The sequence below is a fragment of the Vicia villosa genome, linkage group LG3 (assembly GCF_029867415.1).
Source record: "Vicia villosa cultivar HV-30 ecotype Madison, WI linkage group LG3, Vvil1.0, whole genome shotgun sequence".
Taxonomy (NCBI): domain Eukaryota; kingdom Viridiplantae; phylum Streptophyta; class Magnoliopsida; order Fabales; family Fabaceae; genus Vicia; species Vicia villosa.
The window spans coordinates 176,124,556-176,196,644 of record NC_081182.1 but is presented as its reverse complement, the minus strand read 5'-3'; positions in this window follow the sequence as shown (position 1 = coordinate 176,196,644).

Here is a 72,089-nt window from a genome sequence, read left to right as displayed (position 1 = left end):
GCCTTGCGGCGTCTCTCGTGCAGAGCTCTTTCTGGTTCTGTGTCAAAGGAAAATTTAGCTGAGGTCTGACCTCGCATAAACAGTTAGACAACAGTTAGAACAGATACAAGACTGCAACGAAATTAAAATAACAGATAAAAATAAAATTTTGGTCGCAGAGCAACAAAATTTCAATTGACTTAGAGTTCGGCTTATAGTTTGGCAGTCCCCGGCAACGGCGCCAAAAACTTGATCGAAAAATTATAGCAAGTGTACTATTTCCTCGATGTAGTAGTAAAGAAGGGTAAATACCCAGTATCGAACTCGCGGACTGCGTGTAAACTACAAGTTTCACAATGATTCAATTGAACAAAAATATCATGGGGGTTGTTTTGGTTTGTTTGATTAATTAGAATTACTAGAAATAAATAAAACACTAAATAAAAGATAGCTTGGTGCAAATATGAGCAGATATGCTAAGGTAGATGTATGAATCCTATGTAACTCCTTGAAACCACCGTGTTCATGAGATGATTTAATTATAACTGTGTATCAATTCTATAAATAGTTCTCCCTAATTCCTTAGTGAAGAACCCCTTAACACTAATTAGACAATCTCAATTCCTCAATAACTGAATTTAGTATTAGGTCTTTTATGCATTAGAGTCTAGAATGAATGATCACTAAAGTGCAATCCTTATTCCTAAGCGATTTGCCGGAAGTGCTTTGATTCACAAGCATTAGGGAGGTTTGTCACGCCAAACCCTAACCATAGAACGATAAGATACTTTCCAATATAATAAAGCATTAAGAACAATGAATCAAAAACTCAATTTATAATTAAACATCAAATTCATCAACAACGGTTGTGACAATTCATCACATAAAAAGATTCAGGGACATCACCCCTAGCATAGTGTTGTTTAGCTACTCATAATGATAAAGAAAACAACAAGAGTAATTGAAGTCATTACAAGAAATTAGTGGTTGATATGATCTCCAATCGCCAGTGCTCTTGAAGATCTTCTTCCAAAACCCTTGACTCTTCTTTCTCTGTAATTCTCTCTGCTCGATGATCCAAGATGCCTCTCTTCTATTCCTGTTAGGTTTTAGTAGTGTTGCTTCACTCACTCAGTATCCGGAATGACCGAAATACCCTTAATGAGGCCCAAGGTTTCCAAAATATCAAAATTAGAACATCTGCCCGCGCTCAACAACACGGGCCGTGTGCAGGAACACGGGTGCCCGTGTTGTCCATCTGGCCCTCACCTCAAAATTCACTTTCTGGGCACTTTTCCACACGGGCCGTGTGCAGGAACACGGGTGCCCGTGTAAAACCTCTGTTTTGCTCTCCAGAATCCACTTTCCAGGCAGCTTTTGACACGGCCGTGTGGGTGCACACGGGTGCCCGTGTTGGCCTCTTCTTTAGCTCTTTCAGCTCCTTTTTCTCGCCTCGGAGTGCCATCTTTCTCGGGATTAACCTGGCCAACAACATACTAACAACCAACGCATAAAATGGCATTTTTATGAAGCTTAAACACACTAATAATGTAAAAGCTCAAACAACCGAAAAACTAAGGAACTTATATAAAAACTTAAAACAATGCCACTTTGTATTACCAAGATTACAACTTTTGATCGGAAAAAGGTGTGGAAACTTACTAGAAATGGTGACCGATCAGCAGGAAGTCTTGGCAGTTAGCTGAGCAGAAAGTCTTAGGAGTGAACTAAGCCTAGAGTGATCGTGTTGATCAGTAGACTCTAGAAAAAGTCTTAGGAGTGAACTAAGCAGTTGTTCCTGGAGTGATCAGGTTGTGATCAGAAGACTCTGGAAGACTTAGTTGCGGCTAAGTGGAGAACCATTGTAATCCGTGCGATTAGTGGATTAAATCCTCAGTTGAGGTAAATCATCTCTGCGGGGGTGGACTGGAGTAGCTTCGTTAACAGCGAACCAGGATAAAAATAATTGTGCAATTTGTTTTTATCGCCCAAGATTTTAAAGTCACACTTATTCAATCCCCCCCCTTTCTAAGTGTTTTTCTATCCTTCAATTGGTATCAGAGCGCCGGTTCTAAGGTGCGAACACTTAACCGTGTTTAGAAAAGATTCAGGAAGAGAAAAACGCTTCATTTAAAAGATGGTTGACGAAAGTGAAAGGACTATACCTACACCTGCATCTACATCTGGCTCTGCTGAGCAATACAACGGTAACAATGGTTATACTAGACCGCCGGTATTTGATGGTGAAAACTTTGAATACTGGAAAGATAAACTGGAAAGTTACTTTCTGGGTCTAGATGGTGATCTATGGGATCTTCTGATGGATGGTTACAAACATCCTGTAAATGCCAGAGGCGTAAAGCTGTCAAGGCAAGAAATGAATGATGATCAAAAGAAGCTTTTCAGAAATCATCATAAATGCAGAACTGTTTTGCTGAATGCTATCTCTCATGCTGAGTATGAGAAGATATCTAACAGGGAAACGGCCTATGATATATATGAGTCCTTGAAAATGACTCATGAAGGAAATGCTCAAGTCAAGGAGACCAAAGCTCTAGCCTTAATCCAGAAGTATGAAGCCTTCAAGATGGAGGATGATGAAGACATTGAAAAGATGTTTTCAAGATTTCAAACTCTTACTGCTGGATTGAGAGTTCTTGACAAGGGATACACCAAGGCTGATCATGTAAAGAAGATCATCAGAAGCTTACCCAGAAGATGGGGTCCGATGGTGACTGCATTCAAGATTGCGAAGAATCTGAATGAAGTTTCTCTGGAAGAGCTTATCAGTGCCTTGAGAAGCCATGAGATTGAGCTGGACGCAAATGAGCCTCAAAAGAAAGGTAAGTCTATTGCATTAAAATCCAATATCAAGAAATGCACTAACGCTTTTCAGGCTAGAGAAGAAGATCCTGAAGAATCAGAATCTGAAGAAGAAGATGAACTGTCCATGATTTCCAGAAGGCTAAATCAACTCTGGAAGACCAAGCAAAGGAAGTTCAGAGGCTTCAGAAGTTCAAGGAAATTTGAACGTGGAGAATCTTCTGATGAAAGAAGATTTGACAAGAAGAAGGTCATGTGCTATGAATGCAATGAGCCTGGACACTACAAGAGTGAATGTCCAAATCTTCAGAAGGAAAGTCCCAAGAAAAAGTTTCATAAGAAGAAAGGTCTTATGGCAACCTGGGATGAGTCAGAAGATGATTCAGAAGATGAGCAGGCCAACTGTGCGCTGATGGCGACAGAAGATGACGGATCAGAATCTACATCAGAATCAGATTCTGAAGAGGTATTTTCTGAACTTACTAGAGATGAGTTAGTTTCCGGATTAACTGAACTTCTGGAATCCAAGTCTCAGATTTGTATTAAATACAAAAAGCTGAAAAAGCTATTTGAATTTGAAACAAAGAGGCTTGAATTGGAAAATTCTGAATTGAAAGATAAACTTTTAAAATTATCCAATGATGTTGGATCTCCTTCTAATTCAGAAAAATCCACTCCTAGTCTGAACCATATTATGAAAGAATATGATTTAAGTTTCAGGAAGTTCTTATCTAGAAGTATAGGCAGAAGTCAGCTAGCTTCTATGATATATGCTGTGTCTGGAAACAAAAGAGTTGGCATTGGTTTTGAGGGTGAAACCCCATACAAACTTGAACCTGTTGATGAAATGAAAATTACATACAAGCCATTGTATGATCAGTTCAAGTATGGCCACTCACATGATATTAGGCACACTTCACATGCACAAAGTTTTCACATTACACACACTAAGAAGCATGTGACACAACCTAGGAAATATCATGAAACTCACATTAAGAATTATCATGCTGTTCCTCCTATTGCTTATAATGTTAAACCCAAGTTCAATCAGAACTTGAGAAAATCTAACAAGAAAGGACCCAAAAAGATGTGGGTACCTAAGGATAAGATTATTCCTATTGCAGATATCCTTGGCTGCAAGAAGGACAAAGCACAACATGTCATGGTACCTGGACTCTGGATGCTCGCGACACATGACAGGAAGAAGGTCTATGTTCCAAGACCTGGTGCTTAAGTCTGGAGGAGAAGTCAAGTTCGGAGGAGATCAGAAGGGCAAGATAATTGGCTCTGGAACTATAAAGTCTGGTAACTCTCCTTCTATTTCTAATGTACTTCTTGTAGAAGGATTAACGCATAACCTCTTATCTATCAGTCAATTAAGTGACAATGGTTATGATATAATCTTTAATCAAGAGTCTTGCAAGGCTGTAAATCAGAAGGATGGCTCAATCCTATTTACAGGCAAGAGGAAGAACAACATTTATAAGACAGATCTGCAAGATCTTATGAGTCAGAAGGTGACTTGTCTTATGTCTGTTTCTGAAGAGCAGTGGGTCTGGCACAGGAGATTAGGTCATGCTAGTTTGAGAAAGATATCTCAGATTAACAAACTAAATCTTGTCAGAGGACTCCCTAATTTGAAATTCCAATCAGATGCTCTTTGTGAAGCATGTCAGAAGGGCAAGTTCTCCAAACCTGCATTCAAGTCTAAGAATGTTGTTTCTACCTCAAGGCCATTAGAACTCTTGCACATTGATCTGTTTGGACCAGTCAAAACAGCATCTGTCAGAGGAAAGAAATATGGATTAGTCATTGTAGATGATTATAGCCGCTGGACATGGGTAAAATTCTTGAAACACAAGGATGAGACTCATTCAGTGTTCTTTGATTTCTGCATTCAGATTCAATCTGAAAAAGAGTGTAAAATCATAAAGGTCAGAAGTGATCATGGTGGTGAATTTGAGAACAGATCCTTTGAAGAATTCTTCAAAGAAAATGGTATTGCCCATGATTTCTCTTGTCCTAGAACTCCACAGCAAAATGGGGTTGTAGAACGAAAGAATAGGACTCTTCAAGAAATGGCCAGAACCATGATCAATGAAACCAATATGGCTAAGCATTTCTGGGCAGAAGCAATAAACACTGCATGCTATATTCAGAATAGAATCTCTATCAGACCTATTCTTAATAAGACTCCCTATGAATTGTGGAAGAATAAAAAGCCCAACATTTCATATTTCCATCCTTTTGGATGTGTATGCTTTATTCTGAACACTAAAGATCATCTTGGTAAGTTTGATTCCAAAGCTCAAAAGTGTTTCCTTCTTGGATATTCTGAACGCTCAAAAGGCTACAGAGTATACAATACTGAAACATTGGTTGTAGAAGAATCAATCAATATCAGGTTTGATGATAAGCTTGGTTCTGAAAAACCAAAGCAAGTTGATAATTTTGCAGGCTGTGATATTGACATATCAGAAGTTGTTGAGCCAAGAAGCAACGCATCAGAAGCAGAGCTTCTCAGAAGCAAAGAATCTGAAGATCAAGTATCAGCTTCTCTGGAGGATCTAAGTATTTCTGAAGAACCATCTGTCAGAAGATCATCCAGACTCATCTCTGGTCATTCAGAAGACGTCATTCTTGGAAAGAAGGATGATCCAATCAGAACAAGAGCATTCCTTAGAAACAATGCAGACTGTCAATTAGGTCTTGTATCTTTGATCGAGCCAACTTCTGTTGATCATGCTCTAGAAGATCCAGACTGGATAATTGCTATGCAAGAAGAACTAAATCAGTTTACAAGGAATGATGTTTGGGATCTTGTTCCTAGACCAGATGGATTCAATATAATCGGTACAAAATGGGTCTTCAGAAACAAGCTCAGTGAGAAAGGCGAAGTGGTAAGGAACAAAGCCAGATTGGTGGCTCAGGGTTATAGTCAGCAAGAAGGAATTGATTATACAGAAACCTTTGCACCAGTGGCCAGGTTAGAATCTATTCGTCTATTAATTTCTTTTGCCACTCAACATAACATCACTCTCTATCAGATGGATGTTAAGAGTGCCTTCTTAAATGGTTATATAGATGAAGAAGTTTATGTCCATCAACCTCCTGGTTTTGAAGACTCTATGTCTCCTAATCATGTTTTTAAACTTAAGAAATCATTGTATGGATTGAAACAGGCTCCCAGAGCTTGGTATGAACGCTTAAGTTCTTTCCTTCTGGATAATGATTTCACTAGAGGAAAAGTGGACACTACTCTCTTTTGTAAAACCTTTGAAAAGGATATTTTAATTTGTCAAATATATGTAGATGATATTATTTTTGGAACATCTAATGCTACACTTGGAAAGGAGTTTGCTAAGTCTATGCAGGCTGAGTTTGAAATGAGCATGATGGGAGAACTCAAGTACTTCCTTGGAATACAAATAAATCAAACATCAGAAGGAACGTACGTTCACCAAACCAAGTATGTGAAGGAACTTCTGAAGAAGTTTAATCTTCTAGACTGCAAAGAAGCCAAGACTCCTATGCATCCAACATGCATCCTAGGTAAGGATGAGGTAAGTAAGAAGGTAGATCAGAAGTTATACAGAGGTATGATTGGATCTCTTCTATATCTGACTGCTTCTAGACCTGACATTCTGTTCAGTGTTTGTTTGTGTGCTAGATTCCAATCAGATCCTAGAGAATCTCATTTAACTGCTGTTAAGAGAATTCTAAGGTATCTGAAAGGTACTACTAATGTTGGCTTAGTTTACAGAAAATCTAAAGAATACAACTTAGTAGGATTCTGCGATGCTGATTATGCTGGAGACAGAATTGAAAGAAAAAGTACTTCAGGAAGTTGCCAATTTCTTGGAAGTCACTTAATCTCCTGGTACAGCAAGAAGCAAGCAACCATTGCTCTATCAACAACAGAAGCAGAATATGTTGCTGCTGCTGGTTGTAGTACACAGATGCTCTGGATGAAAAGTCAGTTGGAAGACTATCAGATATTTGAGAGTAACATTCCTATATTCTGTGATAATACTTCTGCTATATGTTTATCTAAGAATCCTATTCTTCATTCAAAAGCTAAACATATTGAGATAAAACATCATTTCATAAGGGACTATGTTCAGAAGGGTGTTATTTCTTTAAACTTTGTTGATACAGACCATCAATGGGCTGATATTTTTACAAAACCCCTGGCTGAAGATAGGTTTAAGTTCATTCTGAAGAACATCAGTATGGATTTATGCCCAGAATGAGAAGATGAGAAGTTCTCATATATGAGTATCTTCTGAAATGAATGTGGAACATTTTTTTTAATCAGAAGTTCTGATTGAATTCTTTTAGAAATTATGATTCGGTTACTACTAACGTTTCATTGTCTAAGTTGATTCAGAACCTCTTTTAAAGCAAAACAGCTGTTACGTTTTATCTCGGGATGGTAAACCTGTCGTTACTATTCATAGATAAGCGCGCGTGCAGTTGAAGGGACGCCGACCATAGGTAACTGTGCCAGTCACCTCATTTGTCTTTATTATCTCTCCTCACGTCACGTAACATTAAATGCTTTTCATCATTCGTTTCACTTTATTTTCTTTTAAATACTCTTCAAAATGGTTTTTTGGTTTCCTATCTCTTTGTTTTTCATCTTAAAATTTTCTTTCTCTCTCTCTCTCGGTTTTCATTTCTTCTCTCAAAACCTAGCGTTCATCCTAAGCCTGTTGAAGCTCCATGACTCAAAGGCGACAGATCTCTGTGCATCTCGGGATGGCTCTTCTAATACCTCTCAAGTCAGATTCTTCTTTGATGTTGTTATCAACTTTCACCCAAAGACAGAAGACTTTCTTGAGTTATGGGAGGAGGTTAAGAATGATATTCTTAACTTCTATGTTAAGGGAAAGCCCCGTTTGCAACATTAGCTCTCTGTCTGTGAACTGTCCCTCACTTCCTCCTTGGTTCTGGGATCTCTCCTACAGTGGAGGTTTCAGTCTGGAAGACAAGAAGTCCTCCGGGATTCTTGATGGGTTGACACAGAGCGTGTCTAGCTAGGGTTCTGTTTTTAATTTTTTGTAGTGATTTCCTCTTTGGAAATCCTTTTTTGTATTTGCTAGGAATGTTTCTCATCTTGTTAAACATAGGAACCTTTTGTAATATCTTTTGATTATCAATGAAAAGTTTCTTTGTTTTACATTCCAGTAAATGTTTTCTTTTGTTTTATACATCTGAATCTTTTTAAATATTCTTTTTGATGTTATGACAAAAAGGGGGAGAAAGATAAATGATAAATGATTTGATTAAATCTATCAGTTGCTGGGTAAAGGCTCCCACACATTCACTAACAAGAACTGCAAGTTCTATATGGTTTAAGTGTTTTGCAGGTACAGAGAAGTGAAGAAAATCTTCAAAGCAAACACTAGAAGCAAAACCATGGAAACTGAAGCAAGCTGAGTGCTGTCAGGCTTCAGAGATCAGAAGCAAGAAAGAAGAATGAATCAGAAGCACTGATAATAGAATTTGAATATCATTGTCTATCCTGTTATGACAAAATTCTATTTACCCTGATACATATAATGTTATGGCTCTGATACATTATTTGCTCTGATACACGTTTTTAGCCTAAAATGCTCTGATACATTTGGCTCTGATACATATCATGTATTTGAATATACATTTTATGTTCTAACTCGTTCATGCTGACTTTTGTCGTTTAGTTTTTGTTCTGTAACATTTCAGGATGTAGAGATGCTCAGATGAAGCTCTGGTACATTCAACAATGTTCTGATACAAATCTAGCATGAAGTGATGTTGGTAGACATTCAAAGTTCTGAAGCTATCCGAGGGAAGCAGAAATCAGAAGATGTGAATGCTCCAAAAAGATCCAGAAATTCAAGTTCTGAAGCTGTCCTGAATGGAAGCAGAAGTCAGAAGCTGTGAATGTTCTGAAGATCTAAAGAAATTCAAGTTCTGAAGCTGTCCAATGGAAGCAGAAGTCAGAAGCTATGAATTCTCTGAAGGCAGAAGCTTATATGATCGTCTCTACCGAAATAATCAGGGAAGTCTTTTTATCAAAGTTCTTCGAGTATTTATTTCAGGGGGAGATTATTTATCTCAGGGGGAGATTGTTAATCTCAGGGGGAGACATATTCATATGCTTATGCTATAGCTGTGTAATTTGTCTTTTGCCGTCTACTCTTTCTGATCGCAAATTCATATCATTTATATATGTTTTTGTCATCATCAAAAAGGGGGAGATTGTTAGAACAAGATTTGTTCTTATCAATTATCTTAGTTTTGATGATAACAATAATATGAATTTTGCTTAAGATAATATGGTACTCTAATCCAATGCAATTTCCCTTTCAGGAAATATATAAAGAGTACGCATAATTCAGCGCTCAGAAGATGTGTCTCAAATGGTTCAGCATGCAACATCAGAACATGGTCTGGCAAGACATCAGAAGATGGTCGAAGCAGAATCAGAACATGGGTCTATGGAAGCATCAGAAGAACATGAGATCAGAAGCACTGAAGATCAGAAGATGGTATCACGCTCAGAAGCACTTCAAGGTCAGAAGATCAGAAGATGCTATGCACCAAGCTGTTTGACTCTGATGATATTCAAACGTCGTATTCACAAACATCAGATCAGAAGGAAGTACACGTGGCAGACTACGCTGACTGACAAAAGGAACGTTAAAGCTACTAAAGGCTACGTCAGTAGACACAGCGTGAACAAGGCTCGAGGTAGTTGACAAAAGCGTATAACATTAAATGCAAAGCTGTACGGAACACGCAAAGCATTAAATGCATTCAACGGTCATCTTCTCAACGCCTATAAATATGAAGTTCTGATGAGAAGCAAGGTTAACGATTCTGCACCAAAACAACTCATATCAAACTTGCTGAAACTCTGTTCAAATCTAAACTCAGAATCTTCATCTTCATCAAAGCTCACTACATTGCTGTTGTAATATCTTAGTGAGATTAAGCTTAAATTGTAAGAGAAATATCACAGTTGTGATTATCGCTTTTAAGAAGCATTTGTAAACTCTTGAATAGATTACATTAAGTTGTAAGGAACTAGAGTGATCAGTTGATCAGTATACTCTAGGAAGTCTTAGCAGTTAGCTGAGCAGGAAGTCTTGGCAGTTAGCTGAGCAGAAAGTCTTAGGAGTGAACTAAGCCTAGAGTGATCGTGTTGATCAGTAGACTCTAGAAAAAGTCTTAGGAGTGAACTAAGCAGTTGTTCCTGGAGTGATCAGGTTGTGATCAGAAGACTCTGGAAGACTTAGTTGCGGCTAAGTGGAGAACCATTGTAATCCGTGCGATTAGTGGATTAAATCCTCAGTTGAGGTAAATCATCTCTGCGGGGGTGGACTGGAGTAGCTTCGTTAACAGCGAACCAGGATAAAAATAATTGTGCAATTTGTTTTTATCGCCCAAGATTTTAAAGTCACACTTATTCAATCCCCCCCCTTTCTAAGTGTTTTTCTATCCTTCAGGTTTGACTATCTTTTTCGGTTTTCAATTACAATGATTTTTGCATCATAAACGTATTTCTATTGTATAATATTGTTTGTTATGAATCTCTGGTCGTTTCTGAATCATTTAATTGAAGCTTGCATGCCAATGGTGTAAGCTACCATTGTTAGGGTTCCTTGCTCTTCAATTGGGGTTTTCGTATATGGGCGGTTTCAGGAAAAATTAATGAGCGCATTAGACTCGCAACACTGTTTACTGTCGATCTGGGTTGTTATTTATAATTATTTGTGCTGGTATTATTGAGTTTGATGTTTGCAGCGTATAGCCATGGCACAAGTCTGTAGGTAAAAGGGGTCTGAAACTGTAGGTAAAAGTCTCAGCCTCCACGAGGAAGACAAAGGCTGGGCGCGTTATTTTTTTTTTTAAATTCATTAACGTCGTTTAAATTATTATATTGATCACGTGCCCGTTTGTTATCAGCAAGTGTAATGTGCTGGGTTGGTAAAGGCGTTCTTGTGACATGCGTGAGGGCCTGGGTTCGAACCCTACCCTCCACGCTGTTATTTTGTCAATTTGTATCATGTAGCTTGCAGGATGATCCAGTGGCCGCGCCTGCATCAAGGCTATGGCGTCATCATCTAATGACCATGGGATCTCTGTAAGATCTGATCCAACGCACGCCATGATGAAGTCACACCATGGACACTCACCTAGCAACCACACTGGATAAAAGCTGAGTATTTCTAAATTTTTTTTATTTTAAGTATACAACATTATTTTTATTTGGTTTATATATTTATTTCTTTCCAAATTCATTATGATAAAAATCATTCTAATCTTCTTTTCTCTTGTTCTAAAAAAAAAAATTTATTATTACTAATAATTTTACTAAATTTAGATAATTAAATAAATTAATCTATTTGTTTAACTATTTAATTACAATTTTTTTAATTGATTAAGTTATTAGGATTAGATAATTAAATCAGAAAATATATTTTACCGATTTAATTAATTAGGTTGAAACCAATAATTAATTAGTTCGATTTTATTTATTCTATTAATCATGGTTAACTTGCACCCTAATTAGGGTTTGCGAGAATAAGTCATACACTGAAATATATTTATTTTTCTGTGCCTTTTCAGGATTGTCTTTCCAGGTGCCTTCCGATTACGCACCACGTCAAATTAAAAGCTAAGTCCTATTTCAGATTTATTTTAAATATTCATTCTATTTTATTTTTGTTTCTTCCCTCCAAATTAGAGTTAGCCTTAATTGTCGTTGAATTAGCCATACACTCACTGTATTTTATTCTTCTGTCAATTCTCAGATGGTCAGAGTCAATGCTTCAGGCTACCTCCGACTATCAACCTTCGTCAATCGAAGCTAAGTTTCTTTTATCCTTTTTCTTTTATTGTTATTTTATTGATTAGGGTTAACCATGATTGCTTCTGAACCGATAATGCACTCACCCCCTCTGTTTATTCTTTCTTTTCCAATTTTCAGGGTTTGTCAATTGCCAAAGCTACGTGTATCGGTAATCCTAAACCCTGACTTTAATACTTTTCTGTTTAATTATTACTTATGTCAAACCCTATTAAGGGATCCGCTGGTTACAATCTCCCTCCCCCATATTTGTTAATTATTTGTTAAACTGCGTGGTTAGTAATTTAGGGAGTGCAACTCTGAATCAATTAGAATCATTAAAAGATAAATAACTGAACTGAACCACATGATTGTTGCACACACGCACTCTTTTATGGTAACCTCTCTGTTGCTTGTTGCCTGTTGCCTTTGTGTTTTTTGCAGAATAAGCCATGTCCCTCGAATATGAGGATACCTCAGCCATGCTGCCTCGATAACTAAAGGTCATGCGACCCTAAATGATGCTGCCTTCGATACACAAATATGACCTTGACCCTCGGAAGTTGCCTACGGAAAAAGGCTGAGGTATCTTCTGGTTGCCTAACGAAAAATGGCTTATTCTGATCCTTGCCTTGGATTACCTGCCTTTCTATGGCATGGGACAGTCTTATGGCAAAGGATGCTTCGACGACCCTTCAACCTCCAAACGAAAGGCTTCCTGCCCTCTTATGGCAAGGATAGATCCTTTCATTCTGAAAGGCTAAAAAGAGACCTATCATCTGAGTTTAAGGTAATTGCCCCTAATTGCCTTGCAATGCTCAATTTTCTATATTCTTTCTCAAAATTCTTCAAAAACTGGCTACGCTCATTTACGAGCTAAAGTCCATTTTTCCTCTTTCATCTACATTTTCTGAAAACGAGCAAGCAAAGCAATTAAGAGCCCATGGAAAACCATGGATGCAAAGGGTGCCTTACACCTTCCCTTTGCATAAATTACCCCCCGAACTTAGATTTCTTAAAAGGTTTTTTTCTGTTTCTTTTTGCCTTTCCGAATATTGTTTGGATAAAATAAAAGTCGGTGGCGACTCTTGCTTACCGCGACATTCCGATTAATAAAAAGTCAGTTCACCGTATTACACTAGGCATAGGAGCAATGATCATCCCAGGAGTTTTCAGGAGGGTTGAATTTGATTTCCCCGTTATCGATTAGATCTTGAATCTTATTCCTCAATGTCCAGCAATTGTTTTTTTGTAATGTCCAGGAATGTTGGAATGGTACGCGCACCTCGCATTGAGTTTATAGCCAGAGGTTTTAGAGTTCTTAGGAGCATCCCTCAGAGTAATCAATCTGATCTTCAACATATGTTTATAATGCTCGAGCCAATGACATATTGACTTTGGTGAATTGACGCTTAGGTGCATCTGGCTTGCGTCGTTGTTGTGGAATTGGTGTAGAGATTCAGAGATGCCCCATCAGATTGTTTACTTTCATCACGGTCTTTGCAGTATCAGCCATATGAGGCTCCTCGGGTGAGTTAAAATCAATGATCTTGTTGTAAATCAAATTTTGAATCATATGCTTCGACGGTCTACAATTCTTTACATCATGATCAGGGTTATTCGAATAATAAGCACATCTCGCATTGTAATTGTACCCAGGAGTAGGAGTGCCTTCAGTTTTTATTGCCCCTTGACTGAGTTCAGAATCAAAGCTTGGGATCGGATGTTCTGAGCCTGAAGATTTTAGGCTGATTGCTCGAGATCCATTTGTGCTGAAATAAACAGCGAGAGAGAAAAGGAACCTATTGTGGAAACCTGTTATGCAATGTTTATGAATGTATATGTAATGTTTTCAAGGATCGTTAGGAAATTTAGTTTGCGACATTAGGAAATGACTGGTTGCCTCTTCGTCTGAAGAATCTTTGTCTTTGTCTTTGAATGTCTTTCTTTGAGAATCAAGCTCACCATATCGAGTGGGTCATCGCCTCTGATTAGGGATACTTCTGAATAAATCCTCTTGCCCCTTGATAGGTACTAAGTCTCTGAATCGGAAGGTATGTGGCCAGAGGAAAATAAATCCTCTTGCCCCTTGATAGGAATTTAATCCTTGATAAGGGTACCTGAAATTGTGCGCCCTAAATCTCTAAGATCCTTGAAAGGGTTAGTTAACATGCTATGTTATGATGTCATGATGTTATGCGAGTGCAATGCATTAAGCACAGCGTGGGATAGGAAGGGCAAAAAATTCCTTTAACAAAACCTACAAGGAAACAAAGGTTAGTGTGTTATGCGAATTCAGCTCATTAGGCACAACGTGGAATAGTGAGGGCAAAAAGGCCCTTCAACAAAACCTGCAAGGAAGCAAAGGTTAGTAGTAAACACAAACAAGTCACACAATTTTTGGCTTAAGGCTTGCATGAAGTCTGATCAGGTGTCCTTCCCAAGGGTATTTCTATGGATAAGGAGATTTCAGCAACGGGTTCTACCAAGTGACTCAGAATTGTCAGCCCCCTCTAAAGCACCCTCGAACATGGTACATGCATACCACGCAATGATACTTTAGGAAGAAACCTATCAGAGTTGTAGTATCGGGTAGCGACCATAACTTGGCATGCACCAAGAATAGCCCCCCACTACGTTCCTAAAAGTTAAGATGGATTAAAGGTGACTAAAGGTCCTTGAGCTCCGACGCACCCAAAGATACATGCATAAACCTCTCTCATGCAAAAGAGGTACACAATAACCAGTGGAGGCCTAACTCAAGTGCGAACTTCATTTTGACCAACCCCAAGCATGCACAAGGGGGGTCTCCATGACTATGCCGCTCCTAATCTTAGGTGTTCTTGAATCCGGGAATAGGATTCGTCCTTCAATTTTCCCAAAACGCCCCTGAAAAATAAAACAAACAAAGCAAACAATAGAATACAATTAAGTGAATCCTAAGCTTTTAAGGTAACCCCTCTTTTAATCGAAAAATCCCCAGCAGAGTCGCCAGTTCTGTAATACGGTGAACTGACTTTTTATCGATCGAAAATGTCGCGGTTAAGCATGAGTCGCCACCGACTTTTATTTTATCCAAACAAATTCAGAAAGGCTAAAAGAAACAGAAAAAACCTTTTAAAGAAATCTAAGTTCGGGGGGTAATTTATGCAAAGGGAAGGTGTAAGGCACCCTTTGCATCCATGGTTTTCCATGGGCTCTTAATTGCTTTGCTCGCTCGTTTTCAGAAAATGTAGATGAAAGAGGAAAAATGGACTTTAGCTCGTAAATGAGCGTAGCCAGTTTTTGAAGAATTTTGAGAAAGAATATAGAAAATAGAGCATGGCAAGGCAATTAGGGGCAATTACCTTAAACTCAGATGATAGGTCTCTTTTTAGCCTTTCAGAATGAAAGGGTCTATCCTTGCCATAAGAGGGCAGGAAGCCTTTCGTTTGGAGGTAGAAGAGTCAACGAAACATCCTTTGCCATAAGACTGTCCTATGCCATAGGAGGGCAGGTAGTCTAAGGTAAGGATCAGAATAAGCCTTATTCGTAGGCAGCCAGAAGATACCTCAGCCTTTTTCCGTAGGCAACTTCCGAGGGTCGAGGTCATATTTGTGTATCGAAGGCAGCATCATTTAGGGACCATGACCTTTAATCGAGGCAACATGGCTGAGGTATCCTCGTATTCGAGGGACTGGCTATTCTGCAAAAATACAAGGCAACAAGGCAACAGGAACAGGCAACAGGCAACAAGGCAACAGGCAACAAGGCAACAGAGAGGTTACCCCAAAAGAGTGCGTGTGTGCAACAATCACGTGGTTCAATTCAGTTATTTATCTTGTAATTAGTGACTCTAATCCAGTTTAAATTTGCACTCCCTAAATTACTAACCACGCAGTATATAAAGAAATAAAGGGGAGGGGAAAGTGAAACCAGCGGATCCCCAACAGGGTTTGGCACAAGTAATAATAAAAGCCATAAAATAAAATAGGGTTTAGGGTTACCAACGACGTAGCTTTGGCATTTGACAAACCCTGAAAAGGAAAAAGAAGAGACAGAAAACAGAGAGTGAATGCATTATCGGTTCGAAGGCGAACTTTATTAACCATAAAAGTAAAAATAATGAAATTAATAAATAAAATAATAATAAAAGACACTTAACTTCGAATTTGATCTGATACGGTTGGCGGAAAGCCTCGGGAGTAACCCTGAAAAGTCAGACACAAAGAAGAGAAATTTTAGTGCATTAAGGATCTATTGATTAATTAACAAACCCTAATCAAAACAATTGGTTTATAAAATAAATACTCTAATATTTTAAATAATATCAAAAGTTTAAGGAAGTCGAACGCTCGACTAAATATAATAATAACTACTGGATTTAAATCCTAATTAATTATTTAATTGAAAGTATAAGCAAACATAATAATTTTATTGTTTAAAAAACAACTATTAATAAAATTATAAAAAAAAATCGAGTTCTCGACTAAAATAAATAAATGGTTGTCACAAATACTATTATATAGTAAATAAAGACTTTTAGAGAAAAATTGATAAAGAAGAAAAAAGAAAACAAATAAGAAAAATAAGTATTATATAATTAAAAGAAAAATTAAAGAAGAGACTTAGCTTTTATTCAGTGTGGAGCTCGTATGAGGATTATGGTGTTCCTGCGCCTTCCCAGATGTTGGATCTGAAACTAAGTTGATCTGATGAGTGTGATGTGAGGGTGTACCAGGTGGTTGACGAAGGTGAGCACGCCGGATCCCTGAAACACTTGTAGCAAACAAATTAACAAAATAATAAGGTTAAAGGGCAGCACCTGGGGATCGAACCGCTGCCTCTTTGCTAATAGTCCACACGCTCTGACCAACTGGGATGCTTTCAATTGCTGTTATCATGCTACGCCAAAAGCCATTAATAATAAAAAAACGGACTTTATTTAATATTCACAGCAGAGAGCGCGCTTCCCCATTCATCACCTTCGCTGGGCAAAACGCAGGTCCTTTAGACCACGCTTTTTCGTCCGTGGCTATAAGCCTCGATCATAACACCTGCAAATCGTGGCCGATTCCTACAAACAAATAGTCCAGATTGAATATATGATACCTCCCGAATCTAATGGATCCATTAATTTGACCTGCAATTGCTTCTACGCGAAATCCCTCATCTGAAGAACTTGAGACCTAACAATGGTGAAACACTGAATCTACAGAAAAAGTTTTTTCCCTGCATCTCGAACCTTTGTATATATATGGGGATAGATTAGGTCACTGAAGTTGGAGAAACAATCAAATAATTCCAATAATGAGATTTGATTGAAATTGGTTATCAGATTTTTCCAAATTGATCTCATTCTATTTTCCATACCCTCTTTTCACGTTTCAGATGATTTGAATTGGTTGAAAATCAAATATATGTCCTTTAATTACTAACTTATGATTATTTCATTTAATTTGGTATTTAAATGAATAAATACAAAATTAAAACAAAAATAAAATCATAAAATAGGTAAAGATGAGTTTATGGGCTTCCCATGAGGTCATGGTCATATTTAGAATTCACATAATAGGCCCATTAGTCAAAATTTCTAAATTCTTTGAATTGACACTTATGTATTTTTTTCAAATTTTAGCCGACTTGCGTCATCCCTAATTTCCTCAATTTTAAACTCAAATGACTGTGCTCTTGGACTTTTATAGAAATCTCAGGATGTCCTCTACAAGATCCCTCTAGTTTCGTCTCAATTGAGTCTACCATGTTCATATTCAAAGCTTTTGAAAAAGATGACTTTTTTGTTGACTATAATGTCTTGACTTTAAATTTGGATAGGAGAAATAGTATGGGCAAATTTTGGGGTATGACACTAAGGTATCCTCGCATGATGCCTAAAAAGATAAAATGACTATTATATCCTTCCCTTAGACTACCTGCCCTCTTTATGGCATGGGATAGTCTTGTGGCGAACGATTATTCTCGATGACCCTTAAACATCCAATTGAAAGACTTTCTGCCCCCTTATGGCATGGATAGATCCTTTCGCCTGAAAAGCTAAAAGAACGTTTTTTTTCAAACTTAGGGTAGTTGCTATTAATTGATTGCTCTTTTTCAAATTCAAATTCAAATTCAAAATCTTTTCCCACTTCTTTTCAAAGAAACTTTTCAAAAAGACTACGCTTATTTACAAGCTAAAGTTCTTATTCAAACTTATTCAAAATCTTTTTCAAACATTTTGAAAACAAAGTGAGCTAAGGAATTAAGAGCCCATGGATAACTATGGATGCAAAGGGTGCCTTACACCTTCCCTTTGTATAACTTACCCCCCGAACTCAAAATATTTCAAAGGTCTTTCCTGTTCTTTTAGCCTTTCCTAATTGGATAAAATAAAAGTCGGTGGCGACTCTTGCTATCCGCACATTTCAAATAAAGTCAGTTCACCGTATTACACATTCATACTTTCTCTACATGCATGTACATTGTTTGCGTCCTTTTGATATGAGAAATTTATTATGATTATTCTCTTAGTGATATCTTTACTCCCTTCATTTAAGCATCAGCTTTAAGAAGAAAGACTTATGTCCTTGTGTTTCCCCAATGAGTTTGTTTATCATGGGAAAGATTTTGTTTTAGCTTACTCATCTATCTCAAGATAAGATGAAATCCCATTTCGAATTCAGTCCTCAGTGGAAAGTGTCTTGTTTGGATGTCTCCTTCCAACTCAGTCTTGGATTGAAGTTTGTATCCAGCAGATATAATTATTTGGATCAGCGAATCCTGGATTTGAAGTGCATTTATTTTGCATAACTGAAGACTTTGTCTCCTCAGCGACAACCTGATTGTGGTTCCCCAGAAAGTCGGGTTACTTTCAAATTTATTACCCGACAATAAGTGGCGATCTCTTTATTTGAGAAGCTTGTGCGTCCCAGATTTCCTTCTAGAAAGAAGACGACAGTTTCTACAGAGCAATCAAATTATTTCCGGTGAAGAAACTTGTGGACAGTTTGTCTCTCCAACGTCAGAGGCAGTTCATGATAAAAAATTCCGATGGATGATTAGCCTTCTTAAGATGATGAAGATATTATGTTGAAGAACATGATAATTACCCCTTATGAATGGTTAGTCTCTCCAGCGCCAGAGACATTTCGAATTGAAGTTTTCTCTTTCTCAATGAATGATGAGTCTCTCCAGCGTCAAAGACAGTTTATTAAAGAGCCTGATGTTTACTTTCCCCTGTGAGTGGTGAGTCTCTCCAGTGTCAGAGACAACTCATGGTGAAATTTGTCCTTGTTATGAGAGAATCCATAACATGACCTTGTCATTGTGAAAGAATACGTAATCGACATCCTTTGTTTTGAGCGAATACAAAACTTCTTAATCCTTGTTATGAAAGAATCCATAGCAATATCTCTGTCTTTGCGAGAGAATATGTAACTGACATCCTTTGTTTGTTCCCCGCAAAAGTCGGGGTCTTGCATTCATATCATGTCATATATGTGGGCTCTCAGTCTAAATTGTGCTATCATTTTGTATTTAAGTCCCTCCTACCATGCTGAGACGAAGATTTTCATCTTCCCCTCATCAGGTAAGGAACTTAAAATAGGGGTAGTTGTTGTACCCCAATTTTTGACCTTGAGATCCCACCTCATTTTGAGAATAGAGTGATCATCATCATCATCATCATCAACATCCAAGTTCAAGAGTGGCTCAATTCAATATCAACAACTTTCAATTTCATCTGGTGCACAAATTAGGGTTTTTGACCCAATTAATCTGTGGAGTTAACTTTTCATCCGGACATGACCCTATGGCTCAAATCATGACTCAAGGATCTCAAATGCCTCATTATAATCCATCCATATCATTCATTTGAGGAGAAGAGCTTGATTTAATTGAAATATACAAGAATGCAATTCATTTGGAAAAAGTCAACTGTTCAAGACTGCCTTTGACTTTTAAGAAATTTGGTCAATCATGGACTTTGGAAGATCAAAATCATGAATATATGTTTATTGAAGTCATTTGATCAAGAAAAATCAAGAAAATCAATCAAGGATCAAAAGTCGACAAAAGTCAAAGTTGGAAGATTTCAAATACTTAGAAAATTTCTAGGTGTTTTAAGCTTTTAAGTCATAACTTCATGCCCAAGTTACATCAAAATCAAAGAATTTGGAAACACTTCCAACATGAAAGTTGTATATCATTCCATTTTAAGGCTAAAGTGAAGACTTCCATTTTGAAAAAGAGGCTTTAATCACCAAGTCAACTTGTCTTGAGCCTCTACAATGTTTCTTCTACACCAAAAGCAATTTGAAACCAACAAGCAAGCCTCCCATCTGCAGAGGAATCTCTCTCAAGCATGCTTAAAGTTGGTACTTCACCATGGGAACCATAACTTTCATGTTCCTTCATCAAGAAGCAAAATGAGATAACATGAACATGTGACCTTCAATTGATCTGATTCCTTCACCCACAAACCTTAAATTTGGCCTATAAATAGAGGCCAAACCTTTTGAATTCAGACATACCTCAATTCTCAAAGTCACCCTCTCATCCAAAACCTCCAAAATGTTCACTTGTACAAACTAGTGAATTTTGAGTTTCGAACTTGTTCAGTGTCAAACAAGTGCCCAAACACCTTCCATACACCTTATAGAAGCTGTAGCAATCCTTACATTGAGCATGTAACCACTAAGTCACCATTCTCCATTGTCACTTTGAAGCTTTGCACATTGATTCAAGTTGATCTACATAGGCTATCTTGAACCCATTTAAGCATTCAAACACCTTCTATACACTTCATAGAAGCAACCTAAACACCTGTTTCACATCTGTAACCACAAAATCAACATCCACCATTGTCACTTGAGCAATTTGCAGTTGAACTCGAGTAGAAGGATTCAAGCAGTTCCAAAGTGTTGTAAGTATTCAGTTAGCATCCTTGAGGTCTAAGGAAGTTGTCCAAATCATTGAAACACTTCTGGAAGTCCTCCATTTTAGGTTTCGATTTCTAGCTTCAAGAGGTAAGTTTCAAACTTTGACTTTCTTATTCTTGTACCTATTTTAACAAAACTCGATACCATTCTACTCAGCACAATGTAGGGATTAGAAGCCCTCTGTTTGTGTTCATTTATTCATTATATGCGTCATTTAATTTTGATTTGAATAATTAGGGTTCATATCTTTTTCTAAGAAATTCATGAGTCACAGTTTAAATTAATTTATGAATGATACATGGTTGAGTTCGTATTTTAAATCTGAATATGTTTGGTCTTTACTTCATTAACATTGGTTGCTTAAATCTTGAATACGATTTCTCTGAAATCTCTGAACCAAGGTTGAAGATGAAGATGAAGTTGAGTTGAACTTTGAAACGTGTTTTTTTTATATTTTATTTAGCACGTGTTACTTACAAATAGAGCGTTTTGGCTCAGTGGTTAACTTTTGTGTTGGTAACCATTAGGACGTGGGTTCAAACCTCCTTAGGACCAAACTTAATTTTTACCACTTGTTTCTTTTAATTTTTTTAAACAACTTTCGCATTTTGTATTAAAAATAGCAAAAATATTTATTTTAACCTAATTTTTTAAACACTTTTATTTATCTTGTATATTTTGTGAATATATTTTAAAATCTCAAAAATATTATTTAATCATTTAAAAATAAAATAAAAAACACGTCTTTTATGCTTTTAAAACCTTTAAAAAAATCAATTTCTTTTGATATTTTTCACCAAGTAACTTGTATATCTTTTATGTGAATTAACTAGGGCTAGGTTAAAATCAACATTGATGATAACATGTTTCCCTAAACCAATCCTCCTTTAGGGGTTGGCTTTTAATCAACTCTTAAAATCAATTAGGTTTAGTGTGTACATAACTAAAACCCTAAAACCCTAAATTTATGATCCCTTGATTCTTTGATCTATAGCACTACCATTTTGATATAACTTGTTGCTATGATCTTCTTTCTTCATATACTTGTATATATACTTGTTGATTTATATTCTTGTACATTTATACTTTGGTTATGTTATTATCTTTGTATATATATACATTGTTTACTAATCTCACATGCATGAAACACTTATCCATCATCACATCATATTCATTCATACATGAAATGATATTGAGTTATGTCATCCTTTTATTCATCAAACTTTTATCTTTGAGTTTATACCTTGATGTATTGTTAAACTCACCCTTGATTGTATCCCTAATACACATGTTATCACACACACACTTGAGATATTCAGCATGAATGATTGCTTAAGATGTTGCCTAAAACTCCAAAGGAATGAGAATGATATTGACTAAAATTGTCAAGGTACTCAATCTCTTTTCCAATGTATTTTTTATCTTTGTGCTTAGTATTGTTAAAAGCTTTGCACCCCACTTGTTTTAAAAATGGTTTTGTATTGTTAAATCTCAACCTTTCTAAATCATCCCTTGGTTTTGTATTGTTAAAGCTCAACCAACTTATTTTATTAAACCTTTTGCCTTGTATTGTTAAAGTTTGGCCCCTTTATTAAAACTTGTGAAGTATTATTAAAGCTTGACATTTTAAAAATCCGTTGAATATTGTTAAAGCTCAACACCCAAAAAGATTTTGCCACTTGACCTTTTATTTTCCTTTTAAGAGGAACTACAAAAACTCTGACTTCCATATTGCACTTAAGGGATATGTAGGTCTAAGATGCGATGTCTTATCGAGTTCACTTTTAAAATCTTCTTTTCTCATCCTCTCACTCTATTTAAACAAAAACACAAATGTGTTTTGTAACAATAATAACAATAAAAAGGTTTCTACGGAGTATCGTAGATGTGATAGATGCTTAAAACCTTCTCCTTGCATAACAAACTCCACGTACCTAAAAACTTCTGTGGGTTTTATTTTGCTCTTTCTCCCATTTCCTTTGGAAAAGCGACTCTATTTAAAATAGATGAGCTAAGTCAATCAATGGCTCTAGTCTCATGAATTTATTACCTCTACATGCTTATGGATTTTTTTTTTGGTGTTAACCGACCGGTATCCGCGGGGGAAAGGGGCCCCACGTGACTAATCCGGACCCGGGCTCGGAGGCAACGGCACCGTGGCCCCAGGGCGTTTTTGACTCCAACCGAGATCGAACCCGGGTACTAGCCGGCTCCGTACCTTTTTGGAGAAAGCTCATTTGCCAACTGAGCCAACCCTTTGAGGTTACATGCTTATGGAATTTATTTCAATAATTAGTTGCATGAAAATGTGTTTAATTTAAGTTGTCGGAAATTTTCTCATAGACACATAAACTCAAAAATGTCGAAATCATGAATTTCAATCATTTTACGCAAACTTATATACTATTTGCATCGATTTTTCGCTCTGATCATAAATATGTAATTAGTTTTGTGATTGAATGCATATTTGGCCGAATCAAAGGAAAAAATCAATACTTTTTCGTGCTCTTTTTTATTAAATTCATGAAGATTTCCTGACTCATGTTATTTTATTAGTACCATTGAATTCGTCTTATTTTTCTAATCGAGTTCATATATTCACTTGCTAGAATCCATGCCCATTTGCGGTTGCCAAAATTTTGGCATAAGTTGCATAAATGTAACTTTGTAACAGTAACCTGCGTTTTGCCATCTTTTATTTTTATTTTTTAAATTTTTTATTATTATTTTGCTTTTTCTTATTCTTTAGTTTCTTTTTGTTTTTTTATATATAATTAATTGATTAAATAAGGTTTTAATTAATTACTTGGTTAATAAAATTTAATTAATTTGATTAATCAGTTAAATTTATTTTAATTGATAAATTTTGTTAATTAATTTTTAATTAAATTGATTAATTTTATTTTAATTGATTAATTTGATTAATTGATTAATTAAACAACTTGATCTTAAAATTATTTTTGTAAAATCAATCCTTTTATCAACATCAAAGGACTTTTTCAAAACCATTTCCATCAATTCAAACTTTTTATGAAATAATTCAAACGCTTGTTCAACATCACTTTTCTTAATCAAAACACTTCAAATCTTTTTTCTCAATAAAATCGGATGACAAAGGACAATTGGATGCACATCCTTTTGAAACCTTAATAGTTGGCGCAAACACTTTGTTCAAAACGACTATTTGTAACACCCTTCTAAACCTCTCGCAGAATATTAATCAAATTCAGAGTAAAACATAAATAAGGGCATTACAACTCCCAAATAATTAAAACTTTAAATCGTATCATGCATTATGAGGAACATCGAACAAATTATTCAATAGTTATGTTAACACAGCGGAAAATACTTCAAAAACTGAATACATAAAACATCGGTAATCGATACCAAATATTCACCAACTCATAATCCAACAAATGATTCAAACAATTGAAAGAAGAGTTCATTAAATAACTCTAAAATCACTAAATGTTCCCCAGTGTTACAAGACCAGAGCATGACACCGACACAACCGAACTAGACGAAATAACTCTACAAACTATCCTCACCCAGCACAAGCCGCTACTCCTTAATCCGAAAATGGTCAACAGTAAGGGTGAGACAAATCACATTTAAATGATATTATAAGCTCATAATGATAAAATGTCATAAAATAGATCATTTACCCAACTGTAGCACAATTAGATTCCAAAGAAAATCATTCACAAACAGTTATTCACACAGTTCAATCGTCAATCACAATAACCGACATAACACTGGACAACTTCCAATCATGTTATGTCAATAAAATATGCAAATGCAACGACTCTTATGCATGTGGTACCAATCATGGGATTAACCCATCTCACTGATCCACCACCAAAAAGATACAGCTACTTTCACTCACTAATTCCACACAATGAGAATTAGCTACCACTGATCCAACACCACCAAGATACATCCACAATATGATTATGAATGCATGCACCACCATAAGCATGCTAACCATCAACATCAACTAATATGAACAATCATTATCATATTTCAATTCACCAAAACAACACCAAAGCAACATATATATATATATATATATATATATATATATATATATATATATATATATATATATATATATATATATATATCAACACCATTTAGAAATTACACTATGCAAAATCAATATCCAAGTTCAACACTCACAACAAGTACATTGCCACAATTCTACCTTCTAGTTATACTTACAATTAAACATGTAACATACAACTCATCACCATAAAATAAAATCGAGTTTTTAAAATAAAATTGAACTACAGTCCAAAACATCATTTAGTCATATAAAATATTTAATTAGTGACACAACGTCCAAAACGGCGTTTAAACGGATATACGGTTTGAAAGTTATGAATTTTCAAAATAATTTTCCAAAATACATCAGGTGTAACCGGTTACAGCATGAGCGCTACCCGGTTACGCAGTTACGTCAATGCATTCGCTATTTATAAAACGCGCCTGTAACCGGTTACAGCAGGGACAGTAATCGGTTACAGCAGCAAAAAATGCCCAATTTCCCCATTTTTCCACGCGGTAACCGGTTACGCTGGGCTGCTACCCGGTTACAGCGCGCACAGACCCAAAAATATCAGTTTTGACAACACTTTCCCACCTCCAATTCGTTCCAACCTTATCAAACCACCAAAACAGTCCCAATTCAAACCATATAACATCTTTCTAACATCCCTACATGTTCATGTTTACTGTGGAAATTGGTAAACAACCGATGGTCCTCCCCAAGTTCTAAAACTAAGGGTTACTTGCAAGATTGACCAGTTGATCTTAGGACAAGTGCTAAGATTTTTGGGGTTGCACTAGCTCTGTCGAGGGAAATGGCCTAAGAAACTATTTTCTAAGGCTGAGACCAATACAACGGTTTTCCACACAATGTTAGGTTCGAATTCCAAGTGACTCGTGACTGACGGGGACAAACCTATGTCTAATAATACAAACGAATCTAGACGTTAAGATCCTGACTTACTGTGGTGATTCGTGACCGACGGGGAGTGTTGGATCCAGACTTTTCTCTAAACAAAATAAAGTGCAATGACTCTTTTATGAACGTGAAAGTATAAAATGAATGTTGATCAACAAGTAAAGCACAAGTAAAAATGTCAAGATAAATGACTGGAAGATAAAGTTTATGCATTGAAATAATGGTGGTGATTCACGTACATCAAGCACTCAGCAACTCTTTCTTTCCTACAGTCGGAAATTTGGCAAAGTATTAGCGAGCAATTTGAGTATACCAGCGAACCACCTTAATTTTACACAAAAACGACTTATTTATAGTAATACATAAGATAACTGCCTAAATTGATCTACGGCTGATAGTGAAGCTAAATGGCAACTGCTCCATGATATTCTTCCATGTCTTTGGCACCTATAAGGCACGATTTCTTGGAATAACTACCCTTAGATTTTGAATTTGAAACTTCCGTCCATTGTTTCTTCAAAGTTCAACCGCTCTTGGTTTCGACGCTGGCGCTTGTCAAGAAGGTAAATTTAGGATTTTCTGCTAAGTAAAATAGAAGCCTCTGTGGCCGACAAAAACCCTTTCGACTATTTCATATGATCCTCACTTCAGTCGGTTCGACCTGCGTGTGTCTTCGACATACCTTTCGTACAATTTTTATGTGAGCCCTAATTTCTTGAAAACGCCTCTATTCGTAAGCCTTCTCCCTTAACTTCTAAGGTCACCACCCGGGTATACTTTTTATTTTCTGTTCGTAAAAATCTTAGGGTAACAAAATGCCCCCCAGAGATGTCATTTTTTCGACATTTGTACTCGTCGACCTATGAGATAATGGCATTTATGAATCCACGACTCTTACTTTGACCTCATCTTTTCCACTACATATAAAGTGGCGTCACTATTGGGTCTTTTCCATGACGTCAAGTAATCATGACTCCGTATCACGCTTTTTCGCCTCGAGATGTGAGTCCATTAAATGCGTCATGATGGTATTCTCTGAGGGCCAGCTCGACTCACGTTATTCCTTGACTATACCACATGTGTCCTAGACACTACCACGATTAAAACTTTTCCACTTTTTTCTCCAAATCGTCTTGGCTATCAATAGCCTATTCACTCCCTTCTTTACTTTTCTTCCCGTTTTCTGCGAAATCTTCTTCTCACAGTTCAAATAGCTTCAAACCTTTGCAAGTCTTCTTCTTCACGTATTCAATCTCTCCCGTTATCAATGGCAAGCAACCAAGTAAGAACCTCTCCAGCTCCGACTTATGAGCTTTGCCATGTTGACGGCAAACCCTATGTTCCAGAGCCTCCTTTTGCAGATGAAAAGGCCAAGATATGGCAATCCCAGGTAATGATTCCCTTCCGTCTTGAAGGTAAACCTGTTTCTTTCTTAGGTCCTTTACCCGCTGATAACCCCTCTGAGATTTATACCACTGATAGTGGCGCCTTTTTCCCCACTAGCCAAGAAACCAAACCCTTAGTTTCTTCCATGAACCCTCTTTGTCTCCGTCATTTCGACAGAAACTTCAGAACGGCCCCTCCTTTGGATTTTCCCAAGTTTAGCGCTTGGATGGCACGTTTAGAACCTTCAAAAGGGGCGTTATGGAAGACATTAGGCATTTACACCTTGCTATGCCTTTCTCTTACTGATATTCCTTACTCTCACAACATGCTGACGGCGGTTTTATATTTCTGGGAAGGTTCGAAAAACACTTTCCACACTAGCTGTGGCATGATTGCCCCGACACTTCTGGATGTTGCGGCTATCACAGGGTTAAAACCTACTGGTACCGTCTTTAACCACCTAGATGTCGACCTGGTGCCTATACAGTTCAACGTCGAAGAGACCAAAAACCCTACCTACAACAACTTTCTATCTCACCATCACAAAGACACATCTGACATCACTGATGAAGAGCATGTTGCTTTTCTGACGTATTGGTTGTCACATTATGTTTTTTGCTCCAAGTCAATGCAAGTGGGCAAACAGTATGCTCACCTTGCAAGTCACCTGCACCATGGCGAACATGTGGCTCTAGGGCAGCTTATTCTAGCTTTTCTCTATTCGTCGCTGACAGAAGTGGTCAACCAGATCAGAAACTACAATCCCCCTGGCACCAAGAAAAAGAATGTACTTGTACATGGACCTTTCTGGCTGCTGCAATTGTGGCTAACTGCCACTTTTTCTGGAGAATTGAAACCCTTCAGAAATAGGAAGAAAGCTTGCTCTCCTCTTCAGGCTTATAGCGTGTGGGAACACCTTCTCCCATTAATTCCCCTCTGTAGGGGGCTCCCTAATCCAGATCTTTTTCATCTTGTTTTTAATCTTATGCTGAAAAGATTCGACTTTACTTCGACCATGGCTCCTTTTGCTGATGGCAAAGTTGGCCCTGACTGGATGGCTGGTTTGTTTTTGCCAATAAGGGAAGAACACAAAAAACCATCTCTGGATTTTTGGAAACGTCTCTTGCTGCCAAGATTCCTTTGTTACTCCATCACCAGCACGAGCCCCAGTATGGTTGCCTACCAACCTAATCTGGTGGCTCGACAATTTGGTCTTTGCCAGATTGTCCCCAAATCTATGTACACTTCCCATGAATTTTTAATCGACATTCTCGCCGATAAATCCTGTGATTATGTACGAGAAGATTATGATAATATCTAGAACAACAAACCTTCCCTCATTTTCACTGATTTCAAACCTGCATTTTACTGCACCAAAGAATTTGAGGATTGGTGGCGTTCATACTTTATCACTTTTGTTGGTGATCCTGACAAGAAACGCATTGAACTAACTGCTTCTCTTGATCAATTTCAGGAAAAACCCATTAAGTTTAAGGCTACAAACATCAAGCAAATTCAAGCTTTCCAGAAGTACTTTGAGGTGACATATCTACCCGATAATCTTCGTCGAACTATCTCCTAGGCGAATGAAGTACTAAGTGTGAAGGCAAGCTTCTACAACACTAAGTTTTGATGAAGACAACTATCATAAGTATGCATCAATAAAGGATGAGCAAAAAGATCAAATAAGCAATGGATCAAGTATTTTAAAAAGAATCAAGATTCAAGATTCTCTCAATGATTTCAAGCTTGGTTGATCTAAGGTATTAAGATTTATGGCAAAGCAAGTCTATTAATGCATAACAAGTGTTTTCAAAGATATATACATCATCTATAAATCTTACATACATCCTAGAATCATTTCAAACCTTTCCATAAAGTTTTTTGAGTTTTTCTTTCTTAGGAACCGGGTTCCAAATTGGAGGAACCGGTTCCCCAAGACTTCTGCCAACTTTTATTTGCGCTAAAAGAGTCAGGAACCGAGTTCCAGTTTTTGGGAACCAGTTCCCCAGTTCAAAATTTGAATTTCTTCTTAACGTTGGGTTAGGGAACCCGAGTTCCATATTTTGGGAACCGGTTCCTCTGTGCGCAGTTTGAAAAATTATATCTTTTCCAACAGCTTTTATGACATACCTCTTCACCCTTTGTATTTGCAACCTTCCATGGATTATGATCTTTTGTAGGGGTGTTTTAGAGGCTATAAAACACAGAATTTCAGATTTATCAAATCACCTCTTTCATTCAAAAATTCATACAAATCTTATACATCAAGAAATCTTCATATAAACACCAAGTGTCATATACTTCAAATTTCATTGAAACCTCTTGCATATATTTTCTTTTAATATTGCAAAGAAACATTTCATACCATTCATAAACACTTGTGTTACATTAAAAGATTTGTTTACTTGAAAGGGAAGATCAATCAAGTGATTGATTCATTGTATCAAAACTTCTACTCAAAATATATTTTGTTATTATTGATTTGCTATCCAGGATTGTTGGAAGCAAGAGTCTTTGATTAGTAAGAGGATTGTTCTCATAATCAAGTTGGTAAATCCAAGAGGATTGTTCTTGGTAGTTGTAACCTTGTTGTCCATAGTTTTGGAAACAAGAGGTATCCTTAGGGAGGGTGTTCTCTTAAGGACTTATTGAAATCCAAGAGGATTGTTCTTGGTGGTTTTGTTAGAAGATTGTAGGAGGAGTCTTAGTATAGGCTTGTACAAAGATCTAACAATAGTAAAATCTCTTTCGTGTTTGAAAGGGGACTGGAGTACTCTCGGATTGTGAGGGGAACCAGTATATATCATTGTGTTCTTTACTTTTCCGCATTTTACCGCTTCCATCACTATTATCAAGAAAAGAAAAGAACTATTCAAGAACCTTCAAACACTTAACCAGAAAAATAAGTACAAGCATTCTCATAAAACCGGATAAATTTTCAAAGTCCTAATTCACCCCCCTCTTAGGCGCACTCTTAAACTTACAATTGGCATCAGAGCAAGTTATAGGTAACTTGTTCCTAAAGATCCAGAATGGCTTCCGCAAATCAAAGACCGGTTTTCAAAGATGGTGGTTCTAACAACAAGCCTCCATTGTTTTGTGGTGAATATTTTGACTTTTGGAAAATCCAAATGAAGGCTCATCTAGAAGCACAAGGAGAAGAAGTTTGGGAGGCTGTCCTACAAGGTCCTCATGTTCCTACAACGGTCGTTAATGGTGTTGGATCGGAGAAACCTAAAGCGTCATGGGATAATAATGATAGAAAAAGGGTTCTTGCTGACAAAAAGGCGATCAGTCTTCTTCATGGTGCTCTTAGTATGGATGAATTCTTCTGAGTATCAACATGTACAACATCAAAAGAAATTTGGGATACTCTTGTAGAAACTCATGAAGGTACCGCTGAAGTTAAAAGATCAAGATTGAATACCTTAAGTCAAGAATACGAATTGTTTAGAATGAAGCCCAGAGAAACTATTCTCGAATTGCAAAAACGATTCGTTCATTTGACAAATCACTTGAAGGCACTTGGTAAGACTCTCCCTACCGAAGAACTAAATCTAAAGGTGCTTATATCTTTAACAAGAGAATGGCAACCGAAAGTAACGGCGATATCCGAGAAAAAGAATCTATCAAAAATGACTTCTGCAACCTTGTTCGGTAAACTTCAAGAATATGAAACAGAACTCGGAAGACTTGAAACGCATGAAATTCAAATGAAAGATTCAAAAGATATTGCCTTGAAGACAAGAGTCAAGCATCATGATAGCAATCAAGAGGATGAATCCACTAGTGAAGAAGATAATGAGTTTATCAAAAAGTTTGAAAAATTTCTAAGAAAAGAAAAGAAAAAGGAGATCATTAAAGAGGAAGCACCAACAAGGAAGATTAAATGCTTCGAATGTGGAGAAAGAGGACATGTCAAAAGTGAATGCCCTAAACTTGTAAAGAAGGACAAATACTTCAAGAAAAATAAAGATAAAAAATCAAAGAAAGCATATGTAGCATGGGATGACAATGAAATAAGTTCATCTTCAGATGAAGAACATGTGAATCTTGCATTGGTAGCAACACACCATTCTGATGATGAAGACAATGAGGTTAGTAATGAATTTTCTCTTTTTGATAATGATGTTCAAGATGCTATAAATGAATTGTTAAATGAGTGCAAAATTCTCTATAAAACTATCTCATCTCAAAAGAAAATAATATCATCTTTAGAAGAGAAGGTTAAGATAATAGAAGAAAAAGATGACAAAGAAAAAATGATTAGTATTCAAGAAGATAGTGTTGCATGCAAGAATTGTGAATCACTTTCTTTTCAAATTGTTCAAATAAAGAGAGTCCTTGAAAGGTATGAAAAAGGACAAATTGGGTTGGAAGGTGTCCTTAGGCAACAAAGATTCCTTAATGATAAAAGTGGTCTTGGATATGCAAAGTCTAAACCAAGTACTAGTAAAACTATCTTTGTGAAGGCAAGTGAACAATTCAACAAATTGGATAAAGCACAAAAGGTTCATCATCATCCTAAAAGGTTTCCTAAAAAGAAACCATATGTTCCTAGATATAGAAGTAACTTTGAACCTACTTGTTTTTATTGTGGTATTATTGGTCACACACCCAATGCTTGTTATGTAAGGAACTTTAGTATTCCTAGTGGACATTATGTATGGGTGAAGAAAGGAACTAACTATGATGGACCCAAAGCCACTTGGGTACCAAATAAAACTTAATTTGTTTTGTAGGTTTGCTTGAGGACCACTTAAAATCTATGGTGTTTTTATCAAGTGGTGGTTCTAAGCATTTGATGGGAGACATATACTATCTTTCAAATCCAGTTCTAAAATCCAAGAGTTATTTCAAATATGGGGAATACCTTAAAGGAAGAATTCTTGGTAAAGACAAAGTTGAAGTACTAACTTTCACATCCATTGAAGATATACTTTATGTTGAAGGACTAAAGCAAAATCTTCTTAGAAAAATCCAACTTTGTGACAATTGCTTCAAGTTCGTTAAGGATGAATATTTGATGAAGCCACTCATGAGGTAAAACTCATAGGTAAAGAAGTAATATTTTTCATATTTTATTTTCAATAATTTATCTTTTTCCCATCCTTTTTGATAATGACAAAGGGGGAGAAGATATTTGTGTATATGTGTATGCTTGCTTGTCTCTAACATTTGCAGCCACAAAGAAGTAAAATTCACTCTAAATCAAGGGAGAGCTGTGATCAAGGGGGAGCATTCACATAAGAGCATTACACTTCATATTTCAAATGTTGTCATCATCAAAAAGGGGGAGAATGTGAAGGCAAGCTTCTACAACACTATGTTTTGATGAAGACAACTATCATAAGTATGCATCAATAAAGGATGAGCAAAAAGATCAAATAAGCAATGGATCAAGTATTTTAAAAAGAATCAAGATTCAAGATTCTCTCAATGATTTCAAGCTTGGTTGATCTAAGGTATTAAGATTTATGGCAAAGCAAGTCTATTAATGCATAACAAGTGTTTTCAAAGATATATACATCATCTATAAATCTTACATACATCCTAGAATCATTTCAAACCTTTCCATAAAGTTTTTTGAGTTTTTCTTTCTTAGGAACCGGGTTCCAAATTGGAGGAACCGGTTCCCCAAGACTTCTGCCAACTTTTATTTGCGCTAAAAGAGTCAGGAACCGAGTTCCAGTTTTTGGGAACCGGTTCCCCAGTTCAAAATTTGAATTTCTTCTTAACGTTGGGTTAGGGAACCCGAGTTCCATATTTTGGGAACCGGTTCCTCTGTGCGCAGTTTGAAAAATTATATCTTTTCCAACAGCTTTTATGACATACCTCTTCACCCTTTGTATTTGCAACCTTCCATGGATTATGATCTTTTGTAGGGGTGTTTTAGAGGCTATAAAACACAGAATTTCAGATTTATCAAATCACCTCTTTCATTCAAAAATTCATACAAATCTTATACATCAAGAAATCTTCATATAAACACCAAGTGTCATATACTTCAAATTTCATTGAAACCTCTTGCATATATTTTCTTTTAATATTGCAAAGAAACATTTCATACCATTCATAAACACTTGTGTTACATTAAAAGATTTGTTTACTTGAAAGGGAAGATCAATCAAGTGATTGATTCATTGTATCAAAACTTCTACTCAAAATATATTTTGTTATTATTGATTTGCTATCCAGGATTGTTGGAAGCAAGAGTCTTTGATTAGTAAGAGGATTGTTCTCATAATCAAGTTGGTAAATCCAAGAGGATTGTTCTTGGTAGTTGTAACCTTGTTGTCCATAGTTTTGGAAACAAGAGGTATCCTTAGGGAGGGTGTTCTCTTAAGGACTTATTGAAATCCAAGAGGATTGTTCTTGGTGGTTTTGTTAGAAGATTGTAGGAGGAGTCTTAGTATAGGCTTGTACAAAGATCTAACAATAGTAAAATCTCTTTCGTGTTTGAAAGGGGACTGGAGTACTCTCGGATTGTGAGGGGAACCAGTATATATCATTGTGTTCTTTACTTTTCCGCATTTTACCGCTTCCATCACTATTATCAAGAAAAGAAAAGAACTATTCAAGAACCTTCAAACACTTAACCAGAAAAATAAGTACAAGCATTCTCATAAAACCGGATAAATTTTCAAAGTCCTAATTCACCCCCCTCTTAGGCGCACTCTTAAACTTACACTAAGGGAGAAGGTAACCAGTAAAATTCCTTGTTTAAACGTACCTGGTTACGCGAAAGATAAATATCTTTACGCACTTCACTTTGGAAAAATTAAATTTCCTCCCTTACCTACCAGCCCTTTGGCTTTGGCCTTTTGGCCACCCATTCCCGACTGGTGTTATTGCCCTTAGTCGGATGTCGAGAATGGCTATAAGAAAAAAGCCTCCAGAGTGGAATCAACGAAGTACAGGTTAGATAACTACCCAGGTGTTCTGCATATTGATCTTCGATATGTAAGAACACTTGATGCCATTCCCCATGGTAACATCTGGAAACTTATTTTTCCTTTCCTATCTCGACAAAATTGTTTCATTAACTTGACGCTTTCTGTTATAGTTATTCCTTTTCATGCAGCCAATGAGGAAGTCACTGTCGATAAACCCAACAACCCCAGTTCTTCTAAGGTACCATTTCGACTCAAACTGTTCTTATTTGCTCTTTAACTCTGGTGTTGTTTGTCTTGACCAGTTGATTTTTTCAGGCCATTCCTGATCACACACTGTCTGATGACAAACCTATCTCACATTCTCTCAGCAAAGTCAACTCTCCTGTAAGTTTACATGCCTTCTCTTATTTTACCGCATTTGTTGAATTATGTCGGATACTAACGTTGTATTCGCGCCAGAGTTGGAAACACTCTGCGATTTCGACTGCTCCCTCCGACAAATCCAAATCGTTCAAGCAGGACAAAGCTCACACACCTAAGGTACTTTCTGATTTTGTGCTCTCTTTGCTTTCGCTTTGAATCATTTCCTTGGCCTTACGACAATCTCTGAATTTCTTCATCCATCTCCTGGAGCCAAGTCTCCCCACCGCTCCCCAAAATCCAAAATACAAAAAGATGAGAAAAGAGTCTCTTTCTGCAGGTGGGAAAGTAAAAAAAAAAGCACCTGAAACATGATGATGCTCGAAATGAGGCGGATGTTGTCGAAACGGCGGAAGAATCTGACCCCCAGTCTCTTGTCCACAAAAGGAGAGGTAAGATGATATTTGTCGAGCCCTTAACGCTAGTTCCGACTCTTTCACTGAAATTATAACTATAAACACAACTCTGGTCACTCCTCCTCCATCAAGTTCGACTCCACAAAAGTGTTGGCAGAAGGGGTTGCGGCAGTCTCGACGATAGCGACCCAAACATGGGAATTCGACCCTACCTGGCAGGTATTTGCTTGTACCTTACAAATGTTTTATGTGTCGAATATCTCTCTCTAAAGTTTTTCCTTTTAGGGTGAACCGTTTGGCCCGCAACTGAGTCTTCCTGGTACCACTGAGTACACTCCCGCCTCTGACGAAGCTGTTTACCGCTAGTCAGCTGATTCCAATCTAGCCGTTGGTGATTTCATTGATTTGACCGTCACGGCTAATCTTAGTGACTCTGATTCAGTCACTAGTCCTGCCACGCATTATAGTCCTTTATCGACAGGTCCTGATTCCAGTCTCTCATATTTCGCACAGACTCTAGAAGCTAATCAAGAAAACACCATATTTTCTTCTCTTGAAGGTACACTCCCCCAGCCTGCTGTTGTGGAGCATGATCTTCCTGACATTGATTTGGAGCCCCCTTCGATAGTAGTGGAGAAACAAACGCTTGTTGATGAGTCTCCTTCGACACCAGTGGAGAAACCCCTTGCTGAAGAACCTCCACGTTCACCTTCTGCTGCCCAACAAGATGTTCCTCTCAAGCCCACTATGGAGGGAGATATTACCATTGCTGGTCCTTCAGGGAAGAAAGCTCTTGATTCTTCGACATCTGCTTTCGACCAAATTTTAATTGGCTCGATGGATATTGATGTTGAAGCTGCACTGGCAAGATTAAATAGCTTCGTGAGTCACTATACATTCTCTTCTGACTCCGACCATTCCCAAGCCCATAATGACAAGTTAGGCCCTGAGGCCACCAAAATTAAGCACTTGACAGATAAAATTACGCATGCCCTCAGTGTCGATTTGCCTGATTTGTTGCGCGAAGATTCGACCCTTGGTCAAGAACACTTAGACGCTATTGACCAACTAAAGAAACTCGAGATTTCTAAGTTCTGCAGGCTCATGGTGTTGGACTTTGAAAAAACTCTCCCTCGTCTGCTTGACAATATCAAATCTGTGAAAGAGAATGAAGGGGAACGTGAGCGTCGTGATCAAAACAAAAACGGTAATTAAGGGGTTGAAAGCCCAATTGGGTCAGAAACGACAAGGGCAGATTTCCAGATAAAATAGATCTATTGAAATCCATCATCAACTCGAAGCGTTATCGAAGGAGATGTTTGACCTGAACGCTGAGTTGGAGCTTATTACTAAACAAGAAGAAGATTATGCCAAGGAGATTGCTCCCACTCAGGGGGAGATGCTAAAAATGACCAGGGATGCCATTGCTGTCAGCAATGCCACAACTCAAATTGAAACAGAGATCAAGGCTCTCATGGTCGAGGCTGATACTTTGGAAGATCAAACTACCAACCTTCATTTTGACTTGAAGGCATTTCAAAATCAATATGGCCATTTTTGATCTTGTTTTGGCCATCTGCGTATGATTTTTTTTGTAATTGTATAATATTGACAATTTTGCTTTTTTAACCATTTTAAATATAAGGCTCTGTTTTCTGTTTTACCTTACTCTTCTGCTTATTACTTATGTTTGTTGTGTTGGTTTCTACATTAATATCTCCAACATTTTTCTCGACTATTACTTTATTTTGTCAATATCATGATCTCCTGAAGGATAGGTCTGTACTTTTTCAAGTACTTAACATTTACTCTTAGGATCCGTCGATCTGCGGCTAATTCCTCCAATTCATAAGCATTACTGGAGAAAGTTTGGATCACTTTAAATGGTCCTTCCCAATTAGGTGGCCATTTTCCTAAGACTCTGTCATTTTTGTCCATAGGCAGAATTACTTTCCAAACTAAATCATCTACCGCGAACACCTTGTCGATCACTTTTTTGTTGTAAGCCTTAGCCACCCTATCCTTCTGTCTCCTTAGTGAATCTAGAGTCGACATTCTTTCTTCGTCTAAATCGACGAGCTCATCAGCCATCATGTTCCAGTATTCTTCAGACGGTATTTCATGTTGTCTGTAATACGGTGGGAGAACTGACTTTTAAAATGTGCGGATAGCATGAGTCGCCACCGACTTTTATTTTATCCAATAAGAAAGGGTAAAAGAACATAAAAGACCTTTTAAAATACTTTGAGTTTGGGGGGTAGGTTATACAAAGGGAAGATGTAAGCACCCTTTGTATCCATGGTTATCCATGGGCTCTTAATTTCTTAGCTCACTTGTCTTCAAAATGTTTGAAGTGGAGTGCTTGAATAGGAAAAAGACAAGGACTTTAGCTTGTAAATAAGCGTAGCCTTTTTTGAAAGTATTTGAAAAGAGTGGGAAAAAGATTTGAATTTGGATTTGAAAAGAGTAAGCAATGAGGAGCACCTACCCTTAAGTTTAAGAAATCTGTTCTTTCAGCTTTTCAGTTTGAAGGGGCTATCCATACCATAAGAGGGTAGGAAGTCCTTTCACTACAACGCGGAAGGGCTTTAAAAGCGCTTTCTTTGGGCTACTAAAGCGCTTTAAAGCGCTGCCAAAGCCTGCGCTGCCGTGGGTAACGAAAGCGCTTTTGAAAGCGCTCTGGTAGCCCCCCCTATAAGAGCGCTTTTTCCAGAAAAGCGCTCTGGTAGCCCCCCTATAAGAGCGCTTTTTCCAGAAAAGCGCTGTGGTAGCCCCCCCTATAAGAGCGCTTTTTCCAGAAAAGCGCTGTGGTAGCCCCCCCTATAAGAGCGCTTTTTCTGGAAAAAGCGCTCTGGTAGCCCCCCTATAAGAGCGCTTTTTCTGGAAAAAGCGCTCTGGTAGCCCCCCTATAAGAGCGCTTTTCCAAAAGCGCTTTCGTAGGTTGCGTTTTTTTTTTATGCTTTTTTTTTAATCTTAGGCAGCGCTTTTAGTAATAAAGCACTTTAGTAGGTGGCCTTTTAAGAGCGTTTTTTAAAAGCGCTGTCGTTGCTAAATGAGGTATTTTAAAGTGCAACCTGTAATTTCAGCCTCCCAGTTCGACCTGTAATATTTTCGACCTGTAATATATTTTCAACCTGTAATATTTTCGACCTGTAATATATTTTCGACGATATATTTTCAACCATAGGTAGGACAATATATATATATATATATATATATATATATATATATATATATATATATATATACTAATATAATACCATTATAATATCCAAAATTATATATATACATCATTATAGTTCTTGTCAAACAAACTAAATCATGTAAAGTATGAATACAGAAAGTTTCACATATAACTAACTCATGTCAAACAAACTAAATCAGTAACATCAACAATATTATACTTCAAATATTGGCAACAGTATGAACAAAGTTAGTAACCATCCTAGAGTACTATAATATTATACTTCAAATCGACACAAATCCTACATGAATAGCTGATGAATATAAAATTGACACAAATCCTCTTTGATTTCTTCCAACTTAAGTCTCGTGTAAGAAGCAGCATAGAAGTCGTCAAAGTACTACAGAACAAAAACATAATATGAATGATTTAGTTAAATGTAATAAATTATAAGAAGTTATCTAATTAAGTTATAAATCCATACCGTGATTGGAATCTCTAATTGATTCGTTTGGAGGATTTCTTTCATAAACCTCAAAACATAGTATCCGCAATCTGAACTGTTTCGCTGTATCGGACACTACATAGAAAAACAAATAAGATTTTATAGTTGTCTTGTTTTATCAAGTAGCATAAATATTATAAGCAAAATTGTGAAAATTAATGTACCTGCACTTTGATCCAAGTAATGTTGTTTGATTTAGTCCGGGATACCTGTGCGTCTCGTTGACTTCGGAACACTTGTATTGATCTAACAAAAATATAAAAGCATTTATTTAGATCAATCTCTACTAAGTACGCTCCTATCATCCTGGTCCTCACCGGTGGATACTGATTGCGACAAGGTCTCCTGTAATTCATTTACATTTCAATAATTATTAGTGGAGATAAAAAATCAATTATATATTGAAAAAAATTTGATTTAATTAAAGACACAGTGTTATACTTACACATTCAGCATAAACTCTTTGAACATCGGGATCGACAGCTCGATTCTTGCCCACACGAGCTTCCTTCTACAACACATGTACTGGAAGTGAGGTTTCCTCACTTTTCGTCTCCTCTAACTATGCATTGACACAAATGATAAAATCGTCAAATAAAACACATTTAGACAATTAATTAAAACGCATTTCTATTTACTTACAATTTTTTCCTCTAAGCGTGCATATCCCAAACGCCCTTTTTTGTATGGATACGCGGATTTTGATGCTCTCGCTCTATTTGTGGCACTCCTTTTCCGAAAAGCTTCATCTCTTTGATTTACAAACTCAACCCAATCTTCTTCATCAATGAAGATCTCATACTTTTTTGGACGTCCCGGGGCCTCTTCAAGAAAGTGCCTTCTTTATCCTTAAGATATGTGTTTGTTAAATAAGCTTTCCACCCTCTATATCTTTTTCCGACCAAACCAAGAATGAAGTGTTTACGCTCATCTGGTATGTTAAAAGACCTCTGCAAACAAACATACGCAAAGAGTGTGTTAGTATAAGTAATTTAATCAAATTATCGTCAAGATAATAACAACAACCATATATGATACCTTAATCTCGTCCCAAATCATGTCTTTTTTCTCGTTCAACTCTTTGCTTTTCAGATTCCATTTAGCTACGGAGACTGGAATATGCAAACGAACAAGTGTACCAATATAGCTTGTCAACTTTGCAGAATTAGGACCAATTGGTTGTTTATCAAAATTCCATTCCAAATTATATATTAATCCTTGGTATCTATGTCGAATGATTCCCTTCATAATGGTGATGCCTCGTGCAACTTCTTTTGATGATGTATCGGGTGGAGGATTTGTATCCGGAGCATCTCTATCTTGTGAGTTTTCTTGTCGGTTTTCTTGATTACTAGCCATTGAACCTGTATCAAACAAATTAAAGCACATTAGTACACTATTAATAAGCTAACAATCTATACAAGTCAAATGGAAGTCAAACCATGCATGTACAAGTAAATCGGAATCGAAATCGATGAAATCAGAATAAGCGTCAAAAAAAAGAAAGTTGTCGGAATTGAACGAAATTTACATGGCTATGGTAAAATGTCCTCACAGACTCAAAAAATGAAGTCGGTTTTCCGAAATTCATACCCTAAGCCCGACTTTTGATCACGGGCAGAAGCAAAACCGATAAAAAAAACAGTCCCGAAATGTAAAGATAAGTGAATGAGCAGCTCCGGAATTGTCAAAATAGTATAGTTACATGTAAAGAAGTCGACAAACGGATACATGGTTCAAAAGTTATGTACAAAACGAAAATATGCACCAAAATTGAATAAGTATTGTAACAATCGGAATACAAATTGAAAAAACTATACAAATTGAATATATAACAATCGGTACAAATTGAATAAAGCACATTCGTCGGAATATGTATACTATTACCTTTTTCACTAACGTCTCTTTCTTTTCTTGGTAGGATTGTGTTCTACGCGTCTCTTAACAACGCGGACGGTTGGATTGATCCAAATACCCTCATTATGATCATTTCTAGTACAAGATTCATTCTCATTTTGATCGTTTCTTGTACAAGATTCAATGTCAACACCAATATCACCTTGATCTCCAATGTTTTCATCAACTATTTTGTTTGATAAAAGCACTATAGACCATTTCGTACTTGTCGGATCATTGACATAGAACACTTGTTTAGCTTGAGAGGCTAGAATGAAAGGCTCATCTTTGTACCCCACCCTGTTGAGATCCACTTGCAAAAATCATGACTTATCCATTCGTATGCCATTATTATTTTCAACCCACTTGCAACCAAATACAGGAATCTGAAACTTTGCGTAATCAAACACCAAAATGCGCTCGATAACCCCAAAATATGTCAAATTTGCAAATTTCGGATTTAAGTCATTCGCACTTGATATGTGCATTGCTTCAGCTACCAAGGTAACACCACTATTTTGCATAGTACTTTTATCATCCTGTTCTTTGGTATAAAATGTGTATCCATTAATTGCGTATGCGCTATAAGAAAACACAATTATACTTGGACCATAGGCTAAACATCTCAACCTTTCTGTTACTGAAGCAGGATCTGAACGATACTTTGAATAAATATGTTCCCTAAACCACGGTATGAAACTTCGATTGTGCTCTCGTACTATCCAATTCTCATTTCTTCGGATTTAAATCTCGGAGAACAACCTTGTGCATTTCAACATACGGCTCAACCTCAATCTCATTGTGCAGAACATACAAGTGCACTTGATCCCGCTCGACCATTGATACTGTCACAACTTTATTTCCAATTAGCCTTTTTCCTTCTTTTTTTTCAACAATATGAGATTTGGGGAGTCCAATTGATTGAACATTTGACAGAAAATCAGTACAAAACTCAACCGCTTCTTCAACAATGTATCGTTCGGCAATACAACCCTCCGGTCGACTTCTGTTTTTCACGTACCCTTTTAATATTTTCATATAACGTTCAGCAGGGTACATCCATCTCATATAAGCCGGTCCGCACAATTGTGTCTCTTTCACAAGATGAACGACTAGATGAACCATTATGTCAAAAAACGAGGGAGGAAAATACATTTCAAGATCACATAAAGTAACAACTATCTCTTTTTGCAATGTTGGTAAGATCGCGGGATCGATCACCTTACTGCAAATTGACCTGAAGAAAAAAACACAGTTTAGTTATTGCGCTTCTTACTTTTTCTGGCAGAATAGAACGTATACCTATTGGTAAAAAATGTTCCATTATAACATGGCAATCATGCGTCTTCAAACTCTTTAACTTGAGGTCTTTCATGGACACAAGTCTTCTAATATCTGAAGAGTAGCCTTCTGGAACTTTAACTTCACTGAGGAACTTACACAATGTTTTCTTCTCCTTTCTAGATAGAGTGTAAACAGCAGGTGGCAGATATGTTCGTCTTCCTTTCGTCACGGGTCCCAATTCAATTCTCATTCCCATGTTTACCATGTCCTTCCTTATGTTAAGGCCATCCTTAGACTTTCCTTGTATATTGAGTAACGTACCTATAACGCTGTCAAATACATTTTTTTCAATATGCATAACATCCAGGAAATGTCTTACGTACAATGACTTCCAATATGGAAGTTCAAAAAAAATTGACTTCTTCTTCCACCCACCGTTGACAAGTGAATGTGCAAAAGGCTTGCCAAACTGAGTGCTCACATCTTTCACCTTTTCAAAAATTTGATCACCTGACAAAAAAGGCGGGGTTGTATGATGTTCGGCCTTTCCATTGAATGCTTTTCTCCACCCACGGTAGTGATGATTAGAATTTAAGAATCTACGATGGCCGAGAAATACATTCTTCTGACAAAGATCCAATCGTGTTGTATCGGTTTCATCTTCACAAACAGGATACGCTTTTTGACCTTTATTGCTGTACCCGGATAGATTTCCGTATGCTGGAAAATCATTAATTGTTCCAAACAACATCGCCCTCAAGTTGAAACTTTCTTTCCTATACCCATCGTAAACCTCCACACCGTTCTCCCACAAAAACTTTAAATCTTCGATTAAGGGTGCCAAGTATACGTCTATGTCATTCCCTGGTTGTTTAGGCCCAGAAATTAGCATAGATAACATCATGTACTTACGCTTCATACATAGCCACGGAGGTAAGTTATAAATCATAAGAATCACAGGCCATGTGCTATGCGAGATACTTTGAATACCATGCGGGTTCATTCCATCAGTAGACAATGACAAGCGAAGGTTTCTTGCTTCTTTTCCAAATTCAGGATAATCAGTATCAACTTTCATCCACTGTGGTGAGTCTGCCGGATGTCGCAACTTTCCATCAATAATTATTTCATCTGCATGCCAAGTCAAGTGTCTTGAATCGGTTTCACTACGATACATGCGTCTAAATCTCGGAATTATAGGAAAATACCATAAGACTTTGGCCGGAGATAACTTTTTCTTATATCGAGGGACACCGCATTTAGGACACTCATTCAACGCTGCATACTCGTTTCGAAACAAAACGCAATCGTTTGGACATGCATGTATCTTATCATAGCTCATGCCAATAGAGGACAACATCTTTTTGGCCTCATACGTTCGATTGGGAAGAACATTATCATCTGGTAGCATATATTTCATAAGGGCTAATAACTCTGTGAAACTTTTATCCGACCATCCATTGTCCGCCTTTAAGTTGTACAACTTTAACACCGCAGACAATCTTGTGAATTTTGTACAACCATCATACAACGGTTTCTCTGCATTGCTTACCAACCTCTCGAACATTTTGGGACAATCCTCAAGATCTTCTTCAAGCACTTCTGCAATCTCTTCGACTCGATCATAATCATATGTGTCTGTGCAATCGTCATTTGAAGCATACTTCGTATTACACCTCGACTCAACATTCCCGTTACTTTTCTCACCATGCATTGTCCAACATGTATAACTTCTATCAATTCCAAACCGTAGTAAATGCGATGCCAACTTATTCCCGTCAACCTTACCCCCATAACAGCAACCCAAGCAAGGACACGCCATTCGAATCGGGTCTTCGGAGTGCGCAACCGCAAACTTAACGAATTCCCATACCCCTTTCTCGTACTCTTTCGACAATCGGTTTGAATTCATCCATGTTTTATCCATGTCTTAATTAAGCTAAACAAATGCTTTTGCTTCTTGGTTTCTCTATCAGGTACTAAGGAATTCTGTCAAGATAAGAAATAGCTATCATCATTATGTCTTGATCAGAATACCTAATGAGATCCTATAAAGTGTGAATAATAGAAATAAATCTTGTCAAACCACTCAAGTCTTGAAATAGAATGTTATGCAACTATAGTACAAAAATAGACTACTGTGAATAAGCAACACTTAAGCAATACCTAATGAGATCCTATAGCTTTCATATTGGTTAAGTTGGTAGTTAGCTAAAGATAGGAAGTTACAGTTGCCTCGATTGTTTGAGTCTCTAAAAGAAGACAGTACCTTATTTCAGCCTACCCCCGATTTCTTAAAGAAGACATTACCTTATTTCAAGGTAATATAAGTCCACAAACCAAAAAACTGATTTAGAGACACTAAATTGAAATTAAATAGAACCATAAACAATAAACTATAAGCAGAAAACAACAAACTATAAGCAAGAAGAAAGGGCTAGTAACCTGAGTTGGACTTGATGTGGGAGACGGGTAGGTTTGAATCGACATTGTACAAGTAGAAACCAGAGGCTTCAAAGTAACTGTAAAATTAAACACACACGATGCAGTTAAATACACCACTACTAACACAATATAAAAAAAACTCAATCTAGATTGAACATATTAAAGTTAGTTTCTATACTGCAAAATTCATCATAATACCAGTAATTTGAGAAAGAAATTTACCTCGGATGTTACCGAACTCAAGAAAACGCCAAGCATCGAACTAGGCCGGGAAACGATCAAACTTTCACTCTACACAAGTTACCCCTATAGCAAATTCACAAAGTTAGTAACCACCAAGACAAAATTGATTGAAAGATTCTAAAAGAACCTACATCCTAATAGACACATGAAATTCAGTCCTTCAAATTCTAATTTAAACATATAGAAAAGAAAATGAAAAAAAAACTCAAATATACTTTGAAGATGCAATCGGGTATTCCTCCAATTGAAAATCATATGGATTAATTCAATAGGTCGGTACTTGATCTTGAAAACATAAAAAGCAAGCTAGATAATGAACATTACATCATGAACTCTTACTGATCATGTTATTAACTAGTTCCTATGTAATCAATATGATAGAAAATTTAAGGATCTTAGGAGTGAAAATAGCCTTGAGTATTTAAATGAAGAGTTCAATGAATATTGTAAAATAAATTGCTTATCCAGAACAATGCAGAGAGTAGAAAATCCTAAAAAGGAAAAGAAGGTCCTTCTTATATGGCATGAATATAACTCTACATGGTTATAATAAGTCTATATTTTGATGTTTTAAATTTTTTGAAAGTACATGATAAATGATCATATAATACTTCAATCACACTTGATTTATTTTAAAAAACATCTAAAAGCGTCCTTCATGCTAACAGGAGAAGGATATTGAGGAAATAAAACAGCGACTGCTAGATGGCTATGAGAACAACTTTTGGACTTGTAGTGTTTCTAAGCTTGGTTATTCTGGAACAGCAATAATTTCAAGGGTGTGTTCACTATGTTCATACTCATTCTTTATACTTAGTTAAACTTTTGCTACGTAGTGTTAAATTTTTTTTCTACATTTAAAAGAAAGGCTCTTTGTTGTAGTCTGTAGTGACTTACTCCTGAAGAATTTTACTCATGATCTTGAAGATGCATTGATGCATGATAATTAAGATGTCAGGTTTTATACAAATTTTTTTCTAAGTGAGGATTTTGTCAATGAGATTTATGATAATATAAAATCATTTTGTAACTAGTTGGTTTGAAAGCTTTTGTCACCGCCTACTTTAGTCGTTTTCTTTCTTCAACAAAGCTTTACCCTAATTACATCTGTTCTTATATTATGATTGTTGGTACTCTGCAGACCCAACACAAAACCCTAAAACTACAACAAACCCATTCATTAATACAGAAAATTCTTATTCAAGAATGAAAAAGTTGAAACATGAATTTCGCTAACCTTCACAAAGAGAAAATGGAATATAGAACGGCGGCGGCGGCGAGAAGACGTTAAGTGGTGGTCGATGTTGTGGAGGTTGGCAGCGGCGAGCAGACTTGTGGTGGTCGGCCCTGTGGAGGTTGGCGCTGTAGCGTTTGTTAACAGTGAGAACAATGAGGGCAAGAAGAACGATGAAGAATAATGAAAGACAAACGCGTCTGTTTTAATTTGTTTTAAAAAATTTAATTTTAAAATGAGCTACGCCAGCGCTTTTCAAAAGCGCTTTCATAGGTTCCCTATACCAGCGCTTTTTCCCTAAAAGCGCTTTCGTACCCAATACCTATACCAGCGCTTTTAGAAGCGCTTTCATATCTACCCCTATATCAGCGCTTTTATAAAGCGCTTTCGTAAGGTACCCTATACCAGCGCTTTTAGAAAGCGCTTTTGTAGACATACCTTATACCAGCGCTTTTTTTGTGTTTTTTTCCCTTGTTTTTTAATTTTATTTTTAGCGAAACTTATACCAGCGCTTTTTCCTAAAAGCGCTTTCGTAGGGGTTCTGCTAAAAGACAAATTTGGCATAGTGTTTCATTGGATGTTAAAGGGTCATCGAGGAAATATCGTTCGCCATAAAATTGTCCCTACCATGTAGAGGTAGGTAGTCTTTAGGGAAGGATAGAATAGTCATTAATCTTTTTTAGGCAACCAACAAGGATACCTTAGCAATTGGGACAGTCATCATTTAACCGAGGCAGCATCGAGGGACAAGATCATATACATTTATAGGAAACATCGAAGGGACTTATGATCTTTGATGATTTATGAACTAAGAGCGACATTTGCGTAGGTATCCTCGTATTCGAGGGACTTGACTATTTTTGAATCGAAAGGCAACAGGCAACAGGCAACATGCAACAAAAGAGGTTACCCTAAAGGTGTGTGTGTGGCACAATCAGATGGTTAAGTTAAGATATTTTATCTTGTAATTAGAGTGATACTAGGTTAATTTTAACAAGGCTTGCACTCCTTAGGATTACTAACCATTGCAGTATAATAAAGCAGTTTAAAGATCCTACGCTATTACAATATGTGAATGCAGAAAATAAAAGGCGGAAAATAAAACCCTAAATCTATTACAATAAACACCTGTGGGCAGAAAATAAACCTAAAATCTATTACATGGCTTTGGGGCAGTTACAATGAAAATAGATCAAAAATTAAAATTGTAGACCTCGAGACAGATACAGAATAATAAAATTGACAAGGCAAAGGCAATCCCCGAATGGGGTAAAGTTAACCATGGTTAAAAGAAAATCAGGTTTTTAAAACCTAAACTAGGGTTAGTGCAAAAGTTTATGCTGATCAAAGCCCTTAATTAATTATTGGTTGGGAACCTAATTAATTAAAAAAACCTAATTCTATCTTAATTATTAAACCCTAATCCTGATTTTAAAAAAAAACCTAATTAAAAACCTAAATTTATTAATTAAATTATTCTAAAATTAAATTAACCATCTAATTCTCTAAAAATAATTAAATTATTAAACTAACCTAAAATTAATTAACTTATTAAACTAACTAATTAATTAAATAAAAAGGGTTTTGTTTTTTAAAAGAAGAAAAAAAAAGAAAATGATTAGTTAAAAAGAACTTTTATCTAAAAAGAAAAAATGAAAATAGGTAAGTAAAATAAAATAAGTAAAAAAAACCTGGTGATGGGCGAATTGGATCCAGTGTGGTAGGCCATCGGTGGTGCACCATGGGCTTGAGTGTTTGGTTCATCTGATGCGCATCCAGGGTGATCCTGTGGCTGGTACGTGAGTGTGTATCATAGGCGCCCCGGGGAGGAATACATAGGATCTGAGAGCCACTTGTAACATGAATTTTTGGAAAAAATCAACAGCCTTGTGTGGGATTCGAACCCCTGTTCCAAGAGTCACCATGACTGCCTCTTGCCATCCCAGCCATTTGTCTTCGCTATTATTAACTCCACCAGAAAAGCAAATATAAAAAAATTAACATTGAATGGCCATGGTCAAACCTGGGCCCACAAACGCCGGTGTGGACCAATGAGGAATGGAGAGAAGAAAGTGGATTTTGACCGGCCAATCCATGAATCACGCGTGGATGGAGAGAGGGAGAGAGGATAAGATCGCTTGACCAACAAATAAAACGTTGACACCCACGCGAGTGGCTGGCCCACGTTACACCTTATCATCTTTTACCTCTACACCTGCGGATTTTGCTGTGAATTCATCCACAGAATTACCTGCGAATTTTTCCTTCGAATCCTGCAAAAAATCAAAACTCCCCAAAACAACCCTAGCCAAACCACGTTAGTGCCCAGATCGAGGTAAAAGGGGCCCCTGAATCCAATGGTGGTGTCGTCCTCGGTTTTTTTCGTGGGATACGAACTGAATCTTCTTTTATTTTTGAGTTTGTGAAAATCAGAGAGTCGCCACCAACTTTTATTTTATCCAATTAAGGAAAGGTTTATAAAAGAAACAGAAAAAGACCTTTAAGAGATTTTGGGTTCGGGGGTAGGTTATACAAAGGGAAGGTGTTAGCACCCCTTTGTATCCATGGTTATCCATGGGCTCTTAATTGCTTAGCTCACTTGTTTGAATTGTTTGTCTTGCTTTGAAATGCTTGATGGTTTGAAAAAAAGATTTTTTAACTTCGTAATGATCCTTGTTTGGATGTATACAAAGTGTTGTCTTTTTGAAAATTTTGTTTAAAAAAAACAGTGATATGTGAAACCTTTGTTGTTTTGTTTGATTTGAGCAAGCAATTAGGAGATCTACCCTAAGTTTGTAAGGTCCTTTTCTTATTTCTTTTAGAAAATTTTCTTTGACTGGATACAGAAAGAAATTATTTGAATCGCCTTTGAAACAGTAGAATTGATTTTGAAAAGAGTAACAGAGGGACTACCCTAAGAGGTGCAAATGTGATGGTGTTTGGTTTCAGATATTCTTATCTTTGAAATTAGTAATCTAGCGCTTCAGTTATTATTCTTGTCATACACGCAGTTTTATATGTACAGAAATTAAAGTGCGGGAATGTAAAATGCGGAAAATAAATCTACGCTATTACATCGATTGTGCGAGAAATGTAAACTACGCTATTTACATGAATTTGACAACCTATACACTTATCTATGAATTTAAATTGCAATAAGATAAAAGGAAGATATTTTTTTGGATTTTTGGATGGTTGACTTTAATTAAAATTAATGCATAATTAATTTAATTAAAAGGTTAAGAATTAGAAATAAAATTTAAACCTAAAAAATTAAGTCTAAAATATGTCCAAGTTACTTATTAATTAATTTTGAAATAAAATTAATTTTTTGTAATTTTTTGAAATTGTTTTTGAGATTATTAAGTTAATTAACACATAATTATACAAATAATTATACACATAAATTAAACTTAAAGAGAAAAAATATTCTAAATATGTACAAAATTAGTTTATAATATATAAACTTAATTTAATAAAAAGAGAATATTTTTTTTCTGATTTTTTGATAGGCTAGAACTAATTAAAAGATAAATATATAAATATTATCTAATTAATTAAACAAGATATTTTAATCATGAAAAAAATAAAATATTTTTATGTCAAAAATTGAATTGCCATTTTATCAATTTAATGGTAAAAAGAAAATATTTTTTTGGGTTTTATGATTGGTTGTTTTTAAATTAAATGCAAAAAAACTAAAATGATTTAATTAAATTAAACAGGGGGTGTATTTAGCAGTTTGAAGATGAACTGATTTTAGTTCAAAAATGCATATGGGCCAGAAACCAGGGGTGTGAATAACAATACGCACAGGCCCAGTCTGATTCAGTTTTTTTTATATTTTTCTGAGTTTAAGTGAGTGGGGCCCATTTTTTAGAAACCAACCAACCAAAACTCTTCAAATTGCCAACGAGACAGTCAACTGGTCTCCTATTTACGGTCCAGCCAATCAAAACACTCCCTCACGCCACGCCATCATTGACCGAGCCTGGAAATGTCAAACCACCACGCACGGTGGTTACCACCTTCTTCTCCGGCGACGCAAACCCTAGCTACGACAAAACAGCGTGATTCGAGAAGGTTGAACACCCTTACCCCTCTAAATCAGACCTTGCGAATGCAATGGAGTGGTCCATTTGTCCTGAAAAGGCCTACGAAGAAGAACTTAAGAACACGGTTAGCAATGGCAACCTATGATCTGGACGTTAGAGCTTTCATGTTAAGGTTCAAACCTGACATGATGATCACTATAAACTCATGTCATACCCCAAATTTGTCCTACCCTTTAATTTCTAACTGGCTCTAGCTTCACATTTCATAAACATACATCCACTTAGGCCATACCATTGCATGCATCCATATCATTGGTCCTTGATCAGAAGGAGGGACTTGAAGCCTAATGTGGGGTGTCATCAGCTTGCCCAAGACTTCTTGAAATCAGGGTTTTTATCCAGTTCACAGCATTGGCAAGTGTAGAAGTGTAGAAGTCATCTGATCCTCTTAATCAGGGTTTCCCTGACCAAAGTCAACCAGTTGACTTTTCGGTCAACATTTAATCAGGGAGGGATTTCATGAATGAGAAGCTTTCATATTGACTATATGGACACATTCATTCGACCGGATTTGACTGGAGGAGATTTAATCAAGAATTTCATCAATAATCAGAAAAATCAGGACAGTTGACTTTTGGGTCGAAATCGGAAGAATTATTCGAATATCGACTTTTGGTGGAAAATCGGTCAAGAAATGTCGAGGAATGAATAAAATCGGGAGTTTGACAAAAGTTGCCAAAAATAGAAAATGACAAAAATGGAAGGTTTTCATACTTAGAAAAATTGTGGTACATTTCAAGTGTGATGATCAGTCAACTTCACAGCATAATTACACGTGGCAACTGACATTTTTTGGAAGAATTTCCAACATCAAAGTTGTTCCTCTCATGGAGGAGAACAACTTTGTAGTTGGATACTTTTTCATTTGAAGCTTGGTTAGAGAAATATTGAAGCATGAAGTTTCTGAAAATTCATTTGATCTAGGCACAATTCAGGTCATGAGCCAAGTCATGCCCAAGCATTTTACCAAACACTTGGTATGCCAAATGTCAAGCTAGTTATTGAGCTCTACAAAAATGCTATGAGTTTAAACTTGGTATTCTTCCATTCTTTGCCGTGTCCTCTACACAATAAAACAATAGTCAAGCCATTTGGACAAAGAATGAATCATTTACAAAGCTCCAAAGTCACATGTTCACACTGGTCCAAGTTATGCATCTGGCTGGGCATGAATCCTGGTCACGCGTGAACCTTTCATCAAACACGTGGCGCGCTGAATTCGAAGCCAGTTTTAGGACTCTACAAATATCCATTTGGATCCATCTTGGTATCAGATTGCTCCTTGCCATATGCTCTTCCCAACAAGTCATGGATGGGAATCATTAAATTTGTGTGGATCAAGATACGAAAGCCTAAAGTCATGACCTGACCAAGTCGTATCCCTGCAATAAATCTAAGCCAAAGCCTGAGTCTGCGTGCAAGATAGGATCAGCCATGCCAAGTGATGTTCGGGTGCATTTTCGAGCAAGTTCCAGACCTCATCTTTACAACTCGCAAACGTCAAAACTCATCAATCAAATGCCCTCTTCATGTTGCTTTTGAGTTTGAAATGAATGATGTACTATGGAGAGAGATATAACCACCCAAAGTGAGACCTGGACATGATTTTGTTGTCGCAGCATGGAGAGCATTCACCAATATCCCCATGCAAATACTACACTACACCACTCCTCACCTTAATTCCATGCAACCTCACTCACTTATATAAGCTAAACCCTTCACAAAACTCAGCAACACACATCCATTTTTTCACGCTCTCACACTTCATTCTTGGAACTCTCTCCTCTCTCTCTACTCTCTCTCTCTCTCTCAAAAAGTTTGTTACAAACCTGTAACAAACTACAACAACCATAACCAACTTCATCTTCTCCAACCACCTTCAATCACCATCTCTACCTCCAGTCACCACCACCATAACCACCGCAACCTCCACCATAACCTTCACTCTCTCTTCTCTCGTTTTCATCTTCATCTTCACCATCGCTTCCAAAACCACCATAACCTTGACCTTCATCATCTTCTCGCAATCCACACAATCATCATCTTCACCACTGAATCATCATGGTCTTCACTCTCATGCTATCACCTTCCACGTATACATAGAGTCATCACCATCTCCGTTGCTCTGGTTCCTAAGTGATTGCTTCCAGATCAAGCGCGAGGCTCTCATCATCAAGCTTCACGGTCTCAAGAGGAAGCAAGGGATTATCCTCTTTGCGTGGATCAAGATTCGTTTCAGGTATGGTCCCTAGTCTCTCTAAGCATCATTGAGCATGTGATAGGGTGTACAAGCATCGCTGATTGTACTTGTTACGTTACATGTATGCTATACAAATCTTGAATGTGATTCTGATGTAGAGTGCTAGTCCTTGCTCCCCTGCCTCATGGCGCCATGTTTGAATCCTATGCCTAGAGAGGATTATAGCATCGTGTTTAGTGTAGCTTATGATGCAAGTTCATGTACCTAGGGTTTTAAAAGTATCTTCGGTTAGGTTGCTAGAGCAGGAATCAGGTGAAACAAGGTTTGGATTCGGAATCTATGGCGAATTCCGAGCAGGACGGTGGTATTTGTTCTCGTTCCTGGGCATTTGGATTTGTAACCGCGGCGGAGGTTCACCGGAGAGGACGACCGGAGGGTATCTCCGGCGTCTGAGTCAGTTTGTATTATCCCTCCTCCGCCGACGTGGAGTTCATGCATTGGGCGGTGTTCCCAGTTGCTGGTTCATTTTGTCTTATCTCAATCATTGAGATGATGTGTTGGCAAGCTACCACTGGCTCAAATTATGTTTTGTCTTGTAGTGTTTTAAAATTAGTTGACCAATTGATTTTCTTTATGCTGCAGCATTTGTCACGTATTTTATGTAAACCATGTGATAAGTGCCATGATGAATAATGAATAAAGGCAAATAAGCTGGAATAATGAATGAAATGGTTTGTTGGCCATTGGGCCACGATGTACTGGGCCTAAAATAATTTCGGAACCACACCCTGGCCTTACTAGCGCACCACCTGCAATAAAACTGGGCCTCATGCCCATGCTTTCTCCACCCCCCTGTTTTGGCCCAGAACGCATTTAACTGATTTTAGTTCATTTGAATAATGCTGACGCACCCCCTTGTAGTTCAGATTTTAATTTTAGTTTTCATTTAACTTTTGCCTTATAAATCTTTCTTAACTCAATTTAAAAATACATAAAAATGATTTTAGAAATCATAGGATGCGTAAATAATTGTCATGATTTTTGTTAATTTTTCTCATTTGTTTTAACCCTTTTAATAAATCTTTCTCTTCACAATATATTTGATTTTTCTTTGTATCGATACCCCCTTTGTATATAACTCTCTAATAGACTTAGGTATTAATTTTAGTCTTGCTTTTTTATAGAACTAATTGATATAGGTGTGTTTGCGAATACCGTTTGTTTGCTATAATTCTCAATTTTATTTGTCGCATATTGATTTTCCTTTACCTATTCCATGCATAGTTTTTGTTGTTAATAAATTGTATAGTTTATCATTTTAAATCCCTTATATTAGACAACTTAGACTAGAATTTAGAAATAGTTCCCTTCCTTCATTCTTTTTCTTTTCAACTTTTAAAACACTTAATAAAGATCGATGAAGATCATACCGTTACTATATTCCATAGTAGGAAGGAAATGATTGGGGCGTAGGCCCCGATGTACGTTCTTTCCTACTTAGCGGAGAAGAAATGATTGAGGTGTGAAGCCTCGATGTATTTCTTAACCGTTGTTTAGAGAAACGATCGTGGTGTAGGCCTCGATGTGCATTCTCTAAATACTCGCAAAAAAACTCTTTTTGTATTTCCTTTACTTAGCGGAGAAGAAATGATTGAGGTGTGAAGCCTCGATGTATTTCTTAACCGTATTTAGAGAAACGATCGTGGTGTAGGCCTCGATGTGCATTCTCTAAATACTCGCAAAAAAACTCTTTTTGTATTTCCTTTACTTAGCGGAGAAGAAATGATTGAGGTGTGAAGCCTCGATGTATTTCTTAACCGTATTTAGAGAAACGATTGTGGCGTAGGCCTCGATGTGCGTTCTCTAAATATTCAAAAAAACAAAACTCTTTTTGGTATGATCTAAGTCACAAATTAAATCCCCTTAAAAAACACCAACCAAAACACTTCAAAAAACACTAATAAATGGTCAGATTTAAAACAAAGTAAGGAAGTGATGCGAGACCTTGTAGTGGGTTCTCGTCATCATGGAATTACCCTAAAAGATACAAACCAATCTCTTTTTTCTTTTCTTAAGGGCAAGTTATCTCCGCTCTGTTGCATCCTAGGCGATTCCTTATGCAAGAGCGTGAGCGTTAACGCCGCCCAATTAAAAAACACAAAAACAAACAGAAAATCTTTAGCCGAGCTACGGTAACTCTGATTCCTGAAAAGGATACGTAGGCAGCGGGGTAGGGCCCGTGCGAGTACAATTCTTTCTTTTCCCTACATTTTGCATTCATTTCGCATTTAGACATAGACGTAGTGTACACCCTTTAGATAGAAACAAACATAGGTGGATACCATCGAGTACGATGGGCGCGAGGGGTGCTAATACCTTCCCCTTGCGTAACCGACTCCCGTACCTAGATTCTCTGGTCGCAAGACCTTGTTCTTACCCTTTGTTAGGTTTTCTGATATTCCTTTCCCTTATGGGATAAATATATTAGTGGCGACTCTGTTCATTTTTCGCGAGCGTGCGACAGCTGGCGACTCTGCTGGGGATGTTGCTAGACCTGTTGCTGGTCCATCCATAGCGAGTCGATCCTAGCCTGCGTTTGTTTGTTTATTTACTGGGTGTTTATTTGTTTTTATGTCTATACCTTGTATATATGTTTGCATGTTTACTTTTCTGCCTGCATATCATGTTTATTTCTGTTTGCACATCATGCATATGGATTATATTCTGTGTTCCTTGGGGTCTTCTGTTCTGTTTTGCAGGTTGGGTGGGATGTTCTATGAGGTAAAAGGCCCAATACACAGGCTATGAGTGCACTTTAGGTACCCTAGGATAGAGTGGGAGCATGGTTTGTCTCGAGGTGTACGTCTCGGGATGGATCATGTGACTACGAGCAGAGTAGTGGTTTCAAACGGAGGTATTATCGTCACCCGCATCCGCGCTGTGATGATGCTTACCTTCGGGCGGACCGTATACTGCGTTTCATGACCTTACCCTGACCTAGATTCACCTGTGAGTGGGGAGGGATATACATGACAGGTACCGTTGGTGACTATTCTGTTCTGTTGGTGACTATTGTTCTTATGATTGTGTGGCACCTATGCCGAACCTTTGACCTTATGACTTGTGATTCTGCTCAGAGACAACACAACAACTCTCTCATATTGGGAGAATCTCCATTGCATCATTTTCATCATAGCATATTTATTTTCCAAAGAAAGAAGAAGAAAAGATGTAATAAAAAAAAAAGAGAAAAAGAAAAAAAAGAAAATAGTATTATTTCTCATATGCATGCCATTTTTTCAGGGTATCCGAGGTTATTACTCTTCATCCAGGATGGCTAACAACGTGACCGCTACCAGAGAAGCTACAAGGCGTACTCACACTTACAGTTTCCATCGCGAAGGCTTGATTCAGTTGGGGCAATTGGGTGGATTGATCACTGGTCATAATAAAACTGCGTTCACTGAGAATTATGGAAACATCTTGACTCTTTTGGACTCACACGTCGACGAATGGGGTTTATCTACTCTTCTCCAGTTCTATGATCCTGACTTGCGTTGTTTCACCTTCTCCGGCTATCAGTTGGCTCCCACTCTCGAGGAGTACTCTCACTTTCTCAATATCAAGATTCAACACAAGGTTCCTTTCGTGTGTGTCCCAGAGAAACCTGATTTGGACAATATTGCCAACGCTCTTTATTTGAGCATAGAAGACGTTCTTGGGAATTGGAAGAAGAATGGTAACACTCATGGTTTCTATATGAGTTTCTTGGTTGAGAAGGCCCAAGAATTGGCCAACAAAAAGTTGTGGGAAGCTTTCAACGCCCTTCTGGCCGTTTTGATTTATGGGATCGTGATGTTCCCTAACATTCACAAGTTCGTTGATCTGGCCGCTATATGTCTTTTCGTGGATAAGAATCCGATCCCTACTTTGCTAGCCGATACGTACTATTCTGTTCACTCTCGATATGGGAAAGGAGGAGCCATAAGAAATTGTTTGCCGTTGTTGTACACCTGGTTTAAGTCCCACCTACCTACAAGTGGCCCTTTCGTTACTTCTACTCAGAAATGGCATCAAAGGATCATGGGGCTTACTGGAAATGACATTGTCTGGTGTCCTACTGGGATGGACGTAGAGAAAGTTATAACTAGCTGTGGTACTTTTGACAATGTTCCCCTCATAGGAACAAAAGGTGTTATCAATTATAATCCTAAGCTAGCGCTGCGTCAATTGGGTTTTGCACTTGAAAACAAGCCTTTAGACAAAGAAATATTTGAATCCGTTTGCTTTGAGAAGGGAACCGATCTAAAAGGTTTAGAAAAAGTGATGAGTGCCTGGAATGACATCCATACGAGTGATCAGATTTCTCTAGGTGAAAAGAATGCCGTTGCCAAACAAGCCTACACGGATTGGGTTGAAAATAGAGTTAAAGATCGCCTGTTGCCTTTCCCGAAGGTTAACCCATTGTACGAGCAACCACCTAAGATTCCAATTGCCGCTGTGCCTGCTGAGAAATGTACCCAGGCAGATATGGAAGGCACCCAACTGCACGAAAAGAAGACGGATGCGCCGCCGAAACATCGTCTTGTGGACCAGAAAAGGGTTGAGTTGACACATGAGGCCAAGGTGCTGAAAGAAGGATCTTTGAGAGTTCAAAAGAGGGCTAGAACGGAAAAAGGTGAAAGAGATACTACTGTTATTGTCGAGGATCACCAGAAGATCCTAAAAAGGGCCATGAAAGAAGCAGAAGAGAAACTCAAGCAAGAGTACCGAGAAGACTTGAAAGCTTATAAGCTCAAGATAGAAAGGGATGCTAGAGTTGAAATGAAGAATCTAAAAAAGAAACTGGAAGAAGAGACCACTAAAAGAATGGCAATTGAGACTCAACTGAAAGGAAGTCACCTCCGTAATACTCGATTAACAGAAGAAAATGCCAAGCTCAGAGATCGAATGATGGAGGACACATCTGAGAAAGATTATCTCCCAGAATGCAAAGGATGTGACGAACTCAGGGAGTGCTGCAAGAAGCTGGATGGGCATTTGTTTCGCAAAGATGAGGTGATCCAAAGCCTTCTTAAAGGAAGAGATCGAGAAGCAACCAAGAAACTGTTTGATGAAACTAAGAAGTGGAGCGATGAGCACTTCAGACAAGGAGGACCTCTGTTTTATATTCAGATGGATTGATGTTTAAGTCTGTATGTTTCGACCACCACCAGACTTGTTGGATGGGGTCTTTTATTTCCCTTGTTGAACTATCTTGTTGATGTATGGCTTGCCCAAGTTTAAATTTCTGTTATGAATAAAAAGAACTAGTTTCTCTTGATACTTATCTTTTGTCACATTGTTAGCTGTTCTGGATCAATATTGAATCTTGGATACTCTGAAAATGGCACATCACGTCATACGCACACATGCACTCATACATTCACATTATCACATTGCATTTTTCAGGTTATTGTACAAGAAACTAATTGGGGTCCCTTTCAGCAACAGATTTCTTTTCCGACGACGAAGCTGACTTTCTTACATCCTTACCGTACTCGGAGCAACGAGAGACTCATGGATCAATTTGAACAGAATCAAGCTGCCCTCCGTAGGGATATGGATGTTATGGGGGAAAGAATGGCCCAACTTATGGAGACTCTCCATGCCGTTGTTCAAGGACAGGATGAACTCAGAAAGAGTGTCGCTAGTTTGGTCAAAGATACTCCTACCAATTCTGCTGACGGAGGGGTGAAAACTAAAGAGACTCCTATTAATGAGACACTGAAAGTAGTGGACGACCACCACGAGGTTATTGACCTTGAACATGATCTTACTGCTGAGTTGACTGAGACCGCTAAGATGTACCAAGCTCTTGAAGAACGCCTTAAGGCCGTTGAGGTTGCTAAAACTTCGAGTTTTAACACTGCTGCTATGTGCTTGGTACCTGGGATTGTTATTCCCCCGAAGTTCAAGGTGCCAGATTTTGATAAGTACAAGGGAGTTACCTGCCCAGAGACTCACATTCGTTCCTACTGCCGTAAGATGGCCGCTCACGCTGAGAACGAACCTCTGCTTATGCACTTCTTCCAGGATAGTCTCACTGGAGCCCCGTTGGAGTGGTATATGAAACTCGAGAGGTCTAATGTCAGTACTTGGGGAGAACTTGTTGATGCCTTCCTGAAACAATACCACTACAATACTGCTATGGCTCCTAGCCGTGCCCAACTGCAGAATATGTCACAGAAATCTGAAGAGTCCTTTAAAGAATACGCCCAGAGATGGCGTGAACTTGCTGCTCGAGTTCAACCTCCCTTATTGGACCGAGAATTGATTGATCTGTTTATGGGAACTCTAAAAGGGTCGTATCTTCAACACATGGTTAGTAATACTTCTCCTTCCTTTTCGGATGTGGTCATCATTGGTGAGAGGGTTGAGAACTGTGTCAAAGCTGGCACCATTCAAGGTGTTACTAATCCTAGCAACTCAAGTGGTAATGGTAAGAAGCCGTATTCTGGGTTTGTGAAGAAGAAGGAAGGTGAGACTAGCACCGCTTCTGTTGACCAAGGCCGAGCTCCTGCATATTCTGCTGTTCCACCTCCTTATTATCCGATGCCTTATGCTGTTCCTGGTCCGTATGTCCCTCAAGCATACTGTGGACCGTCCTTTCGGGCCATACCCCTCCCGTGGGTGGGATACGTGAACTGACTCCTTTTTTGTCGATCGGACGCTTTCGCGTCTCTTTTGAAAAAAAGTTTACAGAGTCGCCACCGACCTTTTATTTTATCCAATGAAGGAAAGGTTTATAAAAGAAACAGAAAAAAGACCTTTGAGAGATTCTGGGTAAGGGGGTAGGTTATACAAAGGGAAGGTGTTAGCACCCTTTGTATCCATGGTTATCCATGGGCTCTTTAGTTTGCTTAGCTCATTTGCTTTACTTTTCAATTGATTCGGAATGCTTTACCTGTGTTTTTGAAATACCTTTGCAAATAGAATTTGTAATGATCCTTGTGCGGATATATACAAATGCTTGTTTATCTTTCGAAAGATGTTTTGAAAAGAACGTTAATTTTGTAATGATCCGTGTTTGGATGTATACAAAATATTGTCTTTTGGAAAGTTTATTTTGAAAAACAACAGTGTATGAGAATTTTGTTTGTTTTGATTTTTGAGCAAGCAAACTAGGAGGTCTACCCTGAGTTAGGAGGTCTTTATCCTTGTTCCCTTTAAAAATCTATCCATTCGTCGGATATGAACAAAAGGTTCGATTTTGTACTCGAAACAGTAGAAATGTAACTTTGATTTTGAAAAGAGTGAAAAGGGGTTACCCTAGGAGGTGCAAATGTGATTGTGATTGAATTCAGATATTTATCTTTGAAGTTAGTGATCTGACGGTTCAGTTTTATCTTTGACATACACGCAGTTTATATGGGTGCTGGAAATTAAAATGCGGAAATGTAAAGTGCAGAAAGTAAATCTACGCTATTACATCGATTGTGCGGGAAATGTAAACTAGCCTATTTACATGAATTTGACATCCTATACATTTATCTAGGAATTTTAAATTGCAAGAAATAAAAGGCATATTTTTGTATTTTTGTGATTTATTTTAAATATAATTAATGCATTATTAATTAATTTTAAAATAAAGAAAAGATGAAAAAATGATCAAACTTAGAAAATAAGTTTGGAATATGTACAAAAATGTTTGTTAATTGATTTTAGAACAAAACTAATTTTTTTTGTAATTTTTGAAATTGTTTTTGGATTTTTTAAGTTAATTAAAACATAATTATATAAATAATTACACAAATAATTAAAACTTAATGATAAAATTATCCTAAATATGTACAAAATTAGTTTATGATATATAAACAATATTTAACACAAAGAACAATTTTTTTTATGATTTTTTGACTAATTAAAATAATTAATAAGCAAATATATAAATACATACTAATTAATTATGTAAAATATTGAAATTTTGAAGAAAAATAAAATATTTTTGTTTCAGAAAATAATTAATTATTTTAGAAGTTTAAAATATTTTTTGTTGAATTTTTGGGATTTTTTAACTATTTTTAATTAATTTAACAAAGAAATTAAAATAAAATAGAAAATAAAATAAAAATAGAAAGGATACTGATTCAGTGTGGTGAGGAGCTGAGGCTCCATGGTGTGCATGCGTGTCTGATGCGTTGGATTAAAGGTTGAAGTGATCCAAGGGCTCAGATCTTGAGGTTGCATCATAATAACATGGTAATCAGTGCGTGTGATTAATGGAACTTTCAAAGTCCACTCTGGGACCCACGCTGGCTGACCAGCGAATGAGAAGCGTGGGATGAGCCACGCATGCATGCAGAAAAGTCAAGGCTGGGCTGACGAACCACGCTGGGACGCGTGGTCGTCTTCAACCTCCAGAAGTCTGGTTTTTGGACTCAAATAGCGGGGGTTTTTAACCTCCCCTATTTTTAACGATAAAAATGCAGCTTTTGGTAACTTCACAACCTGCAAAAAACAAACGTTAAGAATGAATGAAAGTGACCCAGATCCCCTAATTAGGATGCCCTGAGTCCAAATATAGCATTAGTTTTGTGGTTTGAGGTCTGTAGCTAGGGATTCGAAGATATCAAAGTTTGAACACTTATATGCATTTGTCAATGGCATGAGGTGATTCTCACGTGGAAGCTCACATGTTAAAGCCCAGATCACTCCTATAGGACCTCATGAACACATTAGGATGGTTAGTTTACATGGAAATTGATTATATCTAAGAAAACGAAAATCAATTGCATATGTACATGAAGAGCTCTATGCACATGATACGACTCTCATGGGACTGTATTAGGAGTTCAATCTTACTCTATGTTGCTTGAGAAGATGATTGGAAATGATTGTTTGTATTAATATTGCTTGGAATATAGAATTTGAAAATTACAAAGTATATGGAAATTTTGAGAATTTTTGTGAGATTTCTTGCTATACTCTTGCTCTCTTTTTCGTGTCCCCCTTGTTGCTGAAGTATGCTACTCCTTTTATAGCCAAAAGGCTGCTTGGAAGTGAAGCAAGAAGCTTTGATTGCTCTTGTTGAAAATTTGATTTTTAAAATATTAAAAATCTTTGAATTGTTGACCAAGTCTTCTTCTATTCAATGCACTTGTCTTGGGCATCAATTTTCTGCAGAAAAATGAAGACTTTGGAGGTGTGTCATACTTGGAGATCAAGCCATCAATTATCCATGCATTTTCTTTTTAATTTTAATCTTAAAGTAAGATAAAATTATGCAAAAAATGGCCAATAAAGATATGGGCTTAATCTTGGTCGTGGGAGGCCCATAGTAACATGGCAAAGATGTTTGGACCATAAAAACTTGGCATCTTTTGGAAAAAAAACATTTTTGAGCAATGTTGATTTCATGCATTTTCCCAAAATTTAGCCAACTTCAACAAGGTGTAAATCCTTCAATTTTTGTCATATGAAGGAGATCTTGCACTTTTTGGAAACCTCAAAGAGTCCTCTAACCAATGTCTTTGGTCTCATATCAAAATGATTTTTGGTTCTCCTTGTGTGTCCATTTGAAAAAAGTGTCTTTTTGTTGACTTTGAAAATGACCTGTAATGTCTTTGGCCATATTTTTCAAATGGTGAATGCTATGACCATGGGATCAATTGCATTTGAAAGATAATTGAATTTCCTTCAAAATGAGCTTTGGTTGACATTTTTTGGATGAAGGATGAGAGAGTTATGATCAGTCAAAGTTGAGTTGACTTTTCAGGCAAAAACCCTAATTTTGAATCTTAGGGTTTTGTTGATTTTTGATCTTTCCTTGATGAATTGTGATCATCCAATGATCAAATGTTGAATCCTTCGACAAAATATGGACTTTGACAAAAAATTTCATTTTTGACTGTCAGTTGACTTTTTTGGTCAAACGGGTCGTCTGTTGACTGTTTGAGCTGCTGACGGTGCGTCTGAGTGAATTGAAGTTTGAAAATTTGTATGATGGTACTTTGAGATGTATGGATGTATATGAAATCCATTTGAGCTCTCAAAACTTGTTGCTCCTGTTAAAACAAGAAAAACCCTGATTAGGGACTGTCTGTATAGGAGGCAGTTAAGCGTACCTGATTTTTGTGCAGTGCTGAGTTTCTGCTAATCGCGTGATATTCAGAAGACTTCTAACACAAAAATCTTGGAAATTTGAATTGTGAATGATTGATTTGATTGATTGTACAAATCACTGAGAATTGTACTGTCTGCAGTCTGGCCGTCAACTGACTGTTCGTGTACTGAAGCAGCAGTTAAAGTGAAAAATCAACTGTCAAAGTTAATTTTCTTTTTTGTTGTTATTTTTGTTTTTGTTTGGTGTGAAGCATGAAAATTTATTTACATGACTTGTTAGAAAACAGAAACATAATAAATAACTGATATTTACAGTATGCGGGCAAAATTACCGATAATAACCTGAAAATTATTTAATGCACAGAAATAGAAATATTTGACTGGCAGAAAATACACAAAATATTATCTTAGTAATTAAGCAATATTATGACAACTAGTACAACATTTAATACTGACAGTATAAATATTACATACTATTGAACAGTACGACGAATAGACGGTACGTTTAAGAAAATAAGAAACACGGCAAACTTTAAAAATGACGGTTGATGAACCATGCTATGATTAATAACATGTAGATGATTGGGAGCATAACCATTGCAGGTCCACACTCCTCAGGACTGTGCAGGCAGAAGAAAGTCATGATCACCGTAGCAATGGTGATGACTGTAAGAAACAGTGTCTCTATCCATTTTGCCATTCTTGTTAGGGAAGAAGAAATGATGGATTATGAGGTAGGAATTTGAAAGATGATTTAGAATTTGATGTGAGATTTGTGAAAAGAATGAGAGGTATTTATAGAATGGAAAGATGATAGAGACGTTGGGGAATGATGTGATTCCGTACAAATGGAAATTTTGAGTGGAAGTGAGATTTGAAAGAAAGTGTAAGGTATTGTTGGAAAAAGAGAGATGGAGAATAAAGTTGAGATTTGAATTTGAAAGGAGAGATTTGAAAAGATTTTGAAAATAATGGAATATAGTACAAAAGTTAGTGGGAAACCAAAAACAATTGTTACCAGTACAGTGTGAGTTTCCTGCTTTTGCGCCTGCAAAAAGATTTAACCCTGCATGAACTGTGTTAGTACTATTTATCTGTAAAATAAATAAATAGTATTTGTGGTGTAATGAACAGCATTTGGCGTTTGCGTAAGAATAAATTCCACTGTTAGCCAAGTTACTGTGTAAGAAAAATTCTGAAATTTAAGCACTTCATATGTTTAGGATATTTGAAATAAAAAATCCATGTTTATATGAAACTCTTAATTTTCAGATTGAAGTTTTCTTAAAAAAGATGCGGGCAAATTTTGGGGTATAACAGTTGCCCCTATTCAATCTTCTTAAACCTGAAGAGATTGTCTGAAATCTGAGGGTAGAAGATGATTGAATAAATAGATGCCCTGAAAATTTGCACTTACCTTGATCAGCAGAGATGTTGGAAGTTGCATTTGAATGTTGTCTGTGAAATGTTGTTGGCAGATTGAAACATTACCTGAGATGGGCTTTCGAATGCCACCTGGACAATGTGTTGATGGTTTGTTCATCAGAATGAATCTGTTGATTATATCTTGATGAAGGACTTGAAAGTTGATCATTGTGGAACCGTCTGAGGTATCACTTTAGATCTGCAAGATTAGATCGTTCTGGAACCGTCAGAGGTATCGCCTTAGATCTGCAAGATTAGATCGTTCTGGAACCGTCAGAGGTATCGCCTTAGATCTGCAATGTTAGATCGTTCTGGAACCGTCGGAGGTATCGCCTTAGATCTGAAATGCTAGATCGTTCTGGAACCGTCTGAGGTATCGCCTTAGATCTGAAATGCTAGATCGTTCTGGAACCGTCTGAGGTATCGTCTTAGATCTGCAATGCTAGATCGTTCTGGAACCGTCGGAGGTATCGTCTTAGATCTGCAATGCTAGATCGTCCTGGAACCGTCTGAGGTATCGCCTTAGACTAGCAATGTTAGATGATAAATGAGTTGAGAATGAGAGTTCTTCAGAGTGAATCTTTGGTTTGATTGTATCTGAAAGGACTGCTTGTCTGAATAAGATTCAGGATGAACACTGCATGTGAGTGAGAACATCTTTGCTGAAGACATCTGTCTACCTGAAAAATCAAGTTAATAATATGCGATGTCTATGATGCATGTATGATATGAGATCCTCGAGCTAGAGGAGAAATATGCAAGTTATGTTGTGTATGAATATGCGTATGATGCATGATTGTGAATGTGAATATGAGTGTGAATGTGATGCATGGTTTATGCAGCTTAGAGCGTGTCAAGCTCCTGATTGGGAAAATAAATCCCAGCTTAGTCGTCAAGAAATGAAGGCATTGTGATTGGGAAAATAAATCCCTGCTAGCCATTTGGAAGTGAAGGCATCGTGGTTGTTGATGATCTTCTGTCTCGCTTGAGTACCCTGGGTTGGGGAAATTCTTTGAGAACCAGGATGTTCTATTGAAGGATCTTTGATTACTGCTCGGGGATGAACAGTAGTTTTGAGAGTTCGGACTGTGACGCCCTTTGGAGTGGGAATGAGGAAGATGCATAATCCTCCGATGCACTATCTGACCAAGTTTGGGTGCGGAGATCACACCTTCTGAAGACAGTAATCTGGAACAACCCTGCTGGGGAATAAGACTTCTTTCGAAAGAAAAATCTTTTTGAGGGATTTGTTGAGGAATGTGTCTCCATTGGGGAAACTTCCTTCTGATGCTGGTTTAGGATAATGTCCAAATAATTGGGACATGTCCGGAATGCTATTCCTGTTTTTCCTGGTAAACATCAATCATATTCAAATGCATATGTTCATTCAAAATATCATTGGGATGCTCGCGTATTCAAAACAGAAAAAATGAAAATGTTAGTTATAAGCTGCATTGATTTTTGAAAAGGTGCCGTGATAGGCGGATTAGTATAGGGAGACAACAATCCTAGAAGTAGGAAATTGTCAGAAAGTTTTGAAAAGTATTTATGAAAAGAAATAGCTATGTGAGAACGATCCAGTCAAGTTTCAATTCTGCTATTGCCAATCTGTCTTCGAGCATCTCATCCCTCACTTGTTGGAAGAAAGTGATTGGACTGATCGGTGTCTTTGAGGTGTTGAACCTTGTCGGTGAGTAGGCAGCTGAGCGGGACATAGTTGTATGCTTTATTCCCTAATTTTTGCCTAGGCTGCCCTTTCAGGTTTTCAGCCTACCGGGATTGTATTTGTTTTGTCTCTAATTTTTGCCTGGATCGCCCTTTCGGGTTTTCAATCCACCGAGACGCTCATTTTTGCCTAAGTTGCCCTTTCAGGTTTTCAACTTAGCGAGCTGTATATATTTTTTTTTTTTTTTTTTTTTTTTAAGCAAAGTACTTTTTGACTATGTCCGCATTCACAGGGTGTGGGAAATCCTCGCCATCCATGGTGGTAAGCAACATGGCACCGCCGGAGAATATTTTCTTGATTATGAATGGTCCCTCGTAGGTGGGGGTCCATTTGCCTCTGGGATCACCTTGTGGTAAGATGATGCGTTTGATAACCAAGCCACCAGTTTGGTATGCTTGACTTTTGACTTTCTTGTTGAATGCTTTGATCATGCGCTTTTGGTATAGCTGGCCATGACAGATAGCTGCAAGTCTTTTCTCATCGATCAAGTGTATTTGGTCGAATCGAGTTTGAATCCAATCGTCTTCGTCTAGATCGGCTTCTTTCATGATCCTTAAGGAAGGAATCTGGATTTCGATTGGGAGAACTGCTTCCATACCGTAGACTAACGAGAATGGAGTTGCCCCTGTTGAAGTACGCGCAGATGTGCGATAACCATGAAGAGCAAAAGGTAACATCTCATGCCAGTCTTTGTAGGTTACTGTCATCTTTTGTATGATTTTCTTGATGTTTTTGTTGGCGGCTTCGACAGCGCCGTTCATCTTTGGTCGATATGGAGAAGAATTATGATGTTTGATCTGGAACTGCGTGCAGAGTTCAGTAATCATTTTGTTGTTTAGATTCGTGCCATTGTCAGTGATGATCCTTTCGGGGATGCCGTACCGACAAATGAGATTGTGCTTGATAAACCTGGCTACCACATTCTTGGTGACAGAAGCATATGAAGCTGCCTCTACCCACTTTGTGAAGTAGTCAATAGCGACCAGGATAAAGCGATGTCCGTTGGAAGCAGTAGGTTTGATTTCTCCAATCATATCAATACCCCACATTGCGAAAGGCCAAGGAGCCGTCAGAACGTTTAATGGAACTGGAGGTACATGCACTTTGTCGGCATATATCTGGCATTTGTGACAAGTTTTGGAATGATGATGGCAATCTGTCTCCATGGTAGACCAGTAGTAACCTGCTCTCAAGATCTTTTTAGCCATTGTATGTCCGCTGGAATGAGTACCGAAGGTACCATTGTGTATGTCTTCCATGATTTGTTCTGCTTCCTTCTTGTTTACGCAACGAAGTAAAGTCGAGTCATGGTTGCGTTTGTACAAAGTTCCATTGCTTAGGAAGAATTTGGAGGCAAATCTCCTTAGAAACTTTCTGTCGTTAATAGATGCCCCTTCAGGGTACTCCTGGGTTTCGAGATACCTTTGTATTTCATGGAACCATGATTTGTCTTCCATTTGTTTGGTATCGATCTCATTGCAATAGGCTGGTTCGTCTTGCCTGTAAATGGTGATCATAGGAGCTTCGTCGTCCCAATTGACTTTGAACATGGATGACATGGTAGCTAAGGCATCAGCTAGTTGATTTTCTTCGCGTGGGATGTGTTCGAAAGTGATCTCCTCGAAGTAAGGAATCAAACTCAACACATGTTCTTTGTATGGAATTAGATTTGGGTGCTTTGTGTCCCATTCCCCTTTGACTTGGTAGATTACCAAGGCCGAGTCTCCGTAGACTTCAAGGAATTTGATTTTTAGATCAATTGCAGCTTTGAGACCCAGAATGCATGCTTCGTATTCGGCTATATTGTTGGTGCAATTGAAACACAATCTGGCGGTGAAGGGTGTATGACCTCCTGTGGGGGAAATGATCACAGCTCCGATGCCATTGCCGAGCGCATTAGAAGCTCCGTCAAAAACCATAGTCCATCGGGATCCTGGTTGTTTGTAGTCATTGACTAGCATAATGTCTTCGTCTGGGAAGTCAAAGTTCAATGCCTGATAATCATCTACTGCTTGATGAGCTAAATGATCAGCTACCACACTTCCTTTGATTGCTTTTTGCGAAGTGTATTGAATGTCATATTCTGTTAGGATCATTTGCCATCTTGCAATCCTTCCAGAGAGAGCAGGTTTTTCGAACACGTATTTGATTGGATCCATCTTGGAGATCAGGAAAGTGGTGTGATTTAGCATATACTGTCTTAGTCGGCGAGCCGCCCATGCTAAGGCACAGCAAGTTTTTTCGAGTAGTGAGTATCTTGTTTCACAATCGGTAAACTTTTTGCTAAGATAGTAGATTGCGTGCTCCTTTCGACCGGAATCGTCATGTTGTCCGAGTACACACCCCATTGAATCTTCTAACACAGTTAGGTACATTATCAGAGGTCTGCCTTCCACAGGAGGTAACAAGATTGGCGGTTTTTGAAGGTATTCTTTGATTTTATCAAAGGCTAACTGGCATTTGTCATTCCATCTTTCCACTTGATCTTTCTTCAGTAATTTGAAGATTGGCACACAAGTAGGAGTCATATGGGCAATGAATCTGGCTATGTAGTTTAGACGTCCCAAGAATCCTCTGACTTGTTTCTCGGTACGGGGTATAGGCATTTCTTGAATGGCTTTGACCTTGGCAGGATCAACCTCAATACCTTTACTGCTGACGATGAAACCTAAGAGTTTACCGGATCTTACTCCAAAGGTACACTTGTTCGGGTTCAGTCGCAATCTGTATTTCTTGAGTCTGTCAAACAGCTTGTGTAAATGACTCAAATGTTCTTCTTCGGTGTTGGATTTTGCGATCATGTCATCGACATACACCTCTATTTCCTGATGAATCATATCATGAAATAGTGTTACCATTGCTCGTTGGTAGGTAGCTCCAGCATTTTTTAGACCAAAGGGCATTACTTTGTAACAAAAGGTTCCCCAGGGAGTTGTGAAGGTTGTTTTTTCCATGTCTTCGGGTGCCATCTTGATTTGATTGTACCCTGAGAATCCGTCCATAAAGGAGAATACCTTGCATTGTGCGGTATTGTCAACTAGTACATCGATGTGCGGTAAAGGGAAATCATCTTTAGGGCTTGCCCGGTTCAGATCTCTGTAGTCTACACACATTCTGACTTTCCCGTCTTTTTTGGGTACAGGCACGATGTTAGCTATCCAAGGAGGATAACTTACAACTTTTAGGAATCCGGCATTGAATTGTTTTTCAACCTCGTCTTTGATCTTTTTTGACATATCAGGCTTACTCCTTCGCAGTCTCTGTTTGACCGGAGTGCTTCCTTCTTTGATTGGCAGGCGATGAACTACAATGTCCGTGTCAAGGCCAGGCATATCTTGATAAGACCAGGCGAATATCTCGGCGTAGTCTTGCAACAATTGAATCAGTCTTTGCTTGACACTGTTTTCTAAGTCAGCCCCAATTCTGACCTTTTTCTTTTCTTCGTCACTGCCCAAGTTGATGACCTCAATCGGCTCCTCATGAGGCTGTATGGCTTTTTCTTCTTGTTCTAGAAGTCTTGCAATTTCTCTTGGCACTTCACAATCTTCCTCACTTTCGTCCTCAGTTTGGTAGATCGGATTTTCAAAGTCATGACGGGCAATAGCAGAGTCGTTATTGACTGGATCCAGCGTGTATGTGAATCTGCATGGTAGATATGTGAGTGTGTATGAAGAGAAAAACATAGCTATTTGAAAGCGAATAAAGAAAGAAAAAGGATCACAAAATTTTGAACATGCAAGCATCCCATGATTTTATTGAATGCACATAATCATGATATGACAAACCCTTTTTATAGAAGGACCGTTGTGCTAAGGCACACGGCTTTCAAGCTCATGGTTCGACTGTTCAGGAACCACTTTTATCTTTGCACAATATACACAAAGAAAACAGGAAATGGCATTTACTCCTGATCAAAGGAGATCACATCCTCTGCTTTCCAGTTGTTCAATCCACCGTTGTTAGCAGGGAGCACCCAGCTGTTCCAGTTGCAGTTGTTCTTTTCGTCTTCCGTAGCATTGATTCCGCTAGTGGGAAAATGCGTAGGTAATTCCTCAGGATAAGTTGGATGATTTGTTGGATATGAGAATCCAGGTGGAGGTCCCTCTATTGGCTGAGCGAGATGCTCGATAAGGCCGTCCCATGCAGTAGGAATGATGTTTTGAATAGAGACTTGTGCATCCTGATAAGGAGTGTACTGTGACAGAAAATAACCTTCGTTGTTTGGCATCTTCCTGGCTTCTTCAAGAGCGAAGTTGTCGTCGTACTGTTCGTCCCATCCAGTCGGGACAATGTCTTTGATGGGAGTTGAAAAGCTCGGAGGAGCGGAATATTTCACCATATAGTCGTATTTGCCGCTGGGTTCTCCTAGCGTGTCCCATACTTCTTTGGGTGGATTTTGATATTGCTGAGTGACGGGACTTGTGATACTTCCGTCATTTTGATTACCCTCTTCTGTTGGAGTAAGATCTTCCAGAGCAATGTAAGAATTTTGAGGTGTGATATACTGGTAGTTGTAACCGTCATTTGGTCCTCCCACAGCATCCCACATTCCCATGGTAATGGGTGGAATTTCGTCTGGATATGGCTGAATGATGTGGTTCAAGTATGTTCCTTCATCATCAATGGCGTTTACTTCTTGGCTGGCGAAGTGTGATATTAACCCTTCAGAGCGAGGATTTTGATCATTCTTTTGATTTTCACCATTATAGCCCAGACCTAGCTTGTCGGACTTGTAGGGTATATCAGGGAGTTGTCCCCATACTGTGCGATCACCCTGTTCAATCATGGCTTTGGCATCTTTGAGAGAAGCCATAGTTGTAGCTGGAGTAGCAGGAATATGCTTGGTGGTAGAGATATCTGGAGATACAACCTCAAAAGCTTGATACGGAGTTTCGATGGATTCGCCCTCCATCTCAACATACTTGTCGTTGCTCAAGTGACTGACCATATATTCTTCTTCGCCATAGACTGTGACAACCTTTCCTTTTACTGGGTATTTTAACTTCTGATGCAGGGTAGAAGTTACAGCGTTTGCCCCATGTATCCAAGGGCGTCCTAGTAAACAGGAGTATGTTGGAAGAACGTCTATTACGGAAAAGATAACATCGAAAGTTTGAGAGCCCACTCTGATTGGGAGCTTAACTTCTCCGTACACCGTTCTTGTTGACCCATCGAAGGCTCTTACAACCACATCACTTGGTTGTAGCACAACTCCTTTGAAGTCAAGTTTTTCCAGTATTACCTTTGGTAACACGTTTAGAGAGGAACCATTGTCTATTAGCACATGAGACAGAGTGGTGCCGTTACATTCGATAGAGATGTGCAGGGCCTTGTTGTGATTTCTTCCAGCAGGAGTTAGATCCACATCAGAGAAACCAAGACCATTGGGCACTGTAAGACTGGCGACACAATTCTCAAATTGGTCGATTGGGATTTCTTGAGGCACATGCGCAGCTTGAAGGAACTTCATTAGAGCTTTAGCATGAGCTTCTGAATATTTTAGCAGAGATAACATTGAGATTTTTGAAGCAGTATGCCCCAGTTGTTCGACAATATTGTAATCACTTTTGCAGATGATTTTCAATATTTCGTCCATCTCTTGCTTTGATGGATCCTCAGCAGTGATTTCTACCGGATTTTGAACTGGTTCGATCAGTGGCTCTTTGCCTCGAGTGTTGATATCTGGAATAGGAATTGGAACCTGGATTGGACTAGCAGCAATATTTGGAGAAATTTCTGGTGAAAAGATTCTTCCACTTCTCGTGATCTTGCTAGTGCCTGCAATGTTACTTACAGCTGAAGTAGTTAGTGTTGCGTCCTCTTTAGTCGAGGGATCCTGCTTAACTCCATGAATGTAAACATTAGTGTCATATCCCCATGGGACAGCTTTGTCTGAGGAGTATGGAAATGGAGTTGGTCTAGCAATGACTACTGATGCCACTTTGAGTGTAGCAGAAAGTTTGAATGGAGCCTTGGTAGAGATTTTGAATGGTAAGCTGGAGATCACTGAGACGTCTTCCATTCTTATCCCGTTGGCAAAGACTTTGCCCAACATGTCCATAGAAGGGAGCCTCTCAAACATAATGATACGGCGATCCATGTATTTTTGAATTCCCATCTTTAGATTTTCACAACCATTGGGTTGGCGTGAGCAATAAAAGCAGTCGGGATCACAACCTGGAAAGTAACCAGCTTGGATGAACTTTCTTTTGACTTCGAGGAGTGGAATTGATACTTCGTTCACATCATAAATGTAAACTGTGTCTATGATAGCATTAACAGTTTTGTCATGCTTTGGCATAGGTGCTGTGATGACATTTGGAGTTTCTGGAGGATCGAATTCAATTTCCCCAGCATCTATCATGTCTTGGATTTTGTTTTTCAGGGCCCAGCAGTGATCTGCGTCATGTCCTGGACAGTTTGAATGATAGGCACATGTTGCATCAGGGCGATAATTCAGAGAAGAAGTATTGACATTCTTCGGAGGACCCCTTAATGTGATCAAATCTGCTTTTAGCAAGTGCTGCAATGCCTGAGAGATTGGCATGTTGATTTTGGTGAAAGTTCTTCTTGGTGCATCTGGTCGATGCGTATATTTTGGCTGTTGATCTTTTTGAGGTGCAGATGCGGAGATCATAACTGCCCCTACAGATTGATGCTGATCACTTTTGTGACTTGTCTGAATTTGCGCTGTATTGACCTCATTTCTGATGGGCTTTTTTGTAGTACCAGAGGAGGATCCTACTTGAATTTTTCCATTTCGAATGCCACTTTCGACACGTTCTCCGGTCAGTATTAGGTCAGTGAAACCTGATGATGAACTTCCCAGCAGATGGCTATAGAATGGGCCAGTTAAAGTGCCCATGAACATGTCGACTAGTTCGCGATCAGATAAGGGTGGTTGAACCCTTCCAGCCATATCTCTCCACTTTTGTGCATACTCTTTGAAACTTTCTTTTGGTCCCATAGACATGCCTCGCAATTGAGTACGAGTGGGTGTAAGATCAGCATTGTATTGGTACTGTTTGTAAAAAGCAGCAGCTAATTCTTCCCAAGTATGAACCTTGGTATTTTCTAGCTGGTAGTACCATTCGAGTTGTGTACCTGACAGACTTTCTTGGAAAAAGTGAATCCACAATTTGTTA